Genomic DNA, 72,089 nt, shown 5'->3' with positions numbered 1-72,089 from the left:
ATGGAGTTACCCACTACATGTCTTGTTGATGAATGATGTATTTGGACCATGCCACAGCAACAGGTGGAGAATGGCTGGAATCCTGGCAGTCTTGGTTCATCATGGCTGTACTGGAGCTTGAGGTCTGAGACTGTGCAGGGTTATGCAGGGACCACATAAGGACATGGGGTTTGAATAGTGTACTAGGTTTCTTAGTTTAAGGGTGCCCGCTTTCTTTGCTATCAGAAAAAGAGGGGGTTTTTGTTGTTGCTGTTGTTGTTGTTTATGGTGACTTGTTCAGGAACAGAGATGAGGTAGTATTTGACTAGATTTTAAAATTTTTCTAAGGACGTTTAATTTCCATGGCTCACTTCCTTTTTCCCTTTCATTTAAAAATCTCTAAGGAACACCTACCTCGGAAACTGTGCCTTCCCATGTAGCAGGACGAGCCACAGACAAAACCTCTCAGACAGCAAGATAGTGAAGGGAGTGGCTTTAATCAGTTGGGAGCATCAGCAGGCTAGCGTCTTAAAATACGAGCTCCTCAGGTGCTTAACTTCTCTCCCTTTTAAGGACTCACAACTCTAAGGGGGTCCACGTGAGAGGGTCATGATTGATTGAGCAAGCCAGGGGGTATGTGACAGGGGCTGCGAGCACCAGTGGTCAGAGTGAAACAACCGAAAAGGAGGCTTCACAATGTCCTTCCATACAATGTCTGGACTCTATAGATAACAGTTGCTAGGTCAGGGGTTGAATTTTAACTACCAGACTTAGGTCAGGCAGGCCTAGGCCTGGTTTCAGGTCTGGTTCCTTGATTTCGGGTCTGGTTCCTAGGCGCTGGGCTACCTGCCTTTAGTTTTACTTCTCTTTCCTTTTCTGAGTATAAAACAGTATAAAACAATATGAGAGGGTCTCTCTCTTCCCTCATTTCCCCCCTTTGAGACTCTCACTTTTTATTAGTGGGAGTTCTCACTCTTATTTTCGCTATTCACGTCCTTTTGTGCAATAGATTGATAGTGATTCACACAGTACATTTGTGTTGAAGCATTCTGGTGAACTAAGGTAGCGATGAGGCTTTTTATCATTTGAAGAAGTACAGGTAGCAAACAAGGAGCAGTAAGCAGGTTTCCTATTACTATTATAACTCTTATCATAAGAGTTTTAAATCTTCTTAGTGCTGGGAACCAATTTCTAAACATGGCCTTAGGATCAAATCCATGCCACACTTGCACAGGCACATGTGCTAGTTTTGTTATATCTTTAACTATGTCTTCAACTACTTGCCCCTGATCATCTATGTGTAGACAGCAATTAGTAAGGTTAAATTTCTTACAAACCCTTCCTTCAGCTGCTAGCAAGTAGTCCAGAGCTAGTCCATTTTGATAGATAGCATTCCTCATCTGAATTTCTTGCCAGGCTAGAATAGTCAAGGCTTAACCAGTTTTATTAGTGATTATTTCTAAAACAGCTTGCAACTGTATGATTCAGTTGAGCATGTAAATGGGGTCCAGTATCCCCATGAGCCATCATGTGTCTAAGTGGCAGGCCTATAGTATTGTATAATTTTTTTAGGAGGCCATTCATCATCTTTTCAATTATCTATGCCTACGTTTCACTTTTCGCCGGAAGCATAGACAGGGAAGCCCAGGAGTTTGCGTGTTTTTTATGGGCAGTAGGAAGAAAGATGGTTTAATAGTGTCAATAACACAACTACTGGTCAGGCAGCTTAGCGTAGGTTCTATGTCCACATATCCAGTATAGCCTAGTGGGGACCGTCTAGTCCTGGTGGGATTCTGGGTAAGCTTAAACAGTCTGCAACTTTGGAAATTTACTGAATGGATTTTTATCTGCGTGGTTTGAACTCCACCATCTAACTGCTTTTGTGGTACCATTATACAGTTTCTGTCCTAGGCAACTAAATCATCCTACAGAATAAGTGAATTTTTTCCTCTTTCTAGCTATGCAATATTGCCCAATAATTGAGACTTTTAGAACCTAGAAATGATCAGAGTGATTCTTTAGGGCCGGGAATTCATCAGGAATTGGGTCTGTAGGCACTAATTCTTGGGCTTCTTATGGCCATTGATCTCCTATTACAGTTCTTTCACAAACATAACATTGAGAGACTGGAGCACATACCTTGGATAGAATAGCATTATACAAACAAGTTTCTTTTAGAGTCCTGGTACACTTATAATAACCATAAAATAATAGGACTGTAACAATCTTTTGTCCTACCTCAGTGACTTGATGTATATACTGGGAACAGTCCTCAGTCTGAGGAAGGTCAGTTGAAGTCCTTACTGTACAAGCCCAAATTTTAAGGAAAATGAGTCCTGCGATGAGTTCTCATGCTTTGGCCATGCATGGACCAGTCAGCTTCTGGGTGTGACTGGAGCAGGGCTTGTCGTCTTTTTCAGAGTGACTTTGCAGGGGTTGGCGAAGCTGGTCCCATCCACGTACAGCTCCCAGTCTACTGATATTTAAGGATGGTCTCGGAGGTTGGGCCCACTAGAATAAACTGAGTCTAATATCTCTACACAGTTATGTTTAGCTGGGCTCTCTGACACCAGGAGTAAGGTGGCAGGGTTTAGGGTGTTGCAAACTTCAATGGTTACGTGGGGATTTTCACAGAGCAAGCTTTGGTATCTAGTTAGTCTAGCATTCATTAGCTAATGGTGTCCTTTGGTATTTATTAAAGTCACCACAGCATGGAGGGCCAGCCTTTGGAAACCCTGCCTAGTTGCTTTGAGAGACAGGCCACAGGCCTTGGACAGGGCCCTACAGTCTGGGTTAAAACTCCAACTGCCTTTTTTTTTTTTTTTTTTTTTACACATAGAGTGTAAAAAGTTTTGTCAGGTCAGGTAGCCCCAGGGCTGGGGCCAACCTGTGTTTCTCTTTTAACTTACGGAAAGCTTGTTGCTGTTGGTTGTAATAGATGTAGTTTATCTAATTTATATTTTTATTAACTGTCATCCACTAAAATATTGAATTAAATCCTGTAGCTATTTGATTTCAAGCTTTAAATTGATCTGATATCCTTGCGGGGCTCCAATTGCATCTAAACAGATGTGAGAGTTGAAAGACCTATAAGGGGCTTCTCTCACTTTACGATGTCTTTTTTTTTTTTTTTTCTTCCTCTGGTTGATGAAATGCCAGGATGAAAGGGATAGCCAAATGGACTAAAGCACAAGTGCCACTCTGGTTATTCATCAGAGTGCCCAGTAAAGGTCCACCACAATACCACCACACATCTGCTCGGATGATTGATAAGCTCTTGAAAATTCTTAAGCTCATCGCATCCCTTCAGGTCTCCAAGGAATGCTAAGTTTCCTCCCTGTTGTGAGAGGCACAAAGTGAACTTAGTGTTGGGAGATGGAGGCTGGATGGCCCTCGGGGGCTGACCCACAGGGTGCCAGACTTTGGGACATAGCAGAGAGAGCTTGGCATGACTTACTACTTCAGGCTGTAGAATCCTTGAAAAGAGCTACTATGCAGCCCGTGCCTGGTCGACTGGAGGACCACCTTAGTGGAAGGTGGGCAATCAGGGCCTCTGGCCTGCCATGTGCACAAGCATAACAATTCTTTTGTTTAACTTGCGGATGGAATATCTGATCCATTCCAACCAGGCATTTGCATCTTGGTATGCTGTCTTAATTGCCAAAGTTTGTTTTAGGTCTTTAACTTCCATGATCCTCTAGTAAAATGAATGTTTCCTTTAGCACCTATTTTTTAGTTTTTAGACCAAAGAAAGCCAAATACCATTTTACATTTAACAATGCTTTTTGTATGATTTTTATACTAGATAAACTAAATTTTACCTTTATATTAGTGTGTTATTAATGTTAAACTTAATTTTAATAAAACCTTGTAGACCTATTTATCCAATTTTTCATGTTTGACCATAAGGTAAGATTTTATAGACTCTTTTTAACCTTTTATAGTTTTTGCTAAAGAGCAGGTTGTTGCTTTCAGAAAAATCTGTTGCATTTTTCCTTTAATGTCCAGTTCACAGAAAAACTGGCTGATATCTTTTTAACTTTAGTTAATATGTTTACACACAGAATTTTCTTTACAATTAACATTTTAAAACTTGCTTAAACTTTCAAACAATTTTTTTAACCTTTTAATGTAGGTAAAAATCCACACTTTTATGCCTCCTTATCATCTTTTGACCAAAAGTATATTTTACTTTTCTTATACACCTTGCACATAAACTGTTTTTTCAATAGTACTGAGAAAGCCTTATTATTTTTAAATTATACAACATTTTTTGCATAATTTTTTATAGCTTCTTTTTCTTTCATGACTTTCACAGGCAATTCTTCAACATGTCTCAACTTTCTGACTTATTGCAAACATGTTTTTCGTTAAACAACCAGTTAATTTATTTCAAGACAAGAATCTACTATATAATACTCTTTTTACATAAATTCTGCCTCCCTTTTTTTTTTTTTCCTTTTTTTTCCTTTTTTTAAGATAACCGTTCTTTTTTTTTTTTTTTTAAGCAAACTTTCTTTATGTCTATGGACTAGACTGTCTAAGGCCACAAGATTAGAAGTTACTATAATACATGTTACACTGTTAACTTTTAGCAAACTTTACTTTTGTTGAAAACCTTGTAAGTTTGGGATTTCAATTATCCTTTGCTATTAATAAGACATTGTTTAGTCCAAATTAACTTAGAATTCGTATAGATGGCCTTTTTTTTTCTGTTAGCAAAGCAGCTGCCTCTACAGACTGAATGCATCTGGGCCATCTGCGGGTTATTGGGTTAAGGATTTTTGATAGGAAGGCCTCAGGGCTTTCAGGATACGCCCTTGTTTACACTGACAAAAAAGTGGTAGAGTGTTACAGGGCTACTGAGAATACCTTTAATTATCAATTATAGATTTTAAATTTACCTTGGCTTTTAAAGGAATAGCGTATACTGTTTTTTTCTTTACTTGTATATTTCTTTCTCTTTTTCTTTCTCTCTTTGACTGTCTCTCTCTCTCTCTCTCTCTGACTTTCCTTTTGCCTCTGTCTCTTCCTCTCTGCCTCTCTCTTTCTCTGTCTCTCTCTTTTCTTGACTCCTTCTTTGTCTCTCTGTCTCTTCCTCTCTCTCTTTGCCTCTTTTTCTCTCTGTCTCTTTCCTCTTTCCTCTCTCTCTGCTGGCCTTTCCTTGTCTCTGCCATCCACTTATGCTGCTGCTCTCTTACCTACTGTGGCGGGGAAGAGAGTCTAAAACCAGCTATAACTGTCTATGTACAGAAACTGATCTGGATGCCTTGACTTACAGGTTACCTTGTGCCATACTTTTGAAACAAGGGACCTGTCTAGGCTTCCTTCTGATGGCCAACCCACCTCTAATGCTGGCCGGTCTATTTCACACAAAGTTCTAAGTTATTCCGGTGTCTTAGTAACACCATAATCTCCTTTAAATCCTTTCTTGAAATTTTTCAACATAGTTCCTAGTGAGGTGGGCTTATTTGTGCCTGACCCATGCTTCTTAGAGACAAAACACCATGCGCACACCACAAAACAAAGAACAGGTAAAAAGGCACACACATACTTTTGCGGTTTACACCAAACCAAAATCAAAACCAAAATCAGAGTATCCAGAAATCCAAGCCAGGTCAAAACCAAAACCAAAGTATCAAGCAATCTAAGTCAAGTCAAAAACAAAAACCAAAGTGCTGGTACAGGCACACCGTGGGTGCTCAGACCACCCTTCCACTCAAATGGAGTAGGCAAGTTCCCAAGACCAGTCCTGTCAAGCAATTCAAGCCAAACCAAAACCAAAATGAAAACCAAAACCAAAGTGCCGATAAAGGCACGCCTTGGGTGATGGGGCCATGCTTCCACTCAAATGGAGTGAGCAAGTTTCTAAGACCAGTCCTGTCAAGCAATTCAAACCAAGTCAACACCAAAACCAAAGTCCTGATAAAGGCATGCTGTGGGTGATCAGGCCACAGCTTCCACCCAAATGGAGTGGGCAAGTTCCAAAGACTAGTCTTACCAAGTTTTAGATGTCTGGACTCCAAGTGCCAGTTTCTTCCCAGTGTTCAGCCACTGCGTTGATCCTCCACTGGTGCCTGCCACACACTGCTCTGGCTAGGGGTCCCACCCGGGCAAATGCCTACCCGGGAGCGCTCTCAGGATCCGCGTCGGGCTGGTGGGAGTTCCCTGCAGGGATGTTCCACAGGTCAGGCTAAAGCCGCCTAAGGAGCTGCCTGGACCATCCGCCAATCACCTCGCTTCCGGGTCAGGGAACCAAGAAATGTGAAGGGAGTGGCTTTAATCAGCTGGGAGTATCTGCAGGCTAGCGTCTTAAAATACAAGCTCCTCAGGTGCTCAACTTCTGTCCCTTTTAAGGGCTCTCAACTCTAAGGGGGTCCACGTGAGAGGGCCGTGATCCATTGAACAAGCCAGGGGGTACATGACAGGGGCTGTGAGCACCAGTGGTCCCAGTGAAACAGCACTGAACAGGAGGTTTCACAAAGTCCTTGCATACAATGTCTGGAATCTATAGATAACAACAGTTGCTAAGTCAAGGGTCAAATTTTAACTACCAGGCTTAGGTCAGGCAGGCCCAGGCCTGGTTTCGGGTCTGGTTCCTAGGCGCTGGGTTACCTGCCTTTCATTTCACTTCTCTTTCCTTTTTTGAGTATAAAACAATATAAAACAATATGAGAGGGTCTCTCTCTTCCCTTACCCAAGAATGTCACCTTTGGTCCTGTGTACTTTCAAGTTTCTTTTTCTTTCTTTTTAAACTTCTGTATTGAGGCATACTTCATATATTATAAAAGTCACCCACTTAAAGTGTGCAATTCAATGGTTTCTAGTCTATTCACAGTTTTAAAACCATCACCAAAATCTAATTTTAGAAACTTCTATCGAAAGAAATACCATACTCTTCCCAACCATATCTCAAGGCAGCCACTAATCCTCTTTCTGTCTCTAAATATCTGTCTATTCTGAAGATTTCATTGAAATGGAATCTTACAATCTATGGTCCTTTGTGAATGGCTTTTCCACTTAGCATGAGGTCTTCATGGTTCATTCATGTTGTATGTGGCATGTGACAGTACTCTATTCCTTTTTTATGGCCAAATAATATTCCATTTAACAGATATGCCATCCTCTTTCTTTTGATTAATCAGCTTTCAACACTCTGAGCCATCAGATCTCTTACCTATTCTCAGTATTTCCCTTTCTGGGGAGGCCATATCTCTTTCTAGGGGAGATTCGATCTGTGTTTTGCTATAACTAGCCCCAACTGCCTTATTGCTTTTCATAATTATAGTATCTGAAGGGTTTGCGGGTCTGTTAATATGGCCTGCTTTTTTCCCTGCTGATTCTCAGTTATAGGGGCTTGACTCTATATGTTTGCTTTTTTTCTTAACTATAACATTTTTCTTGTTTGTTTATTTTCTTGAACATAATCTATGGGAATTCTTGCTTATTTACAGTGAAGATATAGCCCTCTGGGCTTTCTCTGGATTACCTGGGGTGTTCCTTGAACTTGATCTTCTGAACCTCCACCACCCACATAGTCTACACAGCAGGAGCTCCAGGTCTCCAGCTTCAGCAAGACTCCCAAAAATGAAAGCCATTTTTGGCCCTTGTTTACTTCCCTGGTTTCGTGGTTTCACATCATTGAGGGCTTAGCTTATTCCTCATTTTCACTAAATGGAAATACATATTTAAGATGATTTGGTTTCAAATCCAGCATGTCAGTTGTTTCAGATAGGAGAGTCATTTAGATATATATAATTCACCATTCTGCGAGATGCAGGAATCCTTAGTAAACCTCATTTTCTTGTTCTTTTAACCACATTTTTCATTCCCCCCCCCTTTTTTTTTTTTTTTTTTTTTGAGACAGAGTCTCTCTCTGTCATCCAGGCTGGTGTGCAGTGGTGCAATCTCAACTCACTGCAGCCTCGGCCTCCTGGGTTCAAGTGATTCTCCTGCCTCAGCCTCCCAAGTAGCTGGGACCACAGGTGCATGCCACCACACCTGACTAATTTTCTTTTTTGGTATTTTTAGTAGAGACGGGGTATCACCATGTTATCCAGGATGGTCTTGATCTCCTGACCTCGTGATCCACCCACCTCAGCCTCCCAAAGTGTTGGGATTACAGGCTCCCATCTTCTTTTTTTGATATGTCAGTAGCATCTATGTCATGATTTAAGGCAATTGCTTTTCCTGATGTCTTTATTGGTCTGATATTGCCATGCTTTCTTGGTTTTCATTCATAAGATCTTGTTTCCTTGTATACTTGGAGATTTGTGTAACCTGACTTTCCTTAGAAGGTTATTTGGGAGAATTGTTTGAGTCTGGGTTTAAGATTCTTTTTTAAGAATTTTGAGAGAATTTGCATTTGCTTTGACTAGCATTTGAGGGAACTTACAACCTGGGACTTTAAAATAAGTTATCAGCTAAAGACTCCTTAAACTGCACATGTAGCATGAATTAAGACCACAAACCTCCATTAGGGCTTGCAGTTATAAATTTGAAGATCCTTACTCTCCCTGTAGGATCTTTACTTTAGAATGACAAGGGACATCGCCTCCAGGATCAGATATCCTAAACCTGCCCTGCTGCATTCTACCTTCTCTGCCCCGCAGGGAGTCCAGACCAAAATGTGTGCCAGCGACCCCAACTCCTTTATTTTCCTCAGCAACATGGCCATGCAGACCAAGACCAAGGTGAGCAGTGCCCAGGGCACAGGACGGCCAGTAGGAGCAGAAACACGCCCTGGAGGAACACACACCATTGCACAGTCCTTTGGGCCTCAGCCACTATAGCGATGCTGAATTCCAGGAGTTCAGGATTCCTAACTATGCTCCCTGCAGAACTCAAGGCAGCCTTGTCCCTGTTCCCGGGTATCACGCGGATTCGTTTTGTGTCCTTTCATTTAGCTACAATTTTGAATTTCTTCCTTCCTTCCTTCCTCCCTCCCTTCCTTCCTTCCTTCCTCCCTCCCTTCCTTCCTTCCTTCCTTCCTTCCTCCCTCCCTTCCTTCCTTCCTCCCTTCCTTCCTCCCTTCCTTCCTTCCTTCCTCCCTTCCTTCCTTCCTTCCTCCCTCCCTCCCTTCCTTCCTCCCTCCCTTCCTTCCTCCCTCCCTCCCTCCCTCCCTTCCCTCCCTCCCTCCCTCCCTTCCCTCCCTCCCTCCCTCCCTTCCTCCCTTCCTTCCTCCCTTCCTCCCTTCCTTCCTTCCTTCCTCCCTCCCTCCCTTCCTTCCTCCCTTCCTTCCTTCCTCCCTCCCTCCCTCCCTCCCTCCCTTCCCTCCCTCCCTCCCTCCCTTCCCTCCCTCCCTCCCTTCCTTCCCTCCCTCCCTCCCTCCCTCCCTTCCCTCCCTCCCTCCCTCCCTTCCCTCCCTCCCTCCCTCCCTTCCCTCCCTCCCTCCCTCCCTCCCTTCCCTCCCTCCCTCCCTTCCCTCCCTCCCTCCCTCCCTCCCCTCCCTCCCTCCCTCCCTCCCCTTCCTTCCTTCCTTCCTTCCTCCCTCCCTCCCTCCCTCCCTCCCTCCCTTCCTCCCTCCCTCCCTCCCTCCCTTCCTTCCTTCCTTCCTTCCTCCCTCCCTCCCTCCCTTCCCTCCCTCCCTCCCTCCCTCCCTCCCTTCCCTCCCTCCCTCCTTTCCCTCCCTTCCCTCCCTCCCTCCCTCCCTTCCCTCCCTCCCTCCCTCCCTCCCTCCCTTCCCTTCCTTCCTTCCTTCCTTCCTTCCTTCCCTCCCTCCCTCCCTCCCTCCCTTCCTCCCTTCCTCCCTCCCTCCCTCCCTCCCTCCCTCCCTTCCCTCCCTCCCTCCCTCCCTCCCTCCCTCCCTCCCTCCCTCCCCTCCCTTCCTTCCTTCCTTCCTTCCTCCCTCCCTCCCTCCCTCCCTCCCCTTCCTTCCTTCCTTCCTTCCTTCCTTCCTTCCTCCCTCCCTCCCTCCCTTCCTTCCTTCCCTCCCTCCCTCCCTCCCTCCCTCCCTTCCCTCCCTCCCTCCCTCCCTCCCTCCCTTCCCTCCCTCCCTCCTTTCCCTCCCTTCCCTCCCTCCCTCCCTCCCTCCCCTCCCTCCCTCCCTTCCCTCCCTCCCTCCCTCCCTTCCTTCCTTCCTTCCTTCCTTCCTTCCTTCCTTCCTTCCTTCCTTCCTTTCTTTCTTTTTTTCTTTCTTCTTTCTTCTTTTTTTTTTGAGATGGAGTCTCACTTTGTCACCTAGGCTGGAGTGCAGTGGCATGATCTTGGCTCACTGCAACCTCTGCCTCCTGGGTTTAAGCGATTCTCCTACCTCAGCCTCCTGAGTAGCTGGGATTACAGGCATGCCCACCCCCCACCGGCCCTGCACCCAGTTAATTTTTGTATTTTTTAGTAGAGACGGGGTTTCTCCATGTTGACCAGGTTGATCTCAAACTCCTGACCTCAGGTGATCTGCCCACCTCAGCCTCTCAAAGTGCTGGTATTACAGGCATAAGCCACCACGCCCAGCCAATTTTTTTTTTTTCCTTTTCTGCTTTTCTTACCAACGACGTACTAGAAGGAAAGTCATAGCAATTTTCTTAAAGTTATAATTAATGTGGATATTATTAAACAATGGAAATGAATTTTGTACATTTCTGATCTTCAGCTGTGGTCCAGGAGCTGGACCAGGTGGGTGCTTTATTTATGTTTTCTCGTGTGTAATTTTTACTAGGAGGTAGCCGTGCTAATCCTTTCAAAGATGAGAAAAGACCTTCTCTTCTTTTTTTTTTTTTTTTTTTCTTTTTTTTTTGGAAAGGGAAGATAAGCATCCATTTGCTAGTTTTGTTTTGTTTTTCTTTTTTTCAGTCCCGCAGGCCCACCCACCAGCCTGTCTACATGGTGCCAACCCCTCCCCCAGGGCCTTGCCTGAGCCTCTCCTGACTGCTGCTTTCCCTGCCCAGCCTCTGGGCAGTGCCCTGCCAAGATAGAGATCCATGCCTTTGCCCCAACATTTGTCTGCTCCTTCTATACGATCCCAAGTTATCCAGTTAAGAATCTGCTCTGGAATTCTCCTTGGGAGGCTGAGGCAGGAGAGTCACCTGAGCCCCAGAGGTCAAGGCTGCAGTGAGCCGTGATCGCACTACTGCACTCCAGCTTGGGTGACAGAACAGAGACCCTGCCTCAAAAAAAAAAAAAAAAAAAAAAAAAAAAAGTATGACCTTTGTACATTAGAGCTTTCTCAAACGCTCGTTGAAAGAATGTTGAAGGAATTGTGCCAATCTTTGCTGGCTTTTATTTTTCCCACCTCTTAGCCCTAATTACACCATGATTCTCTGCAATGATTCCTAAAAGTCATTTTGTTAGTTTTATAATTTTTCAGCTCCTATACTTGGCCTGTGTTTCAGTGGCGACCTGCCTGCAGGCCCTTCCTACCTGCTCACTTTTGGTGGGTTTTGCGTTCCCTTAATGCCTTATTCTCATGCCTTCTTGTTCTGCTTTCCATGGTGGAGAAGGCAGAAGCCGGTTGGGTTGGGTGCTGCTTTTCTGTCCCCTGTTAACACCGCCGTACCTGTCTGAAAGAGCCGGCTGCCCTCCCTGCCATCTCCTTTCCTCTGAGGACGACTTACTCATCCTTTTTCTTTTATTTATGTATTTTTTTAGAAACAGGATCTTGCTCTGTCACCCAGGCTGGAGTGCAGTGGTACAATCATAGTCCGCTGTAACCTCGAACTCCTGGGCTCAAGTGATCCTTCCACCTCAGCCTCCTAGGACTTTGGGTGCATGCCACCACACCAGCTAATTCCTTAATTGTTTTTGTAGAGACAGGGGCTCACTATGTCTCACTAACTTGCCCAGGCTGGTCTTGACCTCTTGGCTTCAAGCAATCCTCCCGCCTGTACCTCCCAAAGTGCCAAGGCAGGAGGATCTCCCAGAATCCTTCCCCAAGTTTCAGTTCAATCAGTGCTTTGGCTTTCCCAACTCTAGTCTCCCGTGTCTCTGAGGATGTGGGAGCACAAAGCTAATCTGCCCCCCGCCTCTCCTGCCATGAGCCCCATGGTAGCTCGTACTCAGGCTTTGCAGGAAGGAACAAAGGTGGGGCTGCCGGCTGTGCACCTTGGCCTTTCTGTGGTCCAGAATCTAACAGCACTCACACCTTTGACTTCCACACTTGAGCCCCTAGCCAGTTTCCAGGCACAGGATGAGCAGGACTCATGAGTGTTTCTGCGTTCTCTTCTGGTGCAGATCAGTAAGCATGCATTTTCTGGAGAGAGAGACACCATGAGGAGCACAGGCAGTTTGGGGGCAACTGTGTTGTGGACGTGTCTTTCATGTACTTGACCTTCTTCCTCAAGGATGAAGACAAGCTCGAGCAGATGAGGAAGGTGAGCAGGGAGCCCCGAGGACCTAGTCATCCCGTTTCCAGCCACCCACTCCTGCATATGCGTCCTGGAAGGCTCCCATAGCTGGACATTAAGGGTTTGTAGGAGACTTAGGAACAGGTGCCTGGGCCTTAGGAACAGGTGCTCAACTGAAACGAGATGAAAACTGAGTAGAGTCCCTCATGTTTTTTAAACGTGTGCTCAGAAACCTCATGAATGAATCACAGAAGGGCAGATATAAATTACTATTCACTTAGTAGCCACACAAAACAGTCTCATCTTACTGGTCATCAGAGAACATGGAACGGCGTACAGCCCACAGACACCGTCAAGATCAGTGTCCATGAGTGAATGTAGTCAAGGCAGGTGGCTCCCAGCCCTGCCAAAGGGCTGCTGTGGTGGAGACCTGGTGGCTTCCCACTGGACCTGCCAGCCCTGGCCCACGATGCCATGTGGTGCCACGAAAGGGAGGGCTGGAGCTTCAGACGCACTGGCACGAGTGTGCTCGCCCCTCCCTGCTGTCTCTTAGTGTGGAGGGAACCAAAGATCACACGTTGGGGGGCAGGAGGCCGAGTTCAAGTTCCTACTCAGGTACTGCTGTGTGGCATGACCTCACCTGGGCCTCCTCATCCCACTGGGCTCCCCACCCTCCCACGTCCCAGCCCCTGCTCACCTGGCTGGCTCTGGCCGGTAGGGCTGAGCCACCCACAGAGGGTGGCATAGGAGAGGAAGTAGGTGGCAAAGGAGTGGCTGTCCCAGAAAAGCAGGGCTGAGCTGCTCTTGTAGAGGCTGTGCTGCCCCTCCTCATGGGCCACCAGGCCCAGGCAGTGCAGCGGCCCATGGTACTTGGACACTGAACATACAGGAGGCACAGGACACACGGGGGCCACAGACAAAGGCCCCGAGGCCAAGGGCTGTGACTGCTGCATCTGCGTCTGCAGACAGACCTTAGCCACCTCAGTGGGCGAGGTCAGGAACACCTGCAGAGGAGGAGGAGGCAGGGATAAGATGGCACCTACAGCTCTGCCCACAGCCTGGACCTGGCCTCCCACTGGCCTCGTGCTGTCCATGGTGACCTGCAGTTTTGCCATTTGCTTCCTCTCGCTGCCCATGTGTCTTAAATGCCATGTCACCTGGCATGGAGGGACCCATTGCCCTTCATGAACACACATGGACAGAGTGAACAGGAGCTGCCTGCCACCCTCCATTTGGACAGCAAGGCCCTGTGAGGGGCCTTGGAGGTAAACCCAACTCACGCTGGCCCTTCATGCTCCCACCGTGTGGCACAGACACTGGAGGGTCAGGCAGCAGAGAGGTCGCTGTCCAGACTCCAGAGGGCAGAGCCCGAAACAGGAGCAGATGGCAGAGCCCCACACAGCTGCCCCAAGAAGACATGGCCCTGCCTAATGCTGGTGTGTGCTGGGCAGGTAACCTGTCCCAACGTGCTTCGGCTCAGTCATCCTTTCGGCCAGCCACCGCCCTCTCCCACCCACTCCTGACTCCGGAATGCCATCTCCAGCTCACCTTACCACTCCAGCCTAGTTGCACTGACTGGAGGCCTGGGACTGCCTGCTCACCCAGCTGTCCTCCACTATGACAATGGGAACCTGAGAGAAGGCACAACCAGGGGCCCAGAGACTGAATTTTGTTAGCCCTGGGCAATGTAGGAAGGACCAAAGGCCTCAAGCCCATGCTGTGTCCAAGATGCAAGGTTGAGCCCCTCCCACTGGCCCCTCTATGTTCTCACCAGGAGGCCGACACCACCCCTTTGGCCTTCTGGCTCTGGAGCACCCCGCCCCCACACCCAGGCTCCCATCAGCTCTATTTTTATCCAAGAAGCACTCTGCCGTGTGTCTATTTATATCACTCCCCGTTGAGTTTCTGGTCTTTTTATAATCTGGGCCAAGCCTCCTCGGTCTTCATGACCCCCTCGAAGGTGAAGCAGGTTCTGAATGGCACCCAGCCTGCCAGGAGCCCACACAGCTCACCCGAATGGTAGCCCTGGGAAACTAAATGTTGCCAATTAACAGCAATGCAAGAAACACACACCGTGGTGGCAACTGTGGGGTTGAATGTGCTGTTCACAAGAGGTTCCAGGTCCTTCACTCTCTGAGGCCCAGAGGGCACCCCCTGGCAAGGAGGAGTCACTCCCACTGAGTGGCTGAGAGGCTGGAGATTAATCCAGATGACGGCAAATGTTTATTCATAGCAAGAAAGAGACCAGTCGGGCAGAATTTTGACTTGTCAGTGCCAAGCCTCAAACCGACAGCTCAGGCCCCAGCCCCTGGCCATAAAGCCACCTGACCTCTTCCTAGGGCTTCAGCAGCTATTTGGGACCTTTGCCAGCTGGGCCCAGGTAGCCCTGCTGCAGGGCCAGGATTTCCCCCAACCCATCCAGATAGTTGAAAAGATGCCCTTAGAAAGCCTTCAGGATTTCAGCTGATTAATTAAATTATGTATCATCCACTTCCTGCAAAGGTGTGGACAGCAATGGGCAGAGAGCCAGCGCATCTTGCCCTAGAACAGCAGGATGGGCACTATCTCTGCGTCCTGCCAGCTTGGTGTGAGGTCCTCTCTGTGCATGGACCGGCCCCTAGAATCCTCCCCAGCCCGGTTCACAGATGGCAAACCTGAGGCAAGAAGGCTCATGGGTCTATGCAGCCAGGAGGGGTCTGAGCTGAGACTTAAAAGCAAAACTGAGTTGGATCTTCCTGAATCTATCCTTGGAGATGGCCTCAACCCACAGTCCCCGCAGCCACCTGAGAACTACTAAAGAGGCTAGTTTAAATGCAGGTTTCATCTCCACCTGCTCCCTGGGGCTGATTCCTTAGGTCTCGGGTGGGGCCTGGAAATCTGCCTTCCTGGCTGTTTTCCAAGGCAGTGAGCCAGCCGCACAGGGACCCACTGGCCGACTCTAACCTCAGAGGTCTAGAGAGTGGAACCTGTGGCCAACACCATACAGCAAGACAGACCAGAGCCTGGGTCCCCTCACCGAGGCTGGGCTGCCTGCTTGCTTGGGTTGGGAGGAGGCAAAGCTGGCACGGCAGGGCCTGGCTCTGTACCCCACACCCGGAGGAAAGCCAGGCTGTGTTCTCCTGTCTCCCTGGCTCCATCTAACTCTGGCTCATTGCAGCCCTACAGATAGGAACTATGTTTCTGATGTTTGTAATTCTAAAAACATGTTTTAGAAAACTGGAAATAAGAAACAAACCCTCTTCTCCACCAGCACAGAGAAAGACAGGCTGTCAGCCAGCAGGCCCATGCGCAGATCCCACCATACTCACAGCCAGGCCTGTCCAGTGGGGGGAACAAAGAAGGTCCTGCCCGGGTGGAGCTGACATTCCAGTGGGTGCTGGGTTATGAAGGCAGAGAAACACTGGGGCTAAGGTGGGGGCTTTCCCCAGGGAGGATGTCTTAGTCCATTCTGGCTGGTGTGACCAAAAAAAAAAAAAAAACATAAACTGGGTGGCTTATAAACAGAAATTTATTCTCACAATTCTGGAGACAAAGTCCAAGGTCAAGGTGCTAGCAAATTTTGTGTCTGGTAAGGGACCACTTTCTGATTCCCTGTGTCCTCACACGGCAGAAGAGACAAGGGGGTTAAGGTCTCTTACAAAGGCACTTGGTTGGGTGCAGTGGCTCACACCTGTAATCCTAGCACTTTGGGAGGCCAAGGCTGGAGGATCACTTGAGCCTCGGAGTTCAAGACCAGCCCGGGCAACCTGACAAAACCTTATCTCTACAAAAACAAGTCAGAAGAGAAAGTGGGAATCAATTCCTGTCGTTAAGAGTCCTGAGTGGGGCCTCCCAACAGAGACAGGGAGGGTTAGAGTCTCTCCGCTCTCTCCTTCCCTTGCCCTCTGTCCCAGAGGTTGCTGAAGGCTGTTACTGCCCCCAGGCAGGTCTGGGGCAAGAGGCGTAAGCATGCACCCACTGGAAGGGGACCCCACAGCTGGACCTGGCTGTAGGGGACATGGAGTGGCCTTGAGGGACCTGCAGCTGGAGGGAGAAGGAAAGTCAAGGGGCACATACTGGGCAAATGTTAGGTTTCAAAAACCCAGGGAAATCCAGGTACTGCCCAAGGAAAGAACTTCTAGAACCAGGATTTTCGAATTTAGAAAATTCAAAAAATCAAGTGGAAAAGAAGATTGTTTCTGGGAAACAAAGGCCTCCCAGAAAACCAGAAACACAGGTGGAAGTCACGAAAGAAAAGATAGGCTTGGTGGATGTCTCTTCATCTACCTGTGAATGTTAGGGGCTTGGGAAGGAGAAGAGGAAGCAGGTCTGGAGATAGCGAATATGATCAATAAATAATAGTAGAAATTTTCCCTGATCAGAAGAGGGCATGAGTTTGCACATTGAAAAGGTTGGTAGAGTTCCAGGCAGGGTTACTTTAAAGAAAAAGATACACCCTTGGCATCTCCTGGTGACATTCTTGAAATCTACAGATAAAATCAAGGAGGCTTCCCAACAGAATAAACAGATAATTGACAAAGGAGGAAGAAAAAAAAAAAAAAAAAACCTTGGCAGCAGATTCCTCATCTGTAGCACTGAAAGCCGGAGGGCTCTGGCTGGACTGGGCCCAGGAAGCCTCATCAGAGCATTCACACCATTCGCTGACCAGAGCATTCACACCATTTGCTGACCAGAGCATTCACACCATTCGCTGACCAGACTCAGAAACATATTTTGCAGACGAGCAAGAGGAATTCAGAGGATATTTCCCGCTTGTGTTACGTCTGAGGGAAATCATCAAGAAAGGCTCTAATAAAACGGCAGTTGGTCAGAGTAGAGACCCCAAGATGGAAGGAGAAGGAATCATTATTAGTTGAGTCTCACAGTTTATAGGAGAATATCAGTGGAAGGTGGCAGGGATAAGAGGCTTCTTGGGGTAGCTCCTACTGGGGAGGGCAGGGCAGAAGGAAGCAGAGAGAGTCCTAGGGGGAGGCAGGTGCTTACACTGTTTCCAACAGACTGGATTGAACCGTCCTCCCTGGTTTGTTTATAATGTTTCTATATAATGATTAGGAAGCAACCATTTGCTGAAATGACAGATTGAGAATTAGAAAGAGAATAAATAGTAATTTGCCCAAACCATCAAAACTATGGAAAAAGGAGTAAAATAAACCATTCACATAGAATAAAGTGACATTAAAATGTCAGATCCCTCAGTTGTTCTAACAAAATCTGAGACTGCTTTAGACTGTGTTAGAAAACAAAATCCAGCTATAGTTGTTTACAAAAAAAAATCTGAAACAGGATAGTAAGAGGAGGTTCAAAATTACGAATTGGGTCAGGTGCAGTGGCTCACGCATGCCTATAATCCCAGCACTTTGGGAGGCCAAGGTGGGTGGGTCGCTTGAGCCCAGGAGTTTTGAGATCAATCTGGGTGACATGGCAAGACCTGTCTCTACCAAAAAAATTACAAATAGTTAGCTGGGTGTGGTGGCTCGTGCCTGTAGTCTCAGCTACTTGGGAGGCCAAGGCAGGAGGATTGCTCGTGCCCAGGAGGCGGAGGTTGCAGTGAGCTGAGATCGCGCCACGGCACTCCAGCCTGGGCGACAAAATGAGATCTTGTCTCACTAACAAACAAACAAAACAAAACACCCAAAATTAAAAGTTTGACAAAAGTATACCTGGCACATGTAAACCAAAAAGAAAGAATTGGCAAAGTTAATATCTAAGTGGGTTTTAGGGTCCAAAGCATTAAAAGGATGAAGAGGACATTAGGTAAAGATAAAAAGTTCAATCTGTGGAGAAGATGAATAATAACTTCCATTAACCTTTGGACCTCAACTCACATGATAACCAACTCTAATGGAGAATGAGAGGTGATGGCTGAGGAGGGCTCTAGGCCCAGAAGGTCTAGGTTTGAATTCCCACTCCACTCACTGATAAGCGTGGTGTGGACATTAATTCTCTGTGCCTCGCCTTCCTCATCTGTAGAAGAGGTTGCTAATCCTTTAACAGGCATTAAATGGAAGAGTTATTGCAGGTTGTAACGTGACTGTTACTCAACAGATGTGAGCTATTTTAATTATATATAAACACTACTGGCAATAAAAGGAGAACTTTAACAGATGCACACATGAAACTCTAGGGAGTGAAGTGTGGGAGGCAGAATTAGTTACTTGTCCTCACTAAGCCTCAGTTTCTCCTTCTGTGAAATGGGTAAAAAGGGTGCCTTACTCACAGTGTTGGCGAGACTCCCAGAGATGTTTACCACCTGCACAGCAGGCAGGACTGTGAGAAGTGTTTGTGAACTCTTCTGGAGAGTTGAATCTTTGTCCTTTGAGAGAGGCTGGATTTTTGGCTGAACCTGAAATAATAAGTAAACAAGCCTCAATGCAAAGTCACAAGATATCATCGTGGGCTTGACGTGACTCCCATTCAGGGAAGGGAATGGAGGTATCAGTTAGTGCATCAGGACCTGGGGTGATCACTCCCCAGAAGGCCATTACCCTGTTCAATCTCCATGAATACCCTGGGGGAGGGAGATAAACCTTCACAGGGAAGAGGAGTGAGGCTCAGAGACACTGAGTCATTTGTGAGGTCGCTGAGCTGATGAGCAGCTGAGGGAAAATTCAAATCTGGGGAGCGTCTTACCGCATAGTCCAGCATCCCTGGAGCCTCTTGTCCATGCCAGGCGTTTGGAGCAATGGGACATCTCATAAATAGTGTGTGCAACCTCCCAGGGGACAACTTCTGCTGTCAGCTGCCCAGACCAATCAACTGTAGAGAGCAGCAGCCCGAAGATAGGACACCAGCGTTGAGTTGGACAGATGCTGGCTTGACCTTGGGATGTCATGTGCACATACATAAACACACACACAGACACCCCCACTGGACATGAGGATTGCAGAAGCTCACAGGATGTGCCTGGTGCCCAGCAGGTGCATGGTCAATGTTCCTTTCCCCTCCAGCAGCTCCTGCCTACTCTTCCTTGCCAGAACCCCATCCTATCCATCACCCTACACTGCAAGTTTCTGAGCCACTTTAGGTCACGAGTCCCTCTCTCCTCTTCCAGGTGAGGCAGGTATGCTTGGGGGACACCCATTTGACACAGTCGAGGTGAGTCTCCTCACTTGTTTTTTTTTTTCTCAGGCACGTACATTGGAGAGAGTTGGAGTGATTGGAAGCCCGTTTCTATATACAACTCCAGGTGGGCAGCTGCTTTTCCAACAGACAGGATTGAACCTTCCTCCCTGGTTTGTCCTGGCAAATTCCTGCTGGGACTGAACCATATGCTGGGTTCATGGCCAAGTCCATCCTCAGCTTGATCAGTTGGGACCAAGATGCGAAGGTTTCCTCCCACCCAGAGCAAGGGCACCCACATTGTTCTAATGCAGGACTCCCCGAAACAGTTTCTTAAAAGAAATAGAGAAGTCGAAACTTGTCAGTATATCCATGAACAGTATATCCACAAACCCATGAACATGATCTTCAGAACAGCAATCATCATTTCAGAAAAACTGGGTCATTGTTTCCCAGGTGCCAGTGTGCAGCTGTGAGGTGTCTGTGCCAGAGGCCTGAGGAAGGGCCCAGGAATGTGGCCTCTTCTTGAGAACTGAGGCATTGCGGCTGTCGCCCTGTGAACTGGTTCCTCCTCAATACACCCCACACCTCAATGAACTAGAGTTCCAGGCTCTCAGATGCCCCAGAATGGAAACCAAGAAAACCCATGTCCTTCAGCTGGACATTCCCAAATAAGTCCCTTCACCCGTTCCTTGTGTTTGGGGTTGTATGTTCTTAAAGTGGCCCAGTGGGACCCTTCCCTGCTGTTTTCCCTGGGCCCCAGGGCAAGCTGTAAATAGCGGTCTCCAGGCTAGTCCTGTGTTTGCTGGCAGTACTGAACTTGGCCCCTTTTCCCACTGAGGGAGGGCAAAGCTGACTGCAAGGCAAGACACATCATCCTGAGCCGGGTTTGTGGGAGGCTTTCTGTCTCCTCTTTTTTCAGTGAACCCAGGTGTTGTCAGAGGAAGTAACTTCTTATTGTAGGGTTGGGATTCCATCCAGCACAGGCATAAGGGCCCAGCCTTGGCCTTAAAATGTTCTGTCCCTAGGCCTCATGTAGGTCTGGGCCCCTCTGCCAGCCAATTTTCTGCATGACCTTGGACCGGTCACTGTACCTTTTGTGAGAGGAGGCAGTTAGGGGCTGACTAGGCAGATAGAGATGGAGAGTCTCAGGAGAGAACAACGCCCACAAGGAAGCATGTGCACTGCCCCTGTTATGTAGCTAGCAGGTGGAGATGTGGTTAAGAACTTCCTCTTATACCAGGATGTTTGCTCAGAATGGACTGTCCCAACTTAGGCACAAGCACAATAAATCAACTAAATGTCCTTAACTTGACCCAGCTTATTATAATATCATGAACATGACATCTACATTGCAGTTTTACCACCACCACCCCCAACTGGGCTTTTCTGTGGTGCCTATGGGTAATAATTACAATGGAGTAACTGTGGACAACAATGCACCTGCACAGTAAGAAGTGGAACTAGGAAGCAACCTGGAAGTAGGAGGTTATGTAAGATGCAAATGAGAAAAACATCCCTAGAAAGAAGGGATAAAAACCCTTGGATGAGCTGGTCAGCAGCAACCCACTTTCAGGTCCCCTGTCTTTACTGAGAGCTGTCTTTCTGTCACTTAATAAAACTCTACTCTGCCTTACCCACCCTCCTGTTTCTGCATACCTTATTCTTTGTGGTCACGAGACAAGAGCTTGGAACTTGCTAAATTAAGGAGTAGGGAAACTGCAACATTTCATAGGAGCTCACCCAGGATAACCCAGACCTCTGTTAACACTGTAAAGTTCACCCAGCCCTCCTAATGGTTATATCAAAAAACCCCACAAAGGACAGTCTTAGTGGATCAGGGAAACAAACCCTAGAACATCCCCAGAAAAGGCACCAGACCATGAAGCCAGTTCTCTTGGTCAATCCTATCGACCCTGTCCAGGTCCCCCCTTAAACTTGCCCCATCATAGAAATTTTTGTTCTAGTTGAGTCCAAGCCTCACTGATGCCCCTACAAGAAATGCCTTGTGAATATGGCCCTATTAAGGCACAGGTCCCCTTTTCTCTAAAGGGAAAGCTAAAGGTAGCTCTTTGTAGGTTTTCAGGTGACCCTGGCAGGTATATAAAGGCCTTCCAGGATTTAACCCAAGTATTTGAACTCTCCTGGAAGGACATTATATTACTCTTAAAGGAAACCCTAACCACTGTGGAGAAACAGGCCTCCCTGCAAGTTGCAGAGAAATTTGGAAATGAGCTTTGTACATCCTATAGTGCCAGAGAAGGCAAGGAGCCTTATTCAATTGGAAAGACAGCGTTACCATTGGAGGACCCTAAATGGGACCATGATGATAACATGGGAGAATGGAGGAGGAAACACTTTCAGGTGTGCGTATTGGAGGGCTTAGGAAGGACTAGAGCTAAGCCTTTCAATTACTCAAAACTATGATCAACCGGAGATTAGATGAGAATCCCTCTGGCTTTCTGGAAAGGCTAAGAGAGGACTTGGTAAAGCACACCCCTCTATCACCTGATTCAGCTGAGAGACAACTAATCCTAAATGATAAATTTATTACTCTGGCAACACCAGATATCAGGAGGAAGCTACAAAAACAGACCATAGGACCAGGTAGCACTTTAGAAAACCACCTAAAGGTGATGACCTTGGTCTTTTACAATAGAGATCAGGAGGAGGCTTAGGAGAAAGAGAGGAGATGTAAGAAAAAGGCAGAGGCTCTAGTAGCTGCTCTACAGGACTCCAGACCCCAGGATTGCCTAGGTGCACCTGCTAATTGCTACAAGTGTGGCAAACCAGGGCACTTCTAAGAAGAATTGCCCAGACAGCAAGAGAAGATCACCTTGACCCTGTCCAGCCTGTGGTGGGTACCACTGGAAGGCAGGCAGACTGTCCCCAGAGGTACAGGTCACTGGGTCCAGAGCCAGCCTCACAATTGGTCCAGCAAAACTGAAAGGTCCGAGGACTCGACTCCCCGGCTCCAACATCTCAGATTGCCATCACCATCCAGGAGCCCCAGCTGATTCTGGAGGTCGAAGGGAGGAAGGTGAACTTCCTTCTCAATACCAGAGCTGCCATTTCTGTTCTCCTCTCCTCCCTTGGTACGATTGTGATGGGCATCTCAGGAAAGCCCTTAACCTGATACTTTTCCCAATCCCTTAGTTGTAGCTGGGAAGACCTCTTGTTTACTCATGGCTTTTTAATCATGCCTGAAAGTTCTACTCCTCTGCTAGGTAGGTATATTTTAACTCATATGGGGACCATCATCCTTATGGCTCCAGGACAGACTCTTTATAAACCCAAAAGTTTGGGCAATTCAGGGAAAAATTGGCTGAGCCACCACAGCCACATCAGTCCAAATCCATTTTAAGGACCCCACTTCATTCCCTAACAAAAGACAATATCCCCTAAATCCAGAAGCTAGGAAGGGGCTCACGCGTGTAATCCCAGCATTTTGGGAGGCTGAGGCAGGCAGATCACGAGGTCAGGAGTTCAAGATCAGCCTGACCAACATGGTGACACCCTGTCTCTACTAAAAGTACAAAAAATTTGTGGGGCATGGTGGTGTGCACCTGTAACCCCAGCTACTAAGGAGGCTGAAGCAGGAGAATCACTTTAACCCAGGAGGCAGAGGTCACAGTGAGCTGAGATCACACCATTGCACTTCAGCCTGGGTGACACAGTGAGACTCTGTCTCAAAAAAAAAAAAAAAAAAAAGGAGGCAGAAAAACATGAAAAGACCAGACTGGCCTAGCCTTCCAGCCTACATCTTTCTCCCATGCTGGATGCTTCCTGCCCTCCACCATCGAACTCAGAGTTCTTCACTTTTGGAACTCAAACTGGCTCTCCTTGCTCCTCAGTTTGCAGATGGCCTATTATGGGACCTTGTGATCATGTGAGTCAATACTTAATAAACTCATATATATTAGTTCTGTACCTCTAGAGAACTGTGGCTAATACAGATTTTGGTACTGGGAGTAGAATGGTTCTAAAGGAAAAGAATATTAAGGATGGAGTTCTTTCCTTGGTTTAGGGGTTTCTGGAGTTGGCTGCTCAATATGATTAGACTCGAAAATGCTAAGGACTCCACTTCTAATAGTATGGAGAACACTGATAGTCCTTGGCATGAACTGTTTAGAGAGTTATGCAAAATAAATGCATTTGACACTCCTGATTCACTGCTCATGAGAGGCAAGGAGTTTAGTGACTCTATACGTAATACCTTTGACTATATTTGGAAAACCAAGAAACATAATGAAGCTGGTTGGTTGCCCCTAAATTCACTGGACAAAGTGATGAAAGAAAATGATGAACTCAGGGATTCTAACTCCTGACTTCAAAACAGAGAGCTGACCCTTCAATCTGCTAAGATTGCCCTGAGTGAGAGTCTTATCTCCTGTAGAGAAAGAGCTGAAATTGTGGAAAAACAGACACATGCTCTTGTCATGCAAGTGGCTAACCTGCAATGAAAGGTGCGTGCACAACCTGGCCAGGTGTCTATTGTTAAAGTGAGGGCATTGACTGGGAAAAAATGGGACCCTGCAACCTGGAGTGGGGATGTGTGGGAGGACCCTGATGAAACTGGGGACATGGAGTTTGCAAACTCTGATAAACCTTTCTTTGCCAGAAGAAACAGCCTCCCCACCCCCAGTAGTGGCAACATCCCCTCCCTGACCCATACTGCCATCAGCCTTTACACTTTTGGAGATAAACCCTGTGCTGCTGCAGGAAAGAGTGATGGCCTCTCCTGAGGTGGTTGCCAGGCAAGATAATGTTGATTCTTCTCAGGAACCACTCGCAACACCTCTGTTTGCTTCTAGACCTATAACTAGACTAAAGTCTTGATGGGCCCCTAGAGGTGAGGTTGAGAGTGTAACCTATGAGGATGTCCACTACAATTGAAAAGAACTGCTTGAGTTTTCTAATTTACATAAACAGAAATCTGGAGAACAGGCATGGAAATGAATATTAAAGGTGTGGGATAATAGTGGAAAGAACATAGAGATGGATTAGGCTGAATTTATTGATTTGGGCAACTAAGTAGGACTCTGCATTTAATATTGCAGCTCAGGGAATCAGAAAAGGTTCTAATAGTTTATTTGCTTGGTTGGCTGAAGTATGGATTAAAAGATGAGCAAGCTGGAAATGCCTGATCTCCCTTGGTTTAATGTAGAGGAAGGGATTCAAAGGCTTAGGGAGATTGGGATGGTGGAGTAAATTAGTCCATTAGACCTACTCATCCCAGCTGGGAGGGTCCAGAAGATATGCCCTGGACCAATGCCTTGTGAAATAGATTTGTGAGGGAAGCATCTGCATCTTTGAAGGGCCCTGTAATTGCTCTTCTCTGTGTGTCAGATCTACCAGTGGGAACTGCAGTCACTCAACTACAAATTTTAAATACAACGGGAAAAACTGGATCCCTAGGTGGTGGCAGCCAACTGGTGGCACTCAACCGTCAAAGGCAAGGTGGGTGTAGCTACCGTAATGGACAGCAGAGGCACAGCAGCAATCAGAGTAGACTGACTCATGTAGCGCTCTGGCTCTGGCTAATTAATCATGTGTTCCTAGAAGTGAAATTGATAGGAAGCCTATTGCATTCCTACTTAATTTATATAAAAAGGAAACTTCTAGGTCAAATGAAAAAAAAGACAAATTCAAATTATAAAAGTAGAGAATCACAACCTCTCAGTCAATTTCCAGGCTTGAGCCAGTTTACAGACCCAGAACCCCTTGAATGAAGGGGAGGCCAGGTCCTCTTGGGGAAGGACCCTATTACACTACCCACAATTTATGCTGTTAATCTTTCTCCCTCCCTTCCCCAAAGAGACCTCTGGCCTTTTACCAGGGTAACTGTGCATTACCTGGGAAAAGAAAATAATCAGACATTTCAAGGACAACTGGACACTTGCTCTGAGCTGATGTTGATTCCAAGGGACCCAAAACATCATTGTGGTCCTACAGTTAAAGTAGGGGTTTATGGAGGTCAGGTAATTAAGAGAGTTTTTGCTCAAGTCTGACTTACAATGGGTGCAGTGGTCCCTGGACTCATCCTGTGGTCATTTTCCCAGTGCCACAATGCATAATTGGCACAGACATACTTAGCAGCTGGCAGAACCCCCACACTTGGCTCCCTGACTGGTAGAGTGAGGGTTATTTTGTGGGAAAGGCCAAATGGAAGCCATTAGAACTGCCTCTACCTAGAAAAATAGTAAATCAAAAACAATATCACATCCCCAGAGGGACTGTGGAGATTAGTGCCACCGTCAAGGACTTCAAAGATACAAGGATGGTGATTCCCACCACATTCCCACTCAAATCTCCCATTTGGCCTGTGCGGAAGACATATGGATCTTGCAGAATGACAGTGGGTTATCATAAGCTTAACCAAGTGGTGATTCCAATTGCAGCTGCTGTACCAGATGTGGTTTCATTGCTTGAGCAAATTAACACATCTCCTGGTACCTGGTAAGCAGCCATTGACTTGGCAAATGTCTTTTTCTCTATTCTTGTCCATAAGGCCCACCAGAAGCAATCTGCCTTCAGCTGGCAAGGCCAGCAATATACCTATACTGTCCTGCTCAGTGGTATATCAACTCTCTGGCTTTGTGACATAATCTTATTTGGAGAGAACTTGATTGCTTTTCACTTCCACAAGATATCACACTGTTCCATTATATTGATGACATTATGCTAATTGGATCCAGTGAAAAAGAAGTAGCAAACGCACTGGACTTACTGATGAGACATTTGCATGCCAGAGGATGGGAAATAAATCTAACTAAAATTCAGGGACTTTCCACCTCAGTAAAATTTATTTTCTTTTATTTATTTATTTATTTATTTATTTATTTATTTATTTATTTATATTTTGAGATGGAGTTTTGCTCCGTCACCCAGGCTGGAGTGCAGTGGCATGATCTTGGCTCACTGCAACCGCTGCCTCCTGGATTCAAGCGATTCTCTTGCCTCAGCCTCCCGAGTAGCTGAGATTACAGGTGCATACCACCAAGCCTGGCTAACTTTTGTAATTTTAGTAGAGACAGGGTTTCACCATGTTGGCCAGGCTGGTCTCGAACTCCTGACCTCAGGTGATCTGTCACTTCAGTCTCCCAAAGTGCTGGGAATACAGGCATGAGCCTCTGTGCCCAGCCCTCAGTAAAATTTCTAGGGCTCCAGTGGTGTGGAGCCTGTGGAGATATTCCTTCTAAGGTGAAGGATAAGTTCCTGTACTTGGCCCCTCCCACAACCAAGAAAAAGGTATAATGCCTAGTGGTACAATTTGGATTTTGGAGGCAATACATTTCTCATTTGGGTTTGTTAATCTGGCCCATTTATCAAGTGACCCAAAAGGTTGACAGTTTTGAGTGGGGTCCAAGACAAGAGAAGGCTCTGCAACAGGTCCAGGCTGCTGTGCAAGCTGCTCTGCCACTTGGGCCATATGACCCAGCAGATCTAATGGTGCTTGAGGTGTCAGTGGCAGATAGGGTTGCTGTTTGGAGGCTTTGGCAGGCCCCCATAGGTGAATCACAGCAGAGGCCTCTAGGATTTTGGAGCAAGGCCCTGCCATCTTCTGCAGATACTATTCTCCTTTGGAGAGACAGTTCTTCACCTGTTACTGGGCTTTCAAGGAAACTGAACATTTGACTGTGGGTTATCAAGTCATCATGGAACCTGAACTGCCTTTCATAAACTGGGTGCTTTCTAACTCATCTAGGCATAAAGTGGGTCATGCACAGCAGCATTCCATCATCAAATGGAAGTGGTATATATGTGACTGGGCACAAGCAGGTCCTGAGGGCACAAGTAGGTTACATGAGGAAGTGGCTAAAATGCCCGTGGTCTCCACTCCTGCCACCTGCCTTCTCTCCCCAAGCCTGCACCGATGGCCTCATGGGGAGTTCCCTATGATCAGTTGACAGAGGAAGAGAAGACTAAGGTCTGGGTTCACAAACAATATGCAGGCACTACCCAAAAGTGGAGAGCTGCAGCACTGCAGCTCCTTTCTAGGACACCTCTGAAGCAGTGAAGGGAAGTCTTCCCAGTGGGCAGAACTTCGAGCAGTGCACCAGGCTGTGCACTTTGCATAGAAGGAGAAATGGTCAGATGTGCAATTATATACTGATTTGTGGACTGTAACTAATGGTTTGGCTGGCTATTTGGGGACTTGGAAGAAGTATGATTGGAAAATTGATGACAAAGAAATTTGGGGAAGAGGTGTGTGGATGGAATTCTCTCAGTGGTCAAAAACTGTGAAGACATTTGTATCCCATGTGAGTGCTAACCAACCAGGGCCCTCAGCAGAGGAGAATTTTAATAATCAAGTGGATAGGGTGACAAGTTCTGTGGACCCCACTCAGCCTTTCCCCAGCTACCCTTGTCATCACTCAATAGGCCCATGAACAAAGTGTCCACGGTGGCAGGGATGGAGGTTACCCATGGGCTCAGCAACATGGACTTTCACTCACCAAGACTGACCTGGCTATGGCTACTGCTGAGTACCCAATTTGCCAGCAGCAGAAACCAACACTGAGCCCTCGATATGGCACCAATCCTCAGAGTAATCAGCCAGCTACCTGGTGGCAGGTTGATTATATTGGACCTCCTCCATTAAGAAAAGGGCAGAGGTTTGTACGCACTGGAATAGACACTTACTCCAGATATGGATTTGCCTATCTTGCACACAACGCTTCTGCCAAGACTACCATCTGTGGACTCACAGAATGCCTTATTCACCATCGTGCTATTCTACACAGCATTGCCTCTGACCAAGGCACTCACGTTATGGCTAAAGAAGTGCAGCAGTTGGCTCGTGCTCATGGAATTCACTGGTCTTACCATGTTCCCCATTATTCTGAAGCAGCTGGATTGATAGGATGCTGGAATGGCCTTTTGAAGTCACAATTACAATGTCAACTAGGTGACAATACTTTGCAGGGCTGAGGCAAAGTTCTCCAGAAGGCTGTGTATGCTCTGAATCAGCACCCAATATGTTTCTCCCATAGCCAAGATTTACGGGTCCAGGAATCAAGGGGTGAAAGTGGAAATGGCACCACTCACCACCACCCCTAGTGTTCACTAGCAAAATGTTTGCTTCCTGTTTCTGCAACATTATGATCTACTGGCCTAGAGGTCTTAGTTCCAGAGGGCGGAACGCTGTCACCAGGTGACACAACAATGATTCCGTTAAACTGGAAGTTAAGATTGCCACCTGGACACTTTGGGCTCCTCCTACTTTTAAGTCAACAGGATAAGGGAGTTACAGTGTTGGCTGGGATGATTATCTCGGACTGTCAAAGCGAAATCAGTCTACTATTCTACAATGGACGTAAGGAAGAGTATGCATGGAATACATGAGATCCATTAGGGCCTCTCTTAGTATTACCATACCCTGTGATTAAGGTCAATGGAAAACTATAACAGTCCAATCTAGACAGGACTACAAATGTCCCAGACCTTTCAGAAGTAAAGGTTTGGCTTGCTCCACCAGGAAAAGAAACCACAACCTGCTGAGGTGTTTGCTGAAGGCAAAGGGAATACAGAATGTGTAGTAGAAGAAGGTGGTTATCAATATCAGCTACGACCATGTGATCAGCTGCAGAAACGAGGACTGTAGTTGTCATTATTATTTCCTCCTTCTTTTGTTAAAAACATGTTTGTGCATGTACACACTTGTACTAAGAAAATATCTTCATTTCAGTTTTCCTTTATCATGTGACATAAGATTTTTTGACTTCATGTCAGGATTTAAGTATTGTTAACTTTATGTAATAGTATTTGGGTTGGGGATAGGTGCACTTCCAGTTGTATGAAGGATAGTTGTATTATGTTAGGTGTAATTATGACTTTATTATTGTCCTTTTTGAAGATTATGTATGATCTTAGGAGATGTGTATGGGTTCAAGTTGACAAGTGGTGGACTTGTGATGGTTAATACTGAGTGTCGACTTGATTGGATTGAAAGATCCAAAGTATTGATCCTGGGTATCTGGGAGGCTGTTGTCGAAGGAGATTAACATTTTGAGTCAGTGGGGTGGGAAAGGCAGATCCACCCTTAATATGGGTGGGCACCATCTAATCATCTGCCAGCGTGGCTAAATGTGAAGAGACTAGACTGGTCCAGCCTCCCAGCCTACATCTTTCTCCCATGCTGGATGCTTCCTGCCTTCAAGCATTGGACTCCAAGTTCTTCAGTTTTTGGACTCAGACTGGCTTCCTTGCCCCTCAGCTTGCAGATGGCCTATTGTGGGACCTTGTGATCATGTGAGTTAATAAGAAAATCATATATATATATATATGTATATCTTTTTAGTTCTGTCCCTCTAGAGAACACTAATACAGCAGTTAATATTTATACTAAGTATGGTTTCTTAGTTATCCATGCCCATAGCACTATCTGGAAAGAGAGACGCTTCCTCACAGCCAATGGGTCTCCCATTAAACACCATCAGGAAATTGACAGGCTACTATTCTCAATCTTCTTTCCATGGGAAGTGGCAGTAACACATTGTAAAGGCCACCAAAAGGGGAGATAAAATAGCCGAGTGAAATAAGTTGGCAGACTAAGCTAAATTGGCAGCAAGAGCGCCCCATATTTCTGATACACTTGAGGTCCCCCTGATCTGGAAGGGCTCCATAAAAGAAAAAAAAAAAAAAAACTCAGTATTCTCCTGTGGAGATATAATGGGCCACCTCTCAGGGAAAGAGCTTTCAGCTCTCAGGATGGTGACACTCAGAGGATGGCAATAGGTAAAAAATTATTTAAAATGATCAAACAGGTACTTAATGTTTGTGAGGCTTGCCTTAAAAATAATGCCAACTAACAGATTCTTCCCCCAGAACACAAAGAATAGGAGGCGACCCAAGGGAAGACTGGCAGATGGATTTCACCCATATTCCAAGGATAAGGGACATCCAGCCTCTGTTCGTATGGGTGGATACCTTCACTAACTGGGTAGAAGTATTCCCATGCCAGACAGAGAAAGCCTCTGAGGTAGTAAAAGTACAAATCAATGAGACAATTATTTGCTTTGGACTCCCTAAGTACCTCCAGAGTGATAATGGTCTCGAGCTTACTGAACCACAGGGCAATTTCCTCCCACACTTAGTAAGGAAACACCTGAGCTAAATAAAAGAGACACCCCTGCAATGTTTAATGTCACACTGCTGCCCATTGCCAGGTTACCAGAGATACTTTGGACAGTCTCATGCCATCTCTGTTTAGCAACCTAGTCAAGTATCTGCTGGACTTCTAGGCCACCGAAAGATGGCCACAGAGGGGTGAATAAATAGGCTGAGGGTTCTTGGGAAGAAAGACACAATGAGGCAGTAGGAGGTGGGGAAGAAAAGAAGACAGACTTTCACAGTGAAATTAGGCAGTGGGGAGAGATCAGTTTCCCCACGTCAGGGAGAAGAAGGTATAGGTGGGGAAGGGGGTGGCCGGGAGCAGAAGGAAGAGGACTCCAGATGGAAAGGGAGCCGCCGTGCACGTGGCAGCACCACTTGGAGAGGTCGTCTTCATACCGTCAAGCCTTTTCCCCTGGGCTTTTGATTGTGTCCGTGCCCCATTTCTTGTCCTCTCTGCAGGTGTCCAGTGAGATTACCTCATCCTTGTGCTGTTCTTGTGTGGCTTTCTGGGCAGTAGGGATCTTGAACTTCCTTTCTAACACTGTGCCAGGCAAGGCAGGGAGCATTCCTCTGCCCTTTCTCTTGTGCCAGCCTGGAAAGGTGCGGTCTAGATTTCAGTGAGAACCCTGCCAGCCGAGCCCTGTGCACCCACTACCTTAACACAGAGTATTTTCCCACCAGAACCCCTGCTGTGTTCTCCCGGCCCAAGTAGGGGACTCCATGCCTTCCCTTTCATGGTCTTAGCACCAGCAGCCTAGTTTCTCCCTTCCAGAGTCTCCAGGGATGGCAAATGTAAGTGGAGACAAACCTCATCAGGTGCTCATCCCCTGAAAGGTTAAGTGTGTATTTGTGGCTGTGGTGCCTTTGTGTTTTCATTCTCTTCCCCTTTTTGTAAAATTTGGTCGTCTCTGTGGTTTTATACTTGGTCAAAAGTACTCGTCTTGGTGATGCACTATTCTATGCATGAGAGAATTGGGGGAAGGCCCATGTGGTACAAGGAAGGACCCCTGACCCATTTCCTTCTCTGTGGTCCCCGGCATTAGATTGGGGGTTCTGGGAGAGGCAGGTGAATGTCCTAATGTGGATTGTTTATTTGTAACTGGAGTGTTTTGAAGTCTTTGGTGTTGCTCTGAGAGAGGACATCGCCACCTGGTGCTCATGAGGTGTCTGTGCAGAACAATAAATGGCAAATGAACAACCACAAAATTGTTGCTGCTGTTGACCTTGCGCTTTTTGTAGATGAGTGCACCTATCTGTGAGGGATTTCGGTTACCTCCCTGAGTCTGTGAGCAACCACAAGCCCTTCCACTGGATGGGGGAAAAGTCCCTTCAACCCCCACTTAAATATATATATATATATATTCTACATTGTTCTCACCCACATATTCGACCTGGTTAGACTCTTCACCTAATGGAACAGACAATATGGCTGGGAAAATAAGTAAGTGAAAATGTGGGAGAAAAATCATTGTTAAAATTGTGAATGTTCATTTTTAAAGGTTCCTTCGCCTGACTACAATATGATACATGTTTGAATTGTTGCTTCTGCCTGTTGTTTCTCAAATAAATGTTTAATGTTAATCATCTCAGAACTGACAAGAACACAAAAATAAAATGCAAATGCAGAGCCACCTTTGTCACCCAAATCTGTGTCTATTTCTGATAGTCCATGGGATGTGGTCTTCTTGGAAGCCAGGGTTGGTCTCCTCACAGACCCCAGCGTAAGACCACCAGTTAGGAACCCAGGACTTGGAAGGCAGAGCCTGTGAGCTCTTCCATCCAGGATCTGACTCTGCAAAATGACTTGATGAATGCAACTTGCAGACTCCCATGTTCAGACTTCATATGCATGAGCCGTTGGACACAGGGTTTCTTCGTACATACTTTAATGCATGCTTATGTGCAATCTTGTTAGTGGGAATATAAATTTGTGAAGAACCTCTCATTTCAATACGCAGTTAAGGCATTAAAAGCCTGGGAATTGGGGGCTATATTTTTCCTTTCTGACTCAATAATCTCCAAAGAATTCATAGGAAGTCAGTATTTGCAGACAAGTGGTTAACTTGGCTAAAACATGCAAAGCACTCAGAACCCACAAAACACTCAGAGGTTTAGAAGAACGTTTTATGCTTAAGAGGCAGGGTTAAGTAAAGGGGCTATAGAAATCAGTGTCCCTGGCTGGGCAGTCAGGAGAGCAGGGCTCAAATTCTATGACTCACTTCTCTGTATCTCAGCTGGAAATGAATGGGTGTCCTTGTTCCCACCTTCCCACACGCTGTGATACTTCAAACTCCTTGGTGAAGGGCCTCTTCTCAGCCCAAGATCTTGATTGTGAACATTAACAAAGAGAATAGTCATCCTATTCTCTCCTTCTATGAAGGAGAGAACTCAGTAATGATATTCGATTTGGTGAATAAATATATCATTTAAAAAACATTTTGTGGGGGAACACGACAGTGGTAGAGTAATTACAATCAGATGAGATTGGTATTAAAATTGAGTAAGACCCCAACTGTTGCCAGTTGACAATCATGTGTCCTGCTAACTGCCCCAGGGCTCTCAGCCTGGAACTGAAATAAATGGGTTGCAAATGGTGCTGGATGCCTTTTTCAGTTCATTTGAAAACATGGATTTGATCATGGTCAGCTCCTTTTCTGCTGGAAAAAAAAAAGGAAGGGTCCATAATTGGTGTTACCTACTCTGTTTTGGTTTTAGGGAAGAAATAATACTTAGATGTGGGCTTACTTTAAATTCTTACCTTTTTCACCCCCAGAACAATGCAAACTTACTGAAATGTGGCGTGTGTGTGTGTGTGTGTGTGTGTGTGCATATAACAGGAAGACGGGAAGGGTAAGGACCATTATTGCAAGAAGAAGGGGTTGTACTTTTGTAACATAGAACATGAAACCATAAAATTTGGTCTATCCAAATCTACAGCTCCTTTCAATGCCCCATTTATGATGAGCTAAGAGGAAGGAATCAGGTAGTTGGCTGTGGGTAAGAATTTCAGTTTCTCCTGAGCACCAGAATCTTTTTCAGTTTTTATCTGTCTTTCCTTACTCCTTGTCTACAAACTGTCCCTTCCCCATTGACCCACTAATAGAAGCTTATATGTCAAAATATTTTCGGAGGACTTCATGACACTAGTCAGAAGTCCAAGAGTGGTCTGGTCTAAGGAAGACTTAATGGGGCAGCTGGAAAAAAGTGGAATTGGCTCAGGCAACATCTTTCTTTTCAGATGCTGTTTAGATGACATGGAGGAGATAACACAGTCTGTCAACAGGGAGGCCCAAAAGTTAAAAAGCAGTGGCCAAGTGTCTTTTCAGGGTTTTGCTAGGCTCTAGTAGCATGAAATTCAGACAACTTTAAAGGTGGGGAGTGGGGAAGAGAGAGAGAGAGAGGTGCCTTTAGGCAGAAATTTTTACAGCACACACGTTGGAAACCACTGCAGACTTCAGAGTAAATGCATAGCTTCCAAATCCAAATGTTCACATTCCCACTCCTCTGCTTTTACACAAATGCCTTCAGGTGAAGAAAGTGACACACATTGGGAAAGGGTATCTGCTTCCTATTTTAGTCCCAGGATGACTTTTGCTTCAAGAGTCCCAACTGTTCCCTCTCCCCAACCCCACCCTTGTCCATGTAGCAATATGAATTTCCTGGCCCAGAGACCTAAACAAGAAGTCTCAAATTTCTATATGATTTTGGTTGCACTTGTCATTTCAATACTTAGGAAAACAGAATTAATCAGAAATGACCACGCTGTTTGGAGATGAGAGAAACCCTTTTCAGGGAGAGATTTAAGATTTAATGCTCTTGGTCAGGGGTGTCTCCAGTTGCTGCAGAGCCTGGAACCAAACTCTGCCTCTTCCAAAATGCCCAGTATCCCCTCTTCTTGAAATTCCCAGTGCCATAGATGGCCAGGGTGATGACAACAGCCAAAATGGTGGTGGCCCCCACTGCAATACCAGCTGTAGTCCCTCCTGACAGCCCACCACCATCCCCATGGATGGCATTCATGGTGCTGTGCAGCTCTATCGGCTCCCAGCCTCCACTGGTGGGTCTGGGAATCTTTAATCCAGGATCTCGCATTCTCAGAACTGGTCACTATGACAGCATTGGTGTCAGCCTAACTCATAAGGGGCGGCTGGGTGAAAGGCGGGAGACTAGCAGGAGGAAGGAACTTTTCTGTAAAGAGCCTGGCCTTGACGCAGTAGGACACTTGGCATCCATCGCTGATGAGGGCTAGGTGCTGGCTGAAGCCCCTTGGCCACTTTTTCAGGGAATGTGCCCCTAAATCTTTGGATATGCCTGGATCTACCAGGGTGTACCCAACTGTGCAGCTGAAGAACCCACCAAAAGGGACCACAAACCTGCTTCCCAACTCATAGTCCTGAGAAACGCAGACCTTGAGGTTTTCAAAGAGTCTCAGTGGAAAGTAGCCGGCTGGGCATGACTGCCCATTTGTCATGGGGTTTATGCTCTTGCTGCTGAAGAGGCCTCCAAAAAGCAGTCCTGAGTTCTTAGGTACTTGGCTACTGGCCACACACCAAAAAGCCCTAAATTCAGCCTTTGCCACCTGGAACATATCTTCACACACAGTCTTGCAGAAGACAAGGAGGGTGCACTTCTTACAACACTCCAGATGGTTGTAACCCTCCTCACGAGTCTCGGATAGCAGGTACACTGGGGAGTAATCAGAGGGGCAGGAGAAATCACCAGTGAGTGGATTCTTCTGCTCCAACTTTTGGCAGAGGAGGACATCCCTATTCTCTGAGAGCTGAGTGCATTGCTGATAAACCCCACCGAAAGAGAAGTTGGTCATTTTCCCCTCGCAGGAGCCATCATCCATGTTGGCCTGAAAATTGAAGTTGGGAGAATTGAGATCTGTGCAGCCAGGGTAGGTGTTGAATGTGTAATAGCGCTTCACAGCAGTTTCCACCGTCTTTGACACCTTCCTCACCAGGGGGCCTGGCAAGTCAGGCAGCATGTTGGGGTTGATGAAGAAATGCAGCGGCAGGCCAGAGCGGTCGATGGCCACCAGGTGGTTGGTGGTTTGCCACCTGTTGCCAGGCCTGGAGGGTGATGCCTGGGTAAAAAGGAACCCCTCCATACCCCCTCTGCACCCTGGAATTGGTTCGGTTTGAGAGGTAGCTCTTGGTAAGGACATCCTGCGAGATATAGTTTTCCTCAAATTTGAAGTTCACGGTGTTTTGGAAGGCAAGTCCAGCAGAGGCAGTCACGGCACTACGACTGCTCTGGCTGTCTTGGAGAAAGGAGGCCTTGATGTGGTCCTACTGGATAAGAGCAGCCCCAGCATCGACACTGGTGATGACATGGGTGCCATAGTTGAGGACCAGGAGTTCTGCCAGGTAGGTGGCCATCCTCGTCTGGTTGTTCTCTAGACGGTCAGAGATGTCAAGGAGCTCCTTCCTGAAACCTGAGCTTAGCTCTACAGTTGGGTTGATTTTGACTGTGTAGACGAGGTTTCTTACCTGAACTCGGGTAGTTATAGCTTGGTCCTTCACTTGGAGGGTTTCATTCTCTGGAACTCAGCAGAGAACTTGCCATTGACTTTGGAAAAGAGAGAGAGATCTGTGTTGATGGAGTAGGAGGTGCTGCTCTGGTAATTAACCCAAGATTCCAGGATTTCTGAGTTCATCTCCAGGTTGCTCTGTTTCTGGGGAATGGTGAAGATTTCATCAGGGGTGATATACTGTCCATCCTCAGTTGTCCTGCAGTTGGTGTAAGTCAAGTCCATCACCCATCCCATATCCACATTCTGCAGATTGTCCCAGCCCCCCTCCAGGTAGGACTTCCAGGACAGGCAGTTTCAAGGCATCCTTGCATTTTTGAACTCCAGCTTCCTCTGTCTCTCCCAAAGGCTTGCCTGATGTAGCCCATGCTGCCACTGCCCAGAAAAAGATGGCAGCCCTAAAGCTGTTCATGGCTCAGACAGCCCCAGTCACACAGGAGCCTACACAGCGGCCAGCAAACTTCAGGCAAACTAAATGGAGAAAAAGAAAGCAGCTGTGGAAACAGTTCTCCAAAATTCAACAGTTTTCCAAAAGCTACCAGTTTCTCTTTAAGCTAATCTAATTGCAAAATAAGGAAATGAGAGTTGGTTGGAATATGAAAGTCCATCAGGACTTTGAAAAATTTATGCCATGCCACACATGCAAACACAGCCCTACTTTCCCAAGAGTTAAGTATCCTAATTTTCCCCCAGCCCTGGCTGGTTACTCTGCTGCAGGGGTGTGCACTTAGAAAAAGTGTGACCCCACCACACCCTACTACTTCTGCCACCAGAAAGGTTGTCCTTTCTTTTTTCTCACTCTCTTGGGCTTGATGTTTTACATTTTCCCTGATTGCTGTTTCCTAGGACTCCAATTCCAGTTTCCTTTTACTGGAAACACAGAGGCAAATGACAACATCATCCTTACTGAAACACCCTGCCTCCACCATACCCATGCAAGCTGTAAGTCAAGGCCAACCCGGTTTCCCATTTTCCTGGGGGTGGAGGCTGTTTCCACAAAAGAGAGGAGTGAAACTCTTGGACACTTGTCCTGTAGGTTTCATTGTTATAAGCCCTAATAGTTCTGCCTTCGGGGATGACATTATCTGGGGCAGAGCTGACAAGGCCTGGAAAGGATTCTGTTAAAATATGCTGAAACACCGCAGTTTGCATTGTCCTAAGCATTCAGAGTGAGAGCGAGGGGCCCCCATACTGACCTGTGTTCTTTCAGGTAGAAATATTCAAGACAAAACCACGCTATTATCTAGATGTTGAATTATCAATGGCAGACAGGGGCCAAGGAACATATGTGTATGTGTACACACATTTATATAGCCCCTGTGTGTGTGCATTTTGCATGAAATTGGTGCCCGTTATACCTTTAATTTTTCATTTCCTTGCTAAGTGTGTGTATTCAGTTTAGGTGCATAAAAAGAATGTGGCTCTTCATTACTCAGTATTTTTCAAATCAAAACCGCAGTGACATACCATCTCACACGAGTTAGAATGGCAATCATTGAAAAATCAGGAAACAACAGGTACTGGAGAGGACGCGGAGAAATAGGAACACCTTTACACTGTTGGTGGGACTGTAAACTAGTTCAACCATTGTGGAAGACAGTGTGGCAATTCCTCAAGGATCTAGAACTAGAAATACCATTTGACCCAGCCATCCCATTACTGGGGATATACCCAAAGGATTTTAAGTCATGCTGCTATAAAGACACATGCACACGTATGTTTATTGCAGCACTATTCACAATAGCAAAGACTTGGAATCAACCCAAATGTCCATCAGTGACAGACTGGATTAAGAAAATGTGGCACATATACACCATGGAATACTATGCAGCCATAAAAAGGATGAGTTCATGTCCTTTGTAGGGACATGGATGCAGCTGGAAACCATCATTCTCAGCAAACTAGCGCAAGAACAGAAAACCAAACACCGCATGTTCTCATTCATAGGTGGGAATTGAACAATGAGATCACTTGGACACAGGAAGGGGATCATCACACACCGGGTCCTATTGTGGGAAGGGTTGAGGGAGGGATAGCATTAGGAGACATACCTAATGTAAATGATGAGTTAATGGGTGCAGCACACCAACATGGCACATGTATACATGTGTAACAAACCTGCACATTGTGCACATGTACCCTAGAACTTAAAGTATAATAAATAAAAAAAAGCAGCAATTCATTTGCTACATCATTAGAAGAATATAATATCATACATGTCTTTTCATATGCCAATGCAAGCTCTATTAGAGACCATAATTTAAAACAATGTTTCCAGGTCCATTGATCTGGTGCCAGGATTGATTGAGACCCAACTCTGTTAATTCTTTAGGACAATTAGGCTGTGTCTTAGTACACTTAATGATAGCCGGGGACTACAGGGGAGTTAATGAAGCTCCCAGTTGCATCCTTAACATTCCCAAAATTATACCATGCACCAGATGCAGTGCTGAGACTGAAAAAGTCAGGTTGCAATTCACAGGTATCACTACACCATCACCTGTATGCATCCTGGAAAGAAGATTGCAAGGAATTGAATTCCTCTGATGGTCATTGATGCAACTAAGAAGTGTTTTTAGAAAGAATGAGGCTAGTTGCTTAGCTTACCAGGCTCAGTTTCACTAGTTATTATAAAAACCATGATGGTGTTCTGTAAATCCAGAAATATTGCATTCTGCGTCTTTTTTTTTTTTTTCCAAGACAGAGTCTCGCTTATTTGTAGGCATGGTCCCACTATGATCATGGTCCCATGATCAGCATGGGAGTTTTGACCTGCTCTATTTCTAACCTGGGCCTTTTTACCCCTGCTTAGGCAACCTGGTGGTCTGCTCCAGGAAGGTCACCATAGTGATGCTGAACTTAGTGCAGACACCCGATTGGCATAGCACACTACAGCCCAGAACTCCCGGACTCAAGTTATCCTCTTGCCTCAGGCTCCAGAGAAGCCAGGACTACAGGCACGAGATACTGTGCCCATCCATTCTGAGTGTATTTGTGCCACGGTTATCATGCTTCTAGGAGTTGGCATCAGCTAGCCAAGAGGGATTAATTTATGAATCAGTGCCCAGTCTATATTTGGCTAGAGAACCAAATTTTGCATAAGATCTTCTGGTTAATTTATAAATCAGTTAGTTATAAATATATTCCTCAGCAGCATGATCCCAGAATTAGAAAAATGAGAGCTGAATGCCCTTGAGTACTTCCAATAAATCTGTTGAAATATATACACATTTCTCTTCAAACTATTTCTGGGATTGTTCATCAAAATTAGAATACTCTCTCACTTACACCACTTTGGAGACAAGCTGACAATTTGTCACCCTCTCCTTTCTCTTTAGTAGATCCTGATGAGCCTTCACTCTCCTGAAATGAGAATACAAGCAAGGTTAATAAAAATAATTCTATATTCTGGTATTCCTATTTCTCCAGATGCCCTGTCACTGTAATTTTTATTTCTTCTACAGCCTTTGACTTCATTTTATTACAGTAATAAAGGAAAATAACTAAAAGAACCAAAAAGAGCAAAATTACATTGTATTCACAAGACAAAATATTTTACAGCCACCACAATTATTACAAACAATTTTAATAGCATGAGAGAGTCTTATGCCATATTGTTACTGAAAAGCAGTCCTGATCCAGATCCCAAGAGAGGATTCTTGAATCTTACGCAAGAAAGAATTCAGAGTGGGTCCATAGAATAAAGTGAAAGCAAGTTTATTAGAGAAGTAAAGAAATAAAAGAATGGCTCCTCCATAGGCAGAGCAGAGGTATGTGCTGCTTGACTAAGAATACTTATTGTTATTTCTTGATTATATGCTAATCAAGGGTTGGATTATTCGTTAGTTTTCCAGGAAGAGGTTGGGCAATTCCCAGAACTGAGGGTTCTTCCCGTTTTTAGACCATATAGGGTAACTTCCTGACAACGTTGCCATGGCATTTGTATAAACTGTCATGGTACTGGTGGGAGTGTCATTTAACATGCTAATGCATTATAATTAACATATAATAAGCAGTAAGGATGACCAGAGGTCACTGTCATTGCCATCTCAATTTTGATGGGTTTTCACCAGCTTCTTTACTGCTTGCTGGTTTTTTGGTTTCTTTTTTGTTTGTTTGCTTGGTTTTTGAGACAGTCTCTGGTTCTGTTGCCTGGGCTAGAGTGCAGTGGCACAATGTCAGCTCACTGCATCCTCTGCCTCCTGAGTTCAAGCAATTCTCCTGCCTCAGTCACCTGAGTAGCTGGGACTCCTGGCACACACTACCACATCCAGCTAATTTTTGTATTTTTAGTAGAGATGAGGTTTCACTATGTCGACCATGGTTGGTCTTGAACTCCTGGCCTCAAGTGATCTGCCCACCTCAGTCTCCCAAAGTTCTGGGATTACAGGTGTGACCCACGGTGCCCAGTCGACTGCATGCGGTTTTATGAGCAATGTCTTATGACCTATATCTTGTGCCAACTTCCTCTCATCCTGTGACTTAGAATATCTAACCTACGGGGAATGCAGTCCAGCAGGTCTCAGTCTTATTTTAGCCAGCTCCTAGTGAAGATGAAGTTGCTCTGCTTCAAATACCTCTGACGTATTTCCCCCATCCCTTTTATAAGAGAACCCTTAATCCTAAGGGTTGTAGAGGGATGAAGATCTATCCTCTGTAATTTTTCATGCTGAATAGGGGCCAAGATATTTCTGCCTAACTATTAGGGTCTCTTGTATTCAGGGTAGAAAGGAGCTCAGTAGGAAAGCACCAGTATGGTGAGACACATTCATAACTGACAAAAGGTGATATCTGGAAAATTAATAAGTATTCAATTTATGAAGACATTTCAGTAAGCTTATTGTGCATTCCTACACAAGGAGTACAACAGCAAATATGATCCACAACCATAAAGCAAAATAAGTAAAATTATCCCAAGCAAACTAAATAAGATGGTTTTCCATGAAATGGGCAACTGTTGGAAGCAAAGTGATATGGGGTTGCTAGCTGATTCCAATATGTGTCCAGAACTAGAATATTGGTCTAGGTTTTTGCATTACATATCCCTCTTGTTTTTTCTGAGCTACAGCCAGAGACCACTGGTTGGTTCACAAGAATAACATAGTCATTATAAATTGCAGAAAAAAAAACTCTAAAACAACTGATGAGAGAATGTAATAGCAGGTGTACCATCATTTTTGAAACATCATCTTTTCTCTCTCCAGTCACCCATTTTTACTAATGATAAATTATGGTAAGACTAATTTACTTTATTATACTTAGCCTGATTATTTGTATAAAGTGCAGCAAAAATAATTAGTTTTCACATAGGCTTTTAAAATTGGCTTTGATGGAACTCTGCTCCATAAGGAACATCAGATAAGACCTTTCTTAAGGCAAGCTCAACCATGGGTTTGTATACCCAAATACCTATGAGTTGAGCAAATTCCTCTCCTCTTGAGGTCCCAAGGGAACTTGGGGCTCCTGGGCCTGTCAGAAAGTGACATTCTTTACTTACCACAGGTTAGGAATCCTGTACAAGAACTGTGTAGACAAGATATGAGGCCAGTTTTCAAATTTGATTCCTTAAAGGAAAGCACTTTATTTCAGTCAAAGCTTTGGTAAAATAACCAGTTTCTCTAATTGTGTCCTCTTGCAAAAGAAAACAGATTCTTACTGCACTTATGCAAATAAGTATATTGCCATAAGTTAACAATACTCATAAATAGTTTCAAAATCCTGGAGAAATCAGGTAGAGAGAAACAAATATGCTCCCAATTTTTTATAAGAGTATATTTTACTCAATTGTTAAAAACTGTGAATAACTTAATAGAAAAGTTTTCTTGATTCTGAAAAACGAAACAAAGGATCAGCAATGTCTTACACAAAGTCAAAAAAAGATTACTTCACTCTTCTATTAGTTCATTCCACAAGGTTGACTCCTGTTCTGCTTAATATCAAGAACATTTCAGCTCTCCATGAGTTCTGAAAATTTTTTATTCTATTTTAATATCAAAAACCTGCATTTAAAAACACCTGTCAAAGTACTATAACTGATTAAAAACCACCTTTTAAAGAAGATTAAATCAAGACAGCAATTGTCCATGGATGAAAAAATGCCTTAGGGCAGCCTCTATTAAAACTGCAATTAACTAGGAATTTTGGTTTCTTCTGTGGCATATAACAATTTTTATTTGATTTGATTTTTATTTAGTTAGTTATGTATGCATGTGTGTAAGTATGTATTTACTTATTATTGAGATGGAGTCTTCCTCTGTTGCTCAGGCTGACTGGAGTGTACTGGGGTGATCTCAGCTCAAAGCAACCTCCACCTCAGCCTCCTAAGTAGCTAGAATTGCAGGCATGCAGCATCTATGCCCAGCTAATTGTTTTTGTATTTTCAGTAGAAACAGGGTTTCACCATGTTGGCAAGGCTGGTCTCAAACTCCTGACCTCAAGTTATTCACTCACCTTGACCTCCCAAAGTGCTGAATTAAATGCATGAACCACCATGCCTTATCACAAGAATTTTATGTAACAATTAGAATTATTACTGATAATGTACATTAAGTCATATCAGAATTATAGGCATTTCCTATAATTTTGGAACATATACCCATAACATATTTATACAAATACAGCCCAAAGAGAGCCAAACACCACTTCATATTTGACAATGCTCCTGTATGATTTTTACACCAAATAAGCCAAATTTCACCTTTACATTAGTGTACTATTAATGTTAAACCCAATTCTTAATAAAACCCTATAGATAAATCTAGCCAATTTTAATCAGTTTGACCATAAGATTCTCATAAACCTTTTATAACCCTTTATAAATTTTTGTTAAAGAGCAGACCAGTGCTCTAAGAAAAACTGTTATGATTTTATTTCAACATTTAATTTAGGGGAAAACTGAATAATATCCCTTTAACTTTAGCCAATATGTTCACACAGAATTGTTTTCACAAGATTAATCTTTTACAAACTTTCCACAACTTGTTCAAACCCTTAGTTTTATCTTATCTGACTTAAAACAATCCTATAACCTAATCTAAGCAAAAAAAATTTACATTCCCATGACTTCTTATATAATCTTCAGCAAAAACACATTTCACTTTTCCTACACACCTTTACTGTAAAACTGTTTCTTCAGTAAGTCTCAATTACATGTTACAATGTTAACTCTTAGCAACTTTTACTTTTGGTGAAAAACCTAGTTAGTAAGCAATTTCAATTATGTTGAACAATTTTCAAAAATCAAAGAAGCAGTTTATGACCTTAAAGCATTTAGTAAACCTAATACCTGACCTGCCTAACTTAGAACAAATGTCTACATTTTTGAAGATATTTTTATTTTACCAACAGTCTTTAGAACTGTCTTTATTTCCTAAAGATTACTTAAGTCACATGAACTAAAAGGCATTACAATTTTTATTTTTCTGAGAAAATATTTGATTTAAACATTTGTTATTTTTAAGCCAATTAAAGCTCTTCCATATCACACACACAATACATAAAAACACACAGACAGAAGATCCAGTACTTGTAAGATTTTTCATTTGCCAGTTTCTTAATTGGATTATTGGCTTCAGGGCAGAGAGCTCATGAAGGAACAGGGTCAAGAAAACATGCAGGCTATACAGCCTAATTAGCAGGCACAGCTGGAGGGCGAAACAGATCCCCCACACTTGTGTCTCATTTTTATACCAGATCCTAGATCTCCAAAAGAGAAATGATATGGAACAAGACGTTGCTATGATTTTGCTATGCATTTTATTGCAAAGCAATCTAAAGCCAATCAGCCCATTTTGTGACTAGCTCATCCCCCAATGGGAGTCTTATCTTTCCGTGCAGGGGTGAGGACATCTCCATACCTTCAAGGTGGCCAAGAGCATGCTTCTCTAATCCAAACATGCAAAGAGTCACATATTCTCCCATAACTGCCATTAGATATCCCCCAAAGTATATTTTCTACCTAGTTATTACACACCAAAGCTCTCATAATGTGAAGTAATTTCTGATACTTGCCCACAAGAGTCAAAAATGTCAGATAACACAATGCAAAACAGAACAGAGGCTTAGATTTTGAAAGGAATCTATCCACTTCCAATTCCTGGGGTTTCATGAGAAAAACAAAGGCTTTTCCCAAAATAGGGTCTGTGTTTCCTCCTGTTTTTCCCAAGGAGTCCCAGGCTTGAATATTCACGTTTAATTAAGCCAACTTTTCAGCATAACACCCTTAAAAAATAAAAGTCCTTTTAAATCTCTTATTACTTGACTTTAGCCAGGCCAAACAGCCAACACTTCTTTTGAACTTTATCAAACATAACTGCCCATGTAACCTCACAGGTGCTCAGAGAAAGGAAAATTCAAGATGGTTCATGGAGGGGAGGAGAATTAACAAATGGTAAAGGTTACACAGATATCAAACCAGAAGGAACTCATTCCCTGTGCCAGAAATTGAACCCTGGAAGCCATTAGTATAATGGCAATGCCTTAGTTGCTGAGCTATAGCACGGGGCAGTTCCCATTACCCTTCCCAGAAGAAGCTTAGAGGCAGCCAATTTTAAGCTTCCAAAGGCTTTTAAGAGCTCAAGATAATTTTTAGGGCTAGCTGACATGAACCCTCAAATTCCTGTTCCCTGGATGTTAGAGACCAGTTGAAAATTCTGCCATGTGGTTATAGGGTCAAGCTCCCAGAGACATAAAACAAGATGAGAGGGAAACTTCATCCAGTTTTTTTTTTCCAAGGACCTGCAATGAAGTTTGTAACTGACCAGTTTGCTGGGCTGGCTTGAACAGCAGGCTTATGGGGTCCTAGCCCGACATTCAATCCTGAGGTACCCCTCTTTATGACTGAATGATACAGAAAGACAAATTTATAGCACAGGGTATATCAGATTTGCTACAGCTTAAGACTAACTTCACAAATATTTTGTCCCATTAATCAAACCTTCACAGAGCAGATAGACAGCAACTTTTGCCATTCATTCAATCTGTTTGCACAGAGAGGGAAAAGGGAAGGGAGAAAAGCGTTGCCTGCAGCAGAGTGGGAAAGGTGAGGAGCTCAGGGAGGCCAGAGAAAGACCCACCCATTGCAGTGACACTGTAAAGTAGAGGTGGCCACTTGTCAGTCTCAAAAGATATTTTCCGGCAGTCCCAACAGCTCTCAAATTTCCCCTTTTTAGGGAGAAAAAGCTCTTCATGTTCCACGGTCCTGTACGTGCCTAATGCTATCACCCATAGCCATCAGCAAAGAGTTCAAGGCAGAATAATCCAAAGAGAATAATGGTTAACATCCTATAGTGCTAAACCTGTTCTTAGCGCAGAGGCACTTTACTGAGAGGGAGCCTCTAACTCCTAAATCTTAGGAAGGACTCTAACCTTTCTAAGTTGGGCCTTGAACCCAAGTTTCGTCAAGCGTGTTTTGCCTTTTATTAAGAGGGGCCTTTAACCCCGCCTGTCTTAGGAGAGACTCTAACTCCTCTAAAGTTGGCCTCTAACTAAATTCCATTCTCTACCTGGATACCCCACAACTTACCCAAAGTCAGCCAATCGGTGCTGCAGTCTATTTCCTTTGGGACGGGGGTCTCCTTAGTATCATGCCTTCATGGTTACTGGAAAGATGTTACTGGAAAAGGGTCCTGATCCAGACACCAAGAGAGGGTTCTTGGATCTTGAACAAGAAAAAGTTCAGGGTGAGTTCACAGAGTAAAGTGTAAGCAAGTTTATTAAAGAAGTAAATAACAAAAGAATGGCTAACCCATAAGCAAAGCAGATGCACGTGCTGTTTGACTAAGGATACTTATTTTTATTTCTTGATTATATGCTAAACAAGGGGTGGATTATTCATGAGTTTTCCAGGAAAGGAGTGGGCAATTCCCAGAACCGAGGGTTCCTCTGCTTTTCAGACTTATAGGGTAATATTCTGACGTTGCCATGGCATTTGTAAACTGTCACGGTACTGGTGGAAATATCTTTTAGGACGCTAATGCACTATAATTAGCATATAATGAGAAGTGGGGGTGGCCAGAGGTCACTCTTGTTGCCATCTTGGTTTTGGTGGGTTTTGGACAGTTTCTTTACTGCATGCTGTTTTATCAGCAAGATCTTTATGACCTGCATCTCATGCAGACCTCCTATATCATCCTGTGACTTAGAATACCTAACCTACTAGGAATGCAGCCCAGCAGGTCTCAGCCTTATTTTATCCAGCCCATATTCAAGATGGAGTCGCTCTGGTTCAAATGCCTCTGACAATGATGTTATGAAAAAAGCATGCTATATATTCAGCATAACCCCAACTATGTACATAACTAGAGAGATGTACACCAATGCATAGACAGTAATTACATCTGGTTGGTAGTGTTTGAAATGCTTGTTCCCAGTGCCATAAAGAAATAGCACTTGAACATAAATTTAATTTCCTCAGCAAGGCCATTTTTTTTTTAACTTTCTGCAGAAACAGTACTCTCGTGGAGTGCTATTTCTTTACAGCACCAGGGAACAAGCATTTCAAACCATTTGGTGGCAATCCGTATGGGGATACATTCTTCTCCGGGGGTAGTCTCCAGTCCTCTCTCATGAGGGAGTATGCTCCTCTGCCTCATTGCAGTGGCCTCAGAGAGAAGGACTCGAGACCCACCCGGTGTGATGAATAAACCCAGACTCTCAGCATTTGCAGAAAGAAAAAAAAACTTGCCTAGCGACCTGGAGTAAAGGATCCTTACATATCATGTGAACCAGGAAACTGTGCACAGACTGAGGAAAAAAACACCGAGAGACTCAGTAAGGTATTTCCTTGGTGGTTGGGACTAAGGAAAAAGCCACAGGGCAGTAAAGCATTCCTTGGTTAGGACATACCAAGGAGAGAGAGACCACGAGGGCAGTAAAGCATTCGTTAGTCTGACTAGAGAAAGAAAGCCGCAGTGGGCAGTGAAGTATTCCTTAGTCAGAATGTCTTGGAGGTTAAAAAGAGGTGAGAAATTCCCATTGTTGGGGGGGTTGAACCTCAAAAAGAGGTAAGAAATCCCCATGGTGGGGGGTTGAACTTCACACAAACCTCCGATAGTAAAAAAAAAAAAAAAAAATTCAAAACTCCCCTGTCCCCTCTTCTTGAGGAAAGAAAAAGGCTAAGCTCCTCTCCTTCTGGTCATTGCCCTAGAGGAAGGGGAAAGAGAGCGGGGAAACAGCAGCATAGGTGGTTGGCAGAGGCAAAGGGAAGCCCAGCAGAGAAGAAAAAGAAGCTAGGAGAGGAAGTCAGAGAGAAAGAGAGCAAAAACAGCCAGTGTCGCGCCAAACAGCCAGGCACACCAAGGGTTAAGTCCCTCTTCCCAGCCTGGCTCTGTGAGAAAAAGGGAGCAGGGACCAGTGCCAGTAGGAGAGCAGAGGAGGTGAAAGGGCATAATTCCTGCAACTTGCAGCAGGCATCTGCCAAACCTCAGGGCCGGTAATGACCCGGGCTCAGACTGCAGCTGCACAAATCCCACCAAGCCTGAGAAACTAAGTGTAGGAAGAAGGGAAAAAAGTAAAAAGGGAAATCAGAAAAAAACAAAAACAGGAGAGCAGAAAAACTCAGGAGAGAAAAAGGAAACAGGGAATGACAGAGAGAGAGGAAAAAAGAGTGCAAATGAGAGAGAGAGAGAGGGAAAGAATAAGTAAGAGACTGGGAGAGACAGAAATCAAAGGAAGACACAGAGGATGAAACTAGGAAAAGAAATAGTGTAAAAGGAAGGCAGAAAGTTAAGACATGTTGAAGATTGTCTGTGAAAGTCATAAGAAAAGTTATAAAAGGGAATTTATGTAAGAAATATTGTATAATTTAAAAGTAATTAGGCCTCCTGAATGTAAAACTACTTTAAAAAACAGTTTATATACAAGGTATGTAAGAAAAATAAATATACTTTTAATAAAAGGATAAGGAAGCATAAGAATATGGATTTTTACCTGCATTAAAAGGTTAAAAATATATTTTGTTTTAAAAGTTTAAGCAATTTTTAAAATGTTAATTGTAAAGGAAATTCTGTGTGTAAACATCTTGGCTAAAGTTAAAGGGGTATAATCCAGTTTTTCGGTGAACTGGACATTAAAATAAAAGCACAATAGATTTTTCTTAAAGCACTAACCTTGCCCTTTAACAAAAATTGTAAAAAGTTAAAAAGAGTCTATAAAAGTCTTACCTTATAGTCAGACATTAAAACTGGATAAATAATGTCTATGAGATTTTATTAAAATTAAACTTAACATTAATAGCACATTAATATTAAAGGGAAATTTTAACTTATCTGGTATAAAATAATACAAAAAGCATTGTCAAATATAAAATTGTGTTTAGCTTTCTTAAGGCCCGAGGGCAGCTGGGTAAGTCACAAGGCCCCTTATTCCCAAGGCCACAACACGCAGGGGCAGTGAAGGCCACAAGAAGGCCAAGACCTTAAGTGGGGGCAGGGCCACAGTGTCCCCTGGGCAGTGCTGAGCAGGAATGGAGCGGGAGGCATCACCATGGGGGCTCAAGCCCCAGGATATGCTACAGAAATTATAGACTTAATTTATCTTCCACTTTCCCTTCCCTCAGAACCAAGTCTTTTAACCCACGTACCAGCCCTAGAATTTCCAGTACACCAGCACCAACCTGAAAACCACACTGTCATCAAAAGACAGAAAAAAAAAAACCTCTAGTCAGCCTGGGAAGGGCCCTGTTTTATGCTGTTAACCACTGAGACTGCCATCCACACAGCCAAGAAAGAATGAACCCACCATACTCGAGTCAAGAAAACATCTTCCTCATCAGAATCATGGGTTACTGTACTAGGATCAAGCCCTACTACTTTAAAGTTAAAGAAAGTTTAATTTTCATATATCTTCTATATTACTTCGTTTCCTTTCCTTAATCTGTTACTAGCTCCTTTGTTATTAATGTAACTAAGTCTGACTCACCTGAGACCATTGCCATTAATGCTTGCTGTCATACCTTGTGGAAATGTAAGAGATCAATGATAGCTAGCCTTTTCATAGAAATATGCATGTCCCAACCCTCTAATTAACACAGTTATCCCAACACTCATTGTTGTGATTACCTACAGCCAGGACACTGATTTTCTGCTCCTACAGCCTGGCAACCTTATAGTAAATGGAACTATGCCCTTTAAACTAGTCAGGAGCAAAGTTGGACTTCCATGAAAAAAGTTTGTGCAGATCTAAAACCCCTCATCTCTTTCACTAAAAGGACTACCCCTTCTAACTGTCAGCCTTATCAATGTAACCCTATCCTTCTCTCTATTACCACCTCCACCTTAACTAACTCTAGACCTTAGTCGCTTCTATGGTATGGGGATTGACATAAATGGAAAAAAATCCTAGGTATTTTTTAATACTCATTATTCCCCCACCTTCCCCTTCTTCAGTAGCCTCAGTTCTAGATCCCAAACCAGTTGCTCCTACATCTAATAATAAAACTAGGGTGTCTATTGTAAAAATAAGAGATCTAAGACAGACCTTAGCCATCAAGACAAGATATCAAGATGCAAATGTGTGGCTGGGATGGATTAAATATTCTGTTCAAACTTTAAATAAAAGTGATTATTATGCTTGTACGTACGGTAGGCCAGAGGCCCAGATTATCCCCTTTCCACTCAGATGGTTTCCTCATTGACCAGATATAAACTGTATGGTGGCTCTCTTTAAGAATCCCACTGCTTAGGATAATCCATCATGCCAAGCTCTCTATCTGCTATTTCCTGAAATTCAACACCCTGTGGGTCAGCCCCTGAGGGCAATCCAGCTTCCACCACTAAACGACAAGTTTACTTCACGTTTCTCATGGCAAGGGGAAAATTTGGTGTTCCTTGGAAGCATAAAATTATGCAAGGAGCTCAAGCCTTTCCAAGAGCTTGCCCATCAGTCCACACTTAGCCATCCCAAAGAAAATGTATGATGGTACTGTGGAGGACCTTTACGGGACACTCTGCCCAATAATTGGAGCAGTACTTGTGCTCTAATCCAATTGGCTATCCCCTTCACCCTGGCATTTCATCAATCTAAAAAAATAATAATAAAAACAAAACACCACAGGCCAAGGGAAACTCCTTATGCATCCTTTAATCCTCAGGTTTATATAAATGCTATTAAGGTCCCTTGAGAAGCGCCAAATAAGTTTAAAGCACAAAATCAAATGGCTGCAGAATTTAAATCCACGTTGTTCTGGTAGATAACTATAAAAAAAAGTAGGCTAAATAAACTATATCTATTACAATCAGCAATGATTCATAAATTACACTAAAGATGCCATCAAAGGGATAGCTAAGCAATCAGGACCTACCAGCCAGATGGACTAGAAAAATAAAAAGCTCTGAATGTAATACTAGCAGAAAAAGGAGATGTTTGTGTCACAATTAAAACTCAATGTTGTACTTTTGTTCCTGATAATATTGCCCCTGACTTAACGATAACAAAGGCACTGCAAGGATTAACAGCCTTATCTGATAAACTTGCCAAAAATTCTAAAATAAATAACCCTTTTTCTGAAATAATAAAACATTGGTTCAGTGGATAAAAAGAAATTTTAACTTCAATTCTCACCTCGCTCACTCTTGTTAATGGTGTACTTATTCTTGTAGGCTGTTATATTATTCCCTGCCTTCAAAGTTTTATACAAAAACTTCTCTCTGCCACTCTTACAGAGTTAACTCCTAACTCTCCTCCACCCTATTCGGAAAAATTACTTCTCTTAGAAGGACAAACAAAGCAATTAAGTCAAAAATATATTAAACAAGTCTGAAGAGGAATTATGAAATAAAAAGAGGGGGAATTGTACAAAGTAAAGTAGACGTTCCTCTTCAAAGGCTTTCCTCCCCATCTAATTAGGAATAAATAGTAACTTCTCTTAGAAGCAAAATTTATTCAAAGACCTGTACTAACATTCTTAAATATCTGCTAGCCATAATAAAGAAATCAATGTACTTTATGTTTTTAGCTCCTACAATTTAACCTAAATATTTGCCCTGGCGTGTTTATACTGGTCCAAGCAAGAATAGACAACGTCAGGTTATAAATGACCCTGTCTCCTTTGTTCGGTGTACTCTCTTGGCAAAACTGCTTGTGAGCGTACCCTTTCGGCAATAAAGTAAAAAAAATGGCCTTGCTGAGGACATTAAATTTATGTTCAAGTGCTGTTTCTTTATGGCACCAGAGAACAAGCACTTCAAACAGGAGGTTTTTCTGAATTATTTTAATTGTTTCCTCTTTTCCATGTTTTTTGAGTTTTCAACAATAAGCATGTCTTTATTCACTTGAGAAATTTTTTTTTGAGAACGTACTAAGTACCAAACAATGATGGGTATTGGGTAATTGTCAATTTTGTGCTCAGGAAAAAAAACAAACACACACCCATTTTGAAATCAAAAGAAACAAATATTTCTGGAATATTAATATGCGTGAAATGACCCAAAGCCTATGGATTCTGTGACTGCTGTGTTCAAGGATGTTCTCTTTTCAATTCACTGGAAAACAGTGAAAGGAGAAGTGCAAATGGTGAGAATTTTCTTTTTTTTTTTTTTTTTTTTTTTTTTAATTTTTATTTTTTTGAGACGGAGTCTTGCTCTGTCGCCCAGGCTAGAGTGCAGTGGCCGGATCTCAGCTCACTGCAAGCTCCGCCTCCTGGGTTTACGCCATTCTCCTGCCTCAGCCTCCCAAGTAGCTGGGACTACAGGCGCCCGCCACCTCGCCCGGCTAGTTTTTTGTATTTTTTAGTAGAGACGGGGTTTCACCATATTAGCGAGGATGGTCTCGATCTCCTGACCTTGTGATCCGCCCGTCTCGGCCTAATTTTGCATGCCAGAAACAGAAGAACTGTTTGTAACAGTCAGGTGTGAGTACTGGTGACCAGTGCGTTTCACCCATGCCTTTCCTGTTTTACTATGTTCACCAGCAATTTCCTCTGCTTTTTCTTGTACTAGGATGCATATGTAACTTCCCTAGATGGCCACACTTGAGCAGTAACAGCCTAAGACTAAAACTGAACTTTGGTCTCTAAAATAAAGAGGCATCTTGTCTACAAAAATTATGCGTTTACATTGCAAAAGAGCCATTTTTCTTCCTCGTAAAAGAGGCAAGAGGGAAGTGCCACACCTGCTTTCTTTCTCAGGTTGATCACATACAACCTTCTGACACCATCTCATACAGAGTCAAACCATGATTCATGTCTAAGGTTCAGTCCTGTGTGGACTTGGAACTAGTCCACGTGTTTCCTATTTCTGTCTTTCACTTGTGGTTTAAAATGGGGAGAAATGTCTAGTTACATTTGCTGGGACAATTCCCTTCCAGCAGGAATCTAGGAGGCCAGTGTGAAAACTGATAGTCAAAGAATCACTAAGTGGATCAGAGAACTACGGATTTTATAAACTTTGGAATAAACTTTGTTATAACAAATATGGAAGGTATCAGTGAACAACCTGCCAGTATTTTCTTTTCTGAACAGTTGACTCCTAACCTGATGTGTTAAGGGCTGCCTTGCCAGCTCCTTCCCCTCAGAGGCTGTTCTTTCCACAAGCATTGTTTGGGTACTGAGCATGAATAAGAACATAGTGATTTTATGATTCCTTTTAATCTGGAGGGGGAAAACAGAAGGCCCATGTGAAATGTTGCATATTCCCATTAAAAGCTAGGCCAGAATTTGGTGGCCCATGCCATTTCATTTGTGTTCTGTATTAGCACTCTTTTTCTTCCTCTCTCTTTCACTTTCCCTGATCCATTTTCTCATCATCACTTATTCCCTTTCTGCTCCTTTTTTTCTTTGCCTTTTGCAAATTTAGATTTGGAGGACACATGCTAGTGATTTGAGGTGGACTGGACTACAGAGAGCTGGTGTGATGGTGTGTGATGGTGTGATGGTGTGAGCCTGTCATCCCAGCTACTCAAGAGGCTTAAACAGGAGATCCCTTTAGCACAAGAGTTCAAGGTGAGCCTGGAAAAAATACTGAAACCCCGTCTCAAAAGAAGGAAGGAAGGAAAGAAACAAAGAACAAATGAATGGATGGACAGATGAAGGAAGGAAGGAAGGAAGGAAGGAAGGAAGGAAGGAAGGAAGGAAGGAAGAAGGAGGGAGAAAGGAAGGAAGAAAGGAGGGAGAAAGAAAGAGAGAGAGAGAAGAAAGAAAGAAAGAAAGAAAGAAAGAAAGAAAGAAAGAAAGAAAGAAAGAAAGAAAGAAAGAAAGAAAGGAAGGAAGGAAGGAAGGAAGGAAGGAAGGAAGGAAGGAAGGAAGGAAGGAAGGAAGGAAGGAAGGAAGGAAGGAAGGGGGAGAGAGAGAAATAAAGAAATAAGAGGAAGAAGAAAGAGAGAGGGAGGGAGGGACAGAGAGAGGGAGGAGGGAAGGGGAGGGGAGGGGAGAGGAGAGGAGAGGAGAGGAGAGGAGAGACGAGACGAGACGAGACGAGACGAGACGAGACGAGACGAGACGAGAAGAGAAGAGAAGAGAAGAGAAGAGAAAGGGGATACCCTGATGTGGCAAAAGCTTAGCCTTTAGGCTTCCACACTCGTATTCCACGTCATGGCAGACATAACTGAGCAGTCATACCCTTGATTTTCACTTTATTCTGAAGTTGCCTTGCCATTATTCTCAACACAGTTCTCCAGGACATTCTAGTGAAAGCCTAATTCATCAATCATTAAATAAATACTCCTTGAGCATCTGTTATTCATCATTTGAAGAGTCTAGGAGACAGACTGACCCCTCAGCGCTATTGTTCCCTCTCCATCTGCCCTCCAAGCTAAGCTCTACAAGGATTGAGCGTTAGGACCAACTCACTTCCCCTGCCCATCTGCCTTCAGGCTTCCAAATGACATCAGCCTAACCTAAAAAGTTCCCCTTACATTTTCCTTCAGCTGAAAATGGTTTAACATAAAGAGCTTTGCACACACAAGACTGGACACACACACAGTGGAATTTCTCTTATGTCCTCATTTCTCAGTCTCCACATCTTCCTGTCATGTGACTTCCTTCTTGAGGAAGATTTGAACAAAAGACTGAACTGCGCTTGGTCTCTCTAGGTTAACTACTGGCAGATTTCATATTTCTAAATTTGTTACATTATTCGGTAACATAAAACCAATCTCACATTCAATCTTTTCCTTTTACCATGCGATATTCAGATAAACTTTGAGCTAAAGCAAAGTAAAAATTGCCACCATTTTTCTTTCCACCTGAAATAACCATGAGTAAGTTTAGATGAAAGAAGCACTTTAAGTGGTTCTTCCATCACACAATTGTGTAGAGTTGAGAGCTTTGGGTCCTCTATTGAAATATTCCTATTGCGTCTTCTATTTGTTGGTAATCTCAATATAAGATTAAGAGCAAAGCCTGGATTGTGAGTCTATTCAGTCTCTAGACTTTGTTTTTGCTTTGCTAGTCACTCAAATATCTCAACTGCTAGAATGACAAATATGGATGGGAAATAGAGATTTCAGAACTGAAATATAGACAACATTCTAGCCCAGTAGGTAACTTTGCACAAGTCCTGAAGTTTCCCTAAGTCCTCATCTTACCAACTGTGAAACACAAATAGGAGCTTCCTCTATACAGTAGATGCAGTTGCTAAGTGGATTGGCTGCAGTCCTCCATGTAAAGGTCTACAAGGTCAGACAGGAGCTCAATGTGTATCAGCTCTCAGCTTTGCTGAGCTTGCTATGCAGTCTTCAGGATGGGAGTGGGGGAAGAGGCATGTTAGAGAGTCTAAGGAACTTGACTTTCTCCCTGGTTACCTATTTGATGGTATGGGACATCATACTGACTCAGAAAGACCACCTGAATATTGTTTACTCATATCCTAAACAAAGCCATGAATCTCTCTAAGGAAGACAATCTGATTGCATTGTCATCTGGATTAATGACACAGGTAAATGAGAAGTGATTGGTTGCAGCCGGGCACGGTGGCTCACACCTGTAATCCCAGAACTTTGGGAGGCTGAGGCGAGTGGATCACCTGAGGTCAGGAGTTCAAGACCAGCATGGCCAACATGGTGAAACCCCATCTCTACAAAAATTAGCTGGGCTTGGTGGCACACACCTGTAATCCCTTCCCTCAACTAGGGAAGTTGAGGCAGGGGAACTGCTTGAACCCGGGAGGTGGAGGTTGCAGTGAGCTGAGATTGAGTCACTGCACTCCAGGCTGGATGACAAAGAGAGACTCCTCCCCCCACCAAAAAAACAAAAACAAGTAATTAGTTGCTTTGTCAAAAAATTCATTTTAGGACTTTTTTAGAATGCGATTGACAAGGATTTTCTTTAAATGATCGGCTAGTAAATATTTTAGGCTTTGCAACCAAGTGGTTTCTACAGTAACTACCTAACTCTGCCATTATAGCACAAAAGTAGGTGATAAGAAAATGCATGCGCATGAATTTGTTCCAGTAAGTCTTTATTTACAAAAATAATTTGGGGCTCGATTTGGGGAGGAACACACAAGAAACAGAAAGAAGTGGGCATTGCGTAAACCCACAGGACACTGCAGCTTCTTTCAAGGATTTGTGAAAGATGGTGGCCACACCCTGCTGATGTTGGCAGCTCTTCAACTTGCATCCAGACAAGAAAAATATGTTACAGTTTCCCTTCTCCACCCAAAACTCCATCAATTTCTCCTCTGCCAGGGCCAGAGTCTCCTACTGTGAAGTTAAACAAATTATACCCCCTCCTCACGTTCCCAGCTCTGGGCATCATACCTGCATTCTTGGGGTCTCTCTCTAAGGCTAGATACTGGGGAAGTGATTACTATGGCCAATGCAGTAGTTTGTAAATAAATCTTTTCTATGAAAAAAAAAATCCTGGAAACCTAAAGAAACCTCTGTTTTCTTCACTTCTTATTGTGGACTGAAGGGTGTAAGGATAGCAAACTAGAAGAAAAGACTGTGGTGTTTTACAATTCCTACCTCCCTTGCTCCCACCTTCTGCATGAATTCTCCTGTTCTTTGATACTACTTATCCACAGATCTAATTATCTATAGAATCAATAGAATCCTTCTTTCATGCTGTCTCTATCTCCAGGCAATTTTTGGGGGTCAGTGGGGACTCACTCAATTTTAAAGTGATTGTTAATAATTTGCCTTCACTCTCTCCAATTCAATCCTTCCTCCTTAACCTGCAAGCGAACCTCCCTAAAGTACAAATCCAATCATGTCATTCTTTGCTCAAGAGCCTTCATTAGTTTTTTTGTTCATTCACGGCCTGATGACATCCAAATTCCTTATCCTGATCCTCAAGTCTGTCACCACCCGGTGATACTTAGCGAACATGACATGGAACTCAAGGGGGAAAAATATGAACAGAGGGCTATTGATTTGGCAAGAACGAGGGAAGGTGTGGTCTTACCAGCACAGTTTCAACAGATTTGTAAGGGCGGAACTCATCAGTCTCAGACAGGGGCTCAGAGGGGATTACAGCAAGGTCAGGTATTGAAGAAAGTTATGCCAGTGTAGCAGTGAAAGGAGAGAAGAAAATGGAAAAGTAGGAAGAGTAGCTGGCAATGTCAAGCAAAGGAATCCTCAAAATTAGGGAAAGTGGACCAGATTTTGAGACTGAAGCAAACACTTCAGTGTTTTTCAGAGAGGGATTCTCTGAGGCAGTTGTTTTCTGCCTTGGCTGCTCACTAGATCACAGCCAGTCATTGGTAGGGCCAGAATTTAGCTGACGCCATCAGTCACAGGAAAAGACAGCTGCATGAGAACACAGGCAAGTGGTAATGGAAAGAACAAAGAATTCAGAATCAGGATGAGAGGGGCTTAAAGAGGGAGGCAGTGGCACAGAGGACAAAGTTGTAGAATTTTATACTTTTGCTTAAAGCAGGTCTTGTCTGTCTTTGTAAGTAGCTGTTTTCGCTCATTGAAAATAACGTAAACATTCATTTATTTATTGTACTCTCTCCAGTGTAAATAGAAGAAGGTGTTCTCTAAAATCATTCTCAGTCTTCAAATAGACTTATAAACCAGCCTGGTAAAACCTAGAAAATAGTTGCCCAACCACATCTGTAGGGCATCTGTGGCCTTCCACCCATAGTGCCTGCTGTCTGTTCTTTGAAGAGACTGATTCTTTGATCCTGCTTGGAGTGATGGGAGGGGTAAACCCGCTTCTGGGAAGCCACAATGCTGTGGTATTCCCTGCTGAGAGGGCTCACCCTGAGCTTTTCTTTAAAAAGCTTTCTGAGACCAGGAATATGGGCAAGCATGGAGTCATTGGGAATCATGCATCCAATTGACTCAATTAACTTGATGTGCATTGCGACATCGAGTTATCCCTGAAAATAGCTTTGAAAATTATCCAGAGGTGATGTGACTTGGGAAAAATAAGTCACCCTGAACTTGCTTGATCTTGAAAGTGGCATTTTGTTGGCTGGGCTCAATCTCAAGGAAGAGAGGCAGATACGGCTTGGAGCCAGGCAGTTAAGTTAATGGATGTTCACTGGAAAGGGCTGCCCAGATGCATCCCAGATGGTGGGAAATACCTCATCTATGGGAGGTCTTAAAAATCCAGACAAATAAAGGACACTTCAGTCTATGTGGATGTTGAAGGTTTGGGGAAGGGAAAAGGGGCAAAGAGGAGGAAGAGCTATAGGTCATGAAGTATCTGTTTATTTTACTGAATCATTAATTAGTACTGAAAATCTGAAATTAGTCTAGAAATTGTCTCTGCCAGATGAGGCAGGAAGACAGAGAAAACAACGTGTTCTCTCTGTGCACTGCCTACATTACATCTTTGATCGAAGTTTCAAGACATCACTCTTCTTAAGTTGCTCATCAATAAGTTCAGACAATCGATTTAAAAGCAGTCACGCCTGGCTAGGAATGCCCAAGAATGCCTTCTTACCCATTTATTAATAGGAGATGTTTATTTCTACTATCCCGGCTTTTTTGGATAGAGATGTATTAATCATTACACAGTCATTTTGTTATGAGATGAAAGTGATTATCTGCAAAATGGACAAAATGATCTTGGTAAAATTCATTTTTTCACAATTGTCAATTTCCTCTCTTTGTCTTCAGAGCAAAAATGATTTTATAAAGTTGGTGGTCTTCAACTTAAAAAAATAAAATATTGCTTAAGAGTCTTACAGAACAATTAGACTTTATTTAATATTTGAATCTACTTTAAACTGGTTTTATTAATTCTCCACATGATATGTGGCACTCTTAGTTGTAAGAGATTTTCTCTTCAAATAGTTTGCAGATATTTTATAACATTCAAGAGGTTGTCTCTTCACTTTATCGATTGTTTACTTTTCTGTGCAGAAGGTTTCCAGCTTAAAGTTATTACATTTGCCCATTTATTGCTTTGGTTGCCTATGCTCCTGAGTTCTTACTAAAAAAAAAAAATCTTTGTCCAAACCAGTCCTGAAGCATTTTTTTAATATTTTCTTCTAGTAGTTTTATAGTTTCAGATCTTACACTTAAGTCTTTTATCCATTTTTTTAAATTTTTGGATGTGGTAAGAGAGGGGTCTAGTTTCATTATTCTGCATATAGATGTCTAGTTTTCCCAGCATCATTTATTGAAGAGATAGTTCTTTCCCTAATGTTTCCCCCTTGGTAGCTTTGTCAAAAATAAATTTACTATAAATATATGTATTTATTTCTGGGTTTTTTATTCTGTTCTATTGGTCTATATGTCTGTTGTTAGGCCAGTGCCATGCTGTTTTGGTACTATAGCTTTGTAGTATAATTTGAGTCAGCTAATGTGATGCCTCCAACTTTGTTTTTCTTGATTAGGATCACTTTGACTATTCTGGGTATTTTGTGATTCCATATAAATTTTAGTATTTTTCTATTTCTATGAAGAATGTATTGATAATTTGATAGGGTTTGCATGGAATCTGTAGATAGTTTTGGGTAGTATTGACATTTTAACAATATTGATTCTTCCAATCCATGAACATAGGATATCTTTCCATTATTTGAGTCCTCCTTCAATTTTTTTCATCACTGTTTTACATTTTTCATTGTAGAGATCTTTCACTTCTTCAGTTAAGTTTATTTACAGGTATTTTATTTTATTCATAGCTATTATAAATGGGATTGCTTTCTTGGCTTCTTTTTCAGATTTTTCAATGTTGGCATATAAAAATGCTACTAATTTTTATATGTTGATTATGTATCCTGCAATTTTACTAAATTTATCAGTTTGAATAGCTTTTGGTGGAGTCTAAGTTTTTCTAAATATAAGATTATATACCTACAAACAGGAATAATTTGACTTCTTTGTTCACAATTTTATGCCTTATATTTCTCTTGTTTAATTGCTCCGGCTAGAACTTTCAGTACTATGTTGAATAAAAGTGGTGAAAGTGGGCATTCTCTTCTTGTTCTACATCTTAGAGGAAAGGCTTTCATTTTTTTCTTATTTGGTATGATACTAGCTATGAGTTTGTTGTATATGGACCTTATTATCTTGAAGTAGGTTCCTTCTATACCCAGTTTGTTGAGAACTTTTATCATGAAGAGATATGTTGAATTTTATGGAATGATTTTCACTCTCTATTGAAATTATTGTATGTTTTTTTGTCCTTTATTTGTCTGATGTGATGTATCACATTTATTGATTTGCATATGTTAACCCATACTTGCATCCCTGGGATGAATCCTATTGATCAGGATAAAGTATCTTTTTAATGTGCTGTTGAATTTGGTGTGCTAGTATTTTGCTGATAATTTTTCCATCTATGTTCATCAGTGATATTGGCCTAGAGTTTCCTTTGCGTGTTGTGTCTTTGTCTTGTTTTGGTATCAGGATTATCCTAGCCTGATAGAATGAGTTTGGAAGTATTCCCTCATGTTTGATTTTTTTTTTTAATAGTTTGGGTAGGATTGGTATTACTTCTTTTTTAAGTGTTTGGTGAAATTTAGCAATGAATAGAAGCTACTAAACTCCATCCTCTTCTACTAACACAGCAAAGAAAATGCAAGCCATCAGGTCCTGTTCTTTCCTTTGATGGGAGACTTTCTATTATTCCTTCTATCTCATTACTTGTTATTGGTCTATTGAGGTTCTGTATTTCTTCATGGTTCAATCTCAGTAGGTTGTATGAGTCTAGAAATTGATCCGTCTTTTCTACGTTTTCCAATTCATTGGCACATAGTTGCTGATAATAGTCTCTAATGATCCTTTAAATTTCTGTGGTATCATTTATAATACCTCTGTTTTCATCTCTGATTTTACTTATTTGTGTCTTCTCACCTTTTTCTTAGTCCAGATAAAGTTTTGTCAATTTAGTTTATCTTTTAAAACACAAACTTTTCCTTTTACATTTTGTACTGTTTTCTTAGTTTCAATTAACTATTTCTCCTCTGATCTTTATTACTTCTTTTCTTCTACTAACTTTGGATTCATTTTACTCTTGCTTTTCTAGTTTCTTGAGATGCATTGTTAGATTATTTATTCAAAGTCTTTTACAATTTTAATGTAGATGTTTATTTTGATATAAACTTCCCTCTTCGTACTGCTTTTGCTATGTCCTATAGATTTAGTACATTGTGCTTCCATTTTCATTTGTTTCAATACATTTTTAAATTTACTTCTTTTTTATTGACTCAATGGTCATTCATGAGCAGATTGTTTAATTTCTGTGTATTTTATAGTTTAGGTCAATTTGGTCTATAGTGCAGATTTAGTCTAATTTTTCTTTCTTCATTTGTAGTCTAGATAATCTGTACCATGGTGAAAGTGGGGTGTTGAACTCCCAACTATTACTGCACTGGGGTCTGTCTCTCTATTTAGCTCTAATAATATTTGCTTTAGACATTTGAGTGCTTCAGCATTGGGTGCATACATATTTATAACTGTTATGTCCTCTTGCTGAATTGACTCCTCTATCATATAGTGACCTTCTTTGGTTTTTTTTTTTTCTACAGGTTTTGTCTTAAAATCTATTTTATCTGATATAAGTATAGCTACTCCTGCTCTTTTTTGTTTTCCATTTGTATGAACTATCTTTTTCCATGCCTTCATTTTCAGTCTATATGTGTCTTTATAAGTGAAACGAGTTTCTTGTAGAAAGAATATCTTGTAAAACAAGTCAGATCTCGTTTTTACAGTGCGCATAGTCATCATGTCCTCAGATAAAAACAGGTATACTGATTCCCTGTATACTAGGTGCTAACCCTGCTCAAGCATGGGTATAGCCTTTGCATAGGTATAGCCATCCATTGATCTACTTCCCTGGATGTGGCTCAACCTAGAAAACTTAGGGACCTGTTGAAAGTTCCACTATTATCTTCACTTTTCCACCTTCATGTGCCAAAAATAAACTATTAGAGCACTTAATGCAAAATGTGATATAGGCATATATAAAATCAGTTTCCAAATTTTGCATATAAATTAATCGAGATATATAGTGATAAACAGAACTGCCAATCAGCAATCAGTGCTGAGTCAGGAGTGTTTAGCCTATGCCCAGAGTCCTAGAATATATTAAACCCCATCCTCTTCTACTAACACAGCAAGGAAAATGCAACTTCTTAAAACACAGAATTTACTGTTTCATATCCAGGGCCTTTCATTCCCAGCCATGGTGCTAAGCTTCTGCAGCAGCCTAGAGACCGATAAAATATTATAGAATATAATTGAAATATGCAGACAATTTTCCCATAGTACACCACATAAAGTACATTTTTTGTTTAAAAAATACATCACCAATACAAAAATGTTAATCACGAGTAGTTACAAAAAGAGAAATATGTGATATTGCCCAAGAATTTGTCTTTAATTTATGAACCTCTGTTATGACCAGTTAATCTCTGAACCTTTGTTGTTCATAAGAAATTTCTGTACGGGGATATGCATCTTATACACCCATATCCTACAGATGATTTGAATATCAAAATAAAAGGTATTCTGGTCTTCTGTAGAGATAGGGCTTTCTGACTTAAAGGCTACAACATTCTTTTCTGAAGATTATGTTTTTCATAATTAAGGAGCTTTTGAATATTATATAATAAAGCATTTCTGCTCATTGTGATATCAACTCCAAGTAGTATTTCTCTTCAAAGATTCTAATAATCAGTGACCATAAAAGCATTAAACACCCAACCAAATGAAATGAATGGCACTTAGGAAGTTACTTCTCTCTCAATGTCAGTATAGTCATCAGCTAATATCCTTTGTTTTAAACTGAAGCCAAGAGAGGTCTCAATGGGGTCACTAAAAAGAGTTAGCTAAAAACAAAACAAAAAACAAAAACAACAAAAAACTTTACATGAAACCCAGGCTTGCAACCCCATCTCAAACTTCTCAACAAAATCCTATCCGATAACTGTAAACCAGTTGTCTTCTGAGATAACTTTCCCTTTCATCTCCAAGCTCCCTGAAGTTGGATTCTACTCACAGGGATATGGAGTATTTATTAGAAGCAGAACTTCTCACATTGTAGTGCCTACAGTTATCTAAAAGGTTTGCTGTAAGATTTTTAGCAACTGAACACTCATGGGGATTTGAAATTTTCCCTTCTGAATTCAGAGGGAGGTGGGGGGAATATACAAAATGCCTTTTACTGGATATAATCTCTTGAAAATTTCCATGATTTCAGGCCTAAGATTATGGAAGTCAGAATCCTACCAGAAGATTAAACAACAGAAGTGTGCTTTCTGCCTCAGCTTCCTTTCCTTGTTTGGTATTTTAAATCTGAATCCTCTAGTATTCCTCTGTATCTTGTAGTAAGTTATAAGGGAAACAGCCAAATTCAGACTTTCTTGTGGCCCCAGAGGTTCCGTTCTTTATGGATGATTTTACCAACCACTTCCTATTTGTTAATTATTGGAAAAACAACTTTGTAACAGGGACTTGGCCTATTAAACAAGCCAAAAGTGTTAATAGTAAGACAGTTGGAAATGCAAAAATCAGGGACTAGATTATGTCACCACCACCGCCAGTTTCTGATTCTCTTTTCTGGTGTCATGGTAGAGATAAGATGGAAAAACAAAGACACTATAGGAATAGCATACAAGGAATTGTCTAGGAATACCTAGCTAGAAAACTGGTCAACCAAATCTTAACTTAGCAGACATGTTAAGCATTCCTGTTACAACAAATTTCATCTGTGTGACTTTAGCAAGCCTTTAACCTGATATGAATATTTGGCTTCGGACAAATGCATAAATGAAGAAATTAATCCAAAATTTCCAAAGGTGAAAGAATAGGTTAAATGTGAATTTTAGCTTAATTGGGAAATTATTTTTAAAAAGATCTCCCTGTATTAATAGTAATCCTTCTTCTACCTAAAATAAGATGCTATGAGAAGACTTGCTTGTCTCCTGGAAGCCCTGACCAGTAATAGCATCTCTGGTTCTTGAGGTAGTGCCATGTTAGATAGAAATTGAATATTCAAGGTGAACTGTCCCATTGCCACAACTAGCTACAAAAAATGCTGTGGTTTGCCTGGCCTATTGATTTATTAGAGTACAACTAATAAAGAGTGGTTATTAAATTTGAAGATACCTTTTATGCATTTGCCTGATTTTGTGCCAGCCCTGAGTTTATATAAGGAGCAACTGCAATTCTGCCAACAATTAGGAGAGTTGAAAATAAATGTTTAGCTATTCTTCCCACACTATTTACACATCTGAAACAAATTCCATTATTTCATTCCATAACACCAGGAGAAGATTCTCTTCTTCCATCTGTTTAGGGCGTCTTTGATTTCCTTGTTCCTCAAGCTGTAGATCACTGGATTTAACATGGGGATTATAACTGTATATAAGACTGATGCCAACTTGTTTTGGCTCAGGGAATCACCAGCATTAGGATATATATAAACAAAGATACCTGAGCCAAAGAAAAGGATCACTGCTGTCAAGTGAGAAGCACAAGTGTTGAAAGCTTTGGCTCTGCCTTCAGCTGAGGTGATCTTCAGAATGGCGGCAATGATATAACCATAAGATATCATGATAACTAAAACTGACATGAGTCCAAAGATCACTGTGAGAACAGAGGTCATGACTTGAAAGAAAAAGGTGTCAGAACAGGATAGAATCAGCAGCTGGGGCAGATCACAAAAGAAATGGTTGATGACGTTTGGCCCACAGAAATGGAGCTGAAGCAAAGCACAGAGTTGGATAAATGAGCCTAAGAATCCAGTTATACAAGATCCTGCCACCATCTGCATGCAGAGGGTGGGAGACATGATGGCCCTGTAGAGCAGAGGTTCACAAATGGCAGCACATCGATCATAAGCCATGGCTGCCAGAAGACAGCACTCAGTTAGACCTAGGCTAGAGAAGAAAAAGTACTGCATACTGCACCCCATAAAGGAGATGCATTTATGCTTCTTGAAGAAGTCTGAGAGCATCTTGGGGGCTGTAGTGGAAACATAGCAGATGTCCAGAAACGACAGATTACTAAGGAAAAAGTACATAGGTGTATGCAGATGGGAGTCCATCCTGATAAGGGTGATGAGGCTCATGTTCCAGGACACTGTCAGGAGGTAGATCCCTAGGAATATTGAAAAGAGGAAAATAGCGAGCTTTGGAAATTCAGAGAATCCCAAGAGAATGAACTTTGTAATTGTTGTACTGTTCCTTTCCTCAGTCATTGCACTGGTGATTCTAGTATCTGTAGGAAAAAGAGCATAAATCTCTAAGTCAGTTGTTATCCCAATTTCTATTGAAATAAACTACCTTGTATCCACACTGAACACAGAGCCAAGCAAAATATTGATCCAATTTAGAGGAAATAACCCTGATTAACCTTGGCCCTTACCCTAGAACTTAAAGTATAATAAAAAATGTTTTTTAAAAAAATGCATAAGCAAAAAAAAAAAAAAAAAAAGAACTACAATGGATCTGTGCATCAGTTTTTCCACATGTGAAAGAGGATGACTACACTTTTCATTGTGTATCAGGCTCTTATGAGAACAAAAGAAAGTATAAGAACATTTGGAAGGGACTTTTATTTAAAAGACACTTTGGAAACGTTAGCATATCGCTAATGGAATTACAATCCTGTGCATAAGTCACTGACTAAGAGCATGGACTTAGATGTCACACTGCTGTTTTTGGATTGTGGTTCTGCTACCTACAAACTGTGTTAGTATCTTTGTGCTTCTTATTTCATCAGTAAAACAGGGATAGTAAACCTGTCTCAGGTTTTAACTGAGGTTATGTATGGTATCTGTCATGCACATAGCAAGAATAGTATGAAAGTGGTGTCATTAGGGGATATCTTTCTAGTATAATTTTGAAGCACTCTTTTGATTTGTGAAAAACTTAAATTTAAATGTTTAATGGGGTCATATAGGTAACATTCTCTGACTACAGTGTTATTAAGTTAAAAATCAGTAGCAAATTGATAGAGAAACATCATAATTGAAAACTTACATATTTTGAAATTATTCATGAACATTATTAATATTAAATAATGTTAAATCTAATGAATAACTATGGAAATGCAAATTAAAACAGTGGATACAATTTCACACTTGCCATTTTGACAAAAATTAAGAAGTGGGGCAATATCAAGCGTTGACTAGAACATAGAATAAATGGAATCCTCATCCCCTGTTATTGGAAGTGCAAACTACTATGATGGCTTTGGAAAGCAGGCCAGTAACCTTTAATATGGAAGAATATGTAAACACAATATAACCCTCAAATCCCAATGCTAAGTGTATTCTCTAGAAAACAAAATCCTCTATAAAACAAAAACTCAAATAATAGATACAAGGGCTAATAGAGAGTTGAGTCCAAGTGTGGTGCTCTATTTTGAGGCCACTGAAACCCTTTCAAAGGTGGTCTGAAAGGTCAACTTTCTGCCTGGGTAAAAAAATCCATTCAAAGGCAAGATAGACTAGTGGATGTAACTATGTGTGCTAAGTTCATTGATATAGTCTTCAATTTGACAACTAGCCTTTAAGAAACTGCCACCTGCAGAGTTTTGGTATAGTATTAAAGAAGTTTATACACGACTCTCTGAAAAGACTGTTAAAATACTCCTTCTTTTTTGAATTACATATCTATGTGAGACCAGATTTCCTAATCTACCTCAACCAAAACTGTATATTGCAACAGATTAAAAGAGAAACAAATATAAGAATCCAGCTGTCTTCTATGAAACAGACTTTTATGACATTTTCAAAACTGTAGAACAATGCTACTCCTCACAAGCTATTTTTGTTTTGGATAATTGTAGATAGATAATTTTATTAAAATATTTTAATCACATTAACCCATTTATGCCTGAGGTTGCAATTTTTTTAATTTGAAAAATCAGACCTTTGCGATGACCTTGAGCAGTAGGATATAAATGACTCCCACATGCAGTGTACACTAGTTCAACCATTGTGGAAGACAGTGTGGTGTGGTGATTCCTCAAGGATCTAGAACTAGAAATACCATTTGACCCAGCCATCCCATTACTGGGTATATACCCAAAGGATTATAAATTATCCTACTATAAAGACACATGCACATGTATGTTTAATGTGGCGCTATTCACAATAGCAAAGACTTGGAACCAACACAAATGCCCATCACTGATAGACTGGATTAAGAAAATATGGCACATGTACACCATGGAATACTAGGCAGCCATCAAAAAGGATGAGTTCATGTCCTTTATAGGGACATGGATGAAGCTGGAAACCATCATTCTGAGCAAACTATCGCAAGGACAGAAAACCAAACACCGCATGTTCTCACTCATAGGTGGGAATTGAACAATGAGAACACTTGGACGCAGGGTGGAGAACATCACACATCAGGGCCTGTCGTGGGGTGAGGGGATGGGGGAGGGATAGCATTAGGAGGAATACCTAATGTAAATGACGAGTTAGTGGGTGCAGCATACCAACATGGCACATGTATACATATGTAACAAACCGTCACATTGTGCACATGTACCCTAGAACTTAAAGTATAATAATTTTTAAAAAATATTACTACCCTAAAGTAAGCACAGGGAAAAAAACAAAAATAAATAAAAAATAAATAAATAAAATAAAATAAAATAAATGACTCCCACATGCTTAGCGTTCCAATAATGGAACACTAGGAATAATTAATATGTAGTGAGTGAAGAAAATAAGCAGAACAGAACCAGTAAGTGATAAGTGGCTTAAATCTATTAATAAGCTTGCATACTAATGGATTTCAAATATCAAAAAGATAAATCAACTATAAATTTTAGAGCACTTCAATAATAATAATACGTAACAGTTATTCAGCACTTACTGTCCCAGCCATTCTTCTAATATATTTGTTTAGTCTTCACAACAATCTCATTTTAATATAAAGCACAGGAAGTCAGGGATCTTTCCCATGATCTCAATATTAATAAGTGATACAGCTGGGAACCCTCTTAGATAGACTGACACCAGGGTCCCACAATGAACAATTACACTACACTACTAATTTACATACAGTTTGTCTCTCTTTCATCTTTATTTTCCTAGTCACTATTAGCATTGCACCATTTAATTAAATTAATGAATAAGTTGTTAGAGCTTTGAGGATTCATTTGAAATCATAAATAAAATAAAAGTAGGTGGAGTCTAAAGGTCACACTGGCCCAACATAAATTGTAGCTATGGTAAATCACCCCCTGCATCAACTATTGCAATGATTAATATCCCTTTGGCATGCAAAGATGGCCATAAATGACCATTTTTAATATTTCACAAAGTTATTAAAATTATATATTTATACAAAACAACACTATCAAGTTGCTTTAGCATAAAATTACATTAACCCCCTTTGGCTACTCTATTTTAGACTCAGCGAAAGTTTTAATTATCTCTGACAAATAAACTTGGGAAATTAACTATTGAAAAGCAGAGTACATTTGGTGTCACCATTAATCAACTTTGTGATTTGGGGCAAAGTAATTCACCTTTATGTGCCTTCATTTCTTCATCTCTAAAGGAAGAATCATCATCACTTCATATGCTTTTGCAAGGACTTAACTATGATATGTAAAATAACAACTAGACTGTCAAAAATGAGAGTTGTTATACTAATACTGAATAATAATAACTATATCTAAATGTAGTTTGCTAACTAAAATACATTTTTATAGGTAGAATGGGATATTTGGTGGTAAAAATATTAGGTTCCACGGTCCAGATGATAAGCTATCAGGAAAACTCCACGCCCCCCATTCCACTTTACTCACTGGCTTGAAGCACTGTAAGGTTATTTTTTTCAGCTCCAATACCTTGGTTTCTGTTAAAATTAATATTATTCTATGAGAGTGGGGAAGAGGGATCATGAGTTTTCCAAAAACAAACAAAAACAGATGTTGAGCCTTGATGCATGAGGTCTTTGTCAAGTGCATAAAAGAGCAGGGTTACAGCAGAAAGAAGAAAAAAGGAAAGGGTTTCAAGCATGGAAGCCAAGTTTCCCCCATTCTGATTTCACCCACCCAAATGTTCATGCAGGTGTTTGGCTCCTGACAGGTGTATCTTGGTGAAATTCTGGGAGGTACTGCTGCCACGCTGCCTTCCACCGAAGTGTGCTCTCCTCCCCAGATGAATGTCATGTTCTTTCAAATATTAGAGGCCACAAGCATCATGATACAAGTGTTCAGCTTCCCCTAGGCTCCGTGCTTTGGCCATGGCTCTGTGCTTTGGCCATTGCTGCAAGAAAGGTGTTTACAACCAAAGAATCTCTTAAATGTTTCCTTTGGGTGTGCGGAGAGAAGAGGCAATTAACAGAAGGCACCATTAATTATTCTCTAGAATGATGAGAAACACTAGAGAAAACACAGATAAATATTCCCAGTTGATCCCATTTATTTACACAACAGTGTGCCCCTCATCACCTAATTGAATCAAGTTCTAATTTTTCTTTTCATACTTTTAGAATCATGATATCTGGGAGGGACTTTCAAGGTAGGGTGACCATTACATATATTACCTAAACTGGAAAACTTGAAAAAGGGAGTTATTAATAATCTTGTCAGGACAGCAAACATAAACAGAGATTGTTTCAGGCAGATGATTGTTTGGTCACCAACATTTTAAGCCAAAACCTGCTATTTATTGTGTCTTTTGTGATTATGTGCTCTGGCTCTGAACAGACTTGCTTGGGGTTGAATTTTGACTTTGTTGCTTATGAGATATGGGCCCTTGATCATCTTTCTTAATCTCACTATGCCTCAGTTTATTAATCAGTAAAAGGTAGGACATAAGAGGGTTATCTTATAGGGTTGTGATGAATTCAAATGAGATACTTGGAAAGTACCTTGACGTACTCAATAAATGTTAGCATTTTGTTTTTGTTAATGATATTATTGTTTTAATTTCTCCATTTTCTGTTCACATTTCTATAAAAAACTGTGCTCATTTTATAGGTATAGTTTTTTAAATTCAGCTTTTGTTATATGACATTGCAAGTTTTTAAAACTTTGTAAATTCTACTTCAAAATTTAATAGTTATTTTACTGTTGAACTCTTGTATTTTGTCTTGTTAATAACATGAATGCAACCCAGATGTTCCTGGTCTCATTAACCTTAACTGTAATATCATGTCATATTAGCTTTTTATTTATAACGTTTTTCTTTTTCTTTTTATTATACTTTAAGTTCTAGGGTGTATGTGCACAACGTGCAGGTTTGTTATATGTGTATACATGTGTCATGTTGGTTTGCTGCACACATTAACTTGTCATTTACATTAGGTATTTCTACTAATGCTATCCCTCCCCCATCCCCCCACCCCACGACAAGCCCCGGTGTGTGATGTTCCCTGCCCTGTGTCCGAGTGTTCTCATTGTTCAATTCCCACCTATGAGTGAGAACATGCGGTGTTTGGTTTTCTGTCCTTGCGATAGTTTGCTCAGAATGATGGTTTCCAGCTTCATCCATGTCCCTACAAAGGACATGAACTCATCCTTTTTGATGGCTGCCTAGTATTCCATGGTGTACATGTGCCGTATTTTCTTAATCCAGTCTATCATTGATGGACATTTGTGTTGGTTCCAAGTCTTTGCTATTGTGAATGGTGCCAAAATAAACATACATGTGCATGTGTCTTTATAGTAGCATGATTTATAATCCTTTGGGTATATACCCAGTAATGGAATCGCTGGGTCAAGGATCTAGCTCTAGATCCTTGAGGAATCACCACACTGCCTTCCACAATGGTTAAACTAGTTTACACTCCCACCAACAGTGTAAAAGCATTCCTGTTTCTCCACATCCTCTCCAGCACCTGTTGTCTCCTGACTTTTTAATGATCGCCATTCTAACAGGTGTGAGATGGTATCTCATTGTGGTTTTGATTTGCATTTCTCTGATGGCCAGTGATGATGAGCATTTTTTCATGTGTCTGTTGGCTGCATAAATGTCTTCTTTCGAAAAGACTCTGTTTATATCCTTTGTCCACTTTTTGATGGGGTTATTTTATTTTTTTCTTGTAAATTTGTTTAAGTTCTTTGTAGATTCTGGATATTAGCCCTTTGTCAGATGGGTAGATTATAAAAATTTTCTCCCATTTTGTAGGTTGCCTGTTCACTCTGACGGTAGTTTCTTTTGCTGTGCAGAAGCTCTTTAGTTTAATTAGATCCCATTTGTCTATTTTGGCTTCTGTTGCAATTGCTTTTGGTGCTTTAGACATGAAGTCCTTGCACATGCCTATGTCCTGAATGGTATTGCCTAGGTTTTCTTCTAGGGTTTTTATGGTTTTAAGTCTAATATTTAAGTCTTTAATCCATCTTGAATTAATTTTTTATAAGGTTTAAGGAAGGGATCCAGTTTCAGCTTTCTACATATGGCTAGCCAGTTTTCCCAGCACCATTTATTAAATAGGGAATCCTTTCCCCATTGCTTTTGTCATGTTTGTCAAAGATCACATGGTTGTAGATGTCTGGTGCTATTTCTGAGGATTCTGTTCTGTTCCATTGGTCGATATCTCTGTTTTGGTACCAGTACCATGCTGTTTTGGTTACTGTAGCTTTGTAGGATAGTTTGAAGTCAGGTAGCGTGATGCCTCCAGCTGTGTTGTTTTGGCTTAGGATTGTCTTGGCAATGCGGGCTTTTACTCTTTTTGGTTCTATATGAACTTTCAAATAGATTTTTCCAGTTCTGTGAAGAAAGTCATTGGTAGCTTGAAGGGGATGGCATTGAATCTATAAATTACCTTGAGCAGTATGGCCATTTTCACAATATTGATTCTTCCTATCCATGAGCATAGAATGTTCTTCCATTTGTTTGTGTCCTCTTTTATTTCACTGAGTATAGTTTGTAGTTCTCCATGAAGAGGTCCTTCACATCCCTTGTAAGTTGGATTCCTAGATATTTCATTCTCTTACAATTGTGAATGGGAGTTCACTCCTGATTTGGCTCTCTGTCTGTTATTGGTGTGTAAGAATGCTTGTGATTTTTGCACATTGATTTTGGCTGAATTTGCTTATCAGCTTAAGGAGGTTTTGGGCTGAGATGATGGGGTTTTCTAAATATACAATCATGTCATCTGCAAACAGGGACAATTTGACTTCCTCTTTTCCTAACTGAATACCCTATATTCCTTTCTCTTGCCTGATTGCCCTGGCTAGAACTTCCAACACTATGTTGAATTGAATAGGAGTGGTGAGAGAGGGCATCCCTGTCTTGTGCCGGTTTTCAAAGGGAATGCTTCCAGCTTTTGCCCATTCAGTATGACACTGGCTGTGGGTTTGTCATAAATAGCACTTATTATTTTGAGATACGTTCCATCAATGCCTAGTTTATTGAGAGTTTTTAGCATGAAGGCCTGTTGAATTATGTTGAAGGCATTTTCTGCAACTATTCAGATAATTATGTGGTTTTTTATTTTGGTTCTGTTTATGTGATGGATTACATTTATTGATTAACGTATGTTGAACCACCCTTGCATCCCAGGGATGAAGCCAACTTGATCATGGTGGATAAGCTTTTTGATGTGCTGCTGAATTCGGTTTGCCAGTATTTTATTGAGGATTTTCACATCGATGTTCATCAGGGATATTGGTCTAAAATTCTCTTTTATTGTTGTGGCTCTGCCAGGCTTTGGTATCAGGATGATGCTGGCCTCATGAAATGAGTTAGGGAGGATTCCCTCTTTTTCTGTTGATTAGAATAGTTTCAGAAGGAATGGTACCATCTCCTCTTTGTACCTCTGGTAGAATTAGGCTGTGAATCCATCTGGTCCTGGACTTTT

At 42.4% G+C, this 72,089-nt stretch overlaps 1 protein-coding gene and 1 pseudogene across 1 annotated transcript; both read right to left on the bottom strand.

The window, feature by feature from the left end:
• Nucleotides 1-34,241: 34,241 nt before the first annotated feature.
• On the bottom strand, nt 34,242-36,382 carry LOC104679457 (annotated as a pseudogene).
• Nucleotides 36,383-63,556: 27,174 nt separating this feature from the next.
• LOC115893627 (olfactory receptor 1440-like) lies at nt 63,557-64,510 on the bottom strand. Its single transcript, XM_030918625.1, has one exon. It carries the CDS (start codon nt 64,508-64,510, stop codon nt 63,557-63,559), a length of 954 nt encoding a protein of 317 aa, XP_030774485.1.
• Between the last annotated feature and the right edge of the window lie 7,579 nt (nt 64,511-72,089).

This window comes from Rhinopithecus roxellana, chromosome 15, assembly GCF_007565055.1.
Source record: "Rhinopithecus roxellana isolate Shanxi Qingling chromosome 15, ASM756505v1, whole genome shotgun sequence".
Lineage (NCBI taxonomy): Eukaryota > Metazoa > Chordata > Mammalia > Primates > Cercopithecidae > Rhinopithecus > Rhinopithecus roxellana.
This window is presented reverse-complemented; position numbering and strand designations above follow the sequence as displayed.

Bases quoted from the DNA above. Each gene is read 5' to 3' on its own strand.
- LOC115893627 (XM_030918625.1), bottom strand. From the start codon at position 64,510: ATGACTGAGGAAAGGAACAGTACAACAATTACAAAGTTCATTCTCTTG.